This window comes from Coturnix japonica, chromosome 33 (genome assembly GCF_054131305.1).
Source record: "Coturnix japonica strain WE chromosome 33, WE-NBRP24, whole genome shotgun sequence".
NCBI lineage: Eukaryota > Metazoa > Chordata > Aves > Galliformes > Phasianidae > Coturnix > Coturnix japonica.
The window spans coordinates 4,033,412-4,105,500 of NC_140695.1; positions in this window are offsets into that span (position 1 = coordinate 4,033,412).

Below are 72,089 nucleotides of genomic sequence, written 5' to 3' on the forward strand. Positions count from 1 at the left end.
TTTGCTGGCCAGATAAAAAAGAGAAATCTTTCCTTTTCCATGTGTAGCTGGTTCTCTGAGGAAAGCCAGTGGGAGTTGGTGCAAAGCAGTTTTAACACTGAGCGGATGAATGCAGAGGAGAAGAGTGATGTGAAGAAAAGTGATGCAAGTCCCATAGGTCCATTGTGAGCAGAAATTGGGTGGGGAGGTTGAGAAGGACCTTTGTCAACACAGTAACAGTACAGAACTCATTGGAACATCCTGGATTGGTATCAGTTGCACAGTGCTGCTTCAATGTCTTCTTTAAACCCAACTATAAATAAATAGACAATAAATTTATACTGGATTCTTTAAGCTCTCTCCAGATATCCCTCCTTTTTGCTGAACAAGTTCTGATAACCTGAAGAAGATAACAAGATGGCATAAGGCACAGGAGATTCTTTAGGTTATAATGGTCCCAGGGTGCATTTGATGCTGAGTTCATCAGCCTCTAGTGCAGAGAGAAGTTTGCACAAAGTGCTCAACAAGACAAAGTCAGAAGTAACAGTGAAGTTTCTTGGAGTATTAATGGGCCCGCTGAGGAACATTACCAAGTAAGCTTCCCAAGGGACTTGTTAGAGAAGATAACTGGAAGCCATGACTACAGGCAGGCAAAGGCACTGGCATGCTAAGAAACCTCTCCTTTGCCTTACGAAGCAGACAGGTCAAGCCCTGATTGCAAGACCAGTGGTAGAGAGATCCTGTCTCTCATGTTGGCTCCTGGCATTTCCTGGGGCAATGGGTTGGAGGTCCGTATGATGTTAAATGAAAGACATGGGGACAGAAGATCCCAGGCTCTACATGTGGTGCAAGGACGCTGTGAGGTTCATGTCCCATATGAGACCTATGTTTCATTGCAGGATGTGAGCAGGGATGTGAGAAGGGCCCAGTCTGAACAAGCAGCCAATCCCTGTGAAACTCTGAACTTCAGATCTCTCGGTTTCAGTGCCCTCCTTTGCACATTCTCCCAGAGTTTGAAGTCCTTTATGTTCTGTGGTGCCCAGAACATAGTGAGGCAGTAGCAATGCAGAGCAGAGGGACAACCCTTTCCCTCACCCAGCTGGCAATAAGTTGCTTCATGCACTCCAGGGGACTGTTGTCTTTCCTGGCTGCCTTGGCACACTGCTGACTCACATTCAGTGTGATGCTGACCAGCACCCCAACCCTTTCCAGTCAGAATCCTCTCCAGTGTCCCATATCCAGTCAGTGTGTATGTCCAGCATTGCCCCTACCCAGGTGCACAATCAGGCACTTGTTCTTGTTATACTTTATGCACTTGGTGCTTAGTACCAACTGGTACCCACTTCTCTGACTTGTCCACATCTCTCTGCAAGTCCTCTCCACCCTCAGTGGAGGCAACAGCACCTCCTCATCTGGTCTCATCAGCAAACTTGCTCAGAACGTCTTCTAGTCCTGCATTCAAGTCATCTGCATAAACATGAAAGGAAAGTGGCCCCAAAATGGAACCCTGGGGACCCCGACAGTGACCATCTACCAGCCTGATGGAAAAAACTGACTATAATCCTTTGGGACTGACCTACTGGCCAACTGCTCACCCACCACATTGTGTTTCTGTCTAGCCATATGCAGAACATTCTGTCCAGAAGGTTGTTGTGAGAAACAGTATCAAAATCTCCACTGAAATCCTCAAGGATTACATCAACTGGCTTCCCTTGGTCAACTAAACGGATAACTGTGTCACAAAATGAGCTTAAATTAAACAGGACCTTTGCCTCACAAACTTGTGTTGGCTGCGACCAATGACAGAATTGTCCTTCAGCTGTTTTTCCATAACTCCCACCATCATTTTCTCCATAATTTTACCAGGCTCTGGACTGACAGGTCCATAATTGCCCATGTCATCTTTCTTGCTCTTCCTTACAATGAGACAACATTTGCCAGCTTCCTGTCAGCTGGCATGACCCTAGACTTCTTTAGATGCAATTGAAATGAGAGCCCAGAGCACACTAAGTTTTCATCATTGAAAGAAAGTAGATGTGCCATAGCTTTGCAATGCCTTGAACTCCAGAGTATGCCACAGATGGAGCAGAGGGGAAGATTTGCCTCTTCTGTAGTGAACTCATTCTTTTGGTAAGCAGAATAACACTACCTGATACATGGGGACTGTGTCTCTGCTCTGCTCTGCTCAGCTCACAGGGCAGCGGTCTGGCAGGGTGTTGCTCTCATGTCAATGCAGGTAAACTCACTTTAATCCTTTTTCCTCTGTAAATGCTTCCTCTATTTCTATGCTCAGATACACTTCCACATTCCCTCAACTACACTTTCATATATCATTAACAATTACACTTTCTTATACCATCAAAACAGTTTGTCAAAACGTACAGTTCTTCAGTTCACATAAACTCCCTTAATACAGTCTGTATTCTTCAGTTATAAACACTGTGCCACAGAACCAGCACTGATTGAACCACCTCCCTCACACACTTCCTCGCAAGCAGTACATAGTATTACATAAATGGGTTGACATTCATTGGTCGGGTGGAATGTACACCTCTCCTCAGGACAATCTTACTAATCTACAGAGTACAAACTCCCGTCTTCTTACATACAAGCAGAAAGTACATATGAGTGGACAGACAACACAGTCTTTCACTTTGTCCGTGTCTGGCCATTTCCCTCACAGGAGGAAGGAAACATGGATCGGGACTCGGCACTCACCCTGCAGCTGTTCTGTGTCTCACTCACACCACACTCACTCTGACATTTAGATCAAAAACCATGGTTTATTCATACTACACAATGCTGACAACGTTTTCTAGCTGGAATCTTAATAACACTCATACTCTGGTCGACCAGTTGCAAACGTTAATGTTTTTCCCAGAGTCGGCTTGACACACGGTACCAAACACTTAAAGCAGATGATAATATTGAACATACAACCTATAACCCCCGTGATTACAACTTGGAGAACCCAGGCTACCATTTGACAGGCTATCCACTATATCCCATACCCGTAGGAGAGACCAACCTAGGTCCCTCCTATTGTCACCCACCTGGGAGAGAGTACTTGTTCTTGTTTCCATTCATATGACATACAGTTCCCTTTCATAGGAACTCACCCAAGGAGTCTTCCTACCCCAGCTGGCAACCAAAGCCATGAGCTCACCTCCCTGGGAGCAGCACGTATGGCTGTAAACTGTGTAGGATGTCTCCTCAAGACATATGGGCTCCACTTACCATACACATACCTGGTCCACCTATGGGTGGTCCTTGTCTGTCCCTGCAGTGATCAGGTGAGGAAGGGAGTCCTTCAGAGAAATCTCAGGGTGCGCCAAAAGTGTCTCCCTCTCAGCTGGTCCTGCAGCGAACAGAGCTGGTCCCACCTGGGCCGCCAAATTGACTACAGGAATTGAACTCTATAACCTTTATAACTGATACAGTCTCCCATGACATCCTTATAACAAAGCTGAGGAAGTATGGGATAGGTGATTGGACAGTGAAGTGGGTCGAGAATTGGCTGACTGGCAGAGTGCAGAGTGTTGTCGTTGGCGGTGCAGTGTCTGGCTGAGGGCCTGTAACGAGCGGCATCCCCCAGGGGTCTGTGCTCAGTCCGGTCTTGTTCAACATCTTCATCAATGACCACCCTCAGCAAGTTTGCTGATGACACGAAGTTGGGAGGATTGGCTGACACGCCTGAAGGCTGTGCTGCCATTCAGCGAGACCTGGACAGGCTGGAGAGCCGGGCAGTAAGAAACCGGATGAGGTTTAACAAAAGCAAGTGTAGAGTCTTGCACCTAGGGAGAAATAATTGCATGCACCGGTACAGGCTGGGGGAAGAGCTGCTGGGGAGGAGCTCTGCTGAGAGGGACCTGGGCGTCCTGGTGGACGACAGATTAACCATGAGCCAGCAGTGTGCCCTTGTAGCCAAAAAAGCCAATGGCATCCTGGGGTGCATTAAAAAGAGCGTGTCCAGCAGGTCGAAGGAGGTGATCCTCCCCCTCTACTCTGCCCTGGTGAGGCCTCATCTGGAATATTGTGTCCAGTTCTGGGCTCCCCAGTAAAAAAAAGACAGGGATCTCTTAGAAAGAGTCCAGCAGAGGGCCACTAAGATGGTGAAGGGCCTGGAGCATCTCCCCAATGAGGAGAGACTTAGGGAACTGGGTCTGTTTAGCCTTGAGAAAAGAAGGCTGAGAGGGGACAGGATCCAGGTTCTATAAATATTTGAGGTGTGGGGGGCAAAGTGTTGAGGCCAGACTCTTTTCAGCAGTGTGTGGAGACGGGACAAGGGGAAACAGACAGAAACTGCACCATAGGAAGTTCTGCACTAATGTGTGCAATAACTTCTTTACGGTGAGAGTGACAGAGCACTGGAACAGGCTGCCTAGGGTGGTTGTGGAATCTCCTTCTCTGGAGATATTCAAGACCTGCCTGGATGCTGAGCTGTGCAACGTGGTGTAGGGAACCTGCTTTGGCAGGGGGACTGGACTCAGTGGTCTCTGGAGGTCCCTTCCAACCCCTACAATTCTGTGATTCTGTGAATATCATGGAGTTGTTTGGATGGGGAAAGACTGCCCCTTTGAATGACCTTTTGTCAGGGCATGTCCTGGGATTCCTAGGATCCTCAAAATGCAGCACCGCTTCTGTCACTGAAAAATGGGGCCCTGTGTGGGACGGAGGGAGGGTCCATGAGTCCCTGGCCCACCTGACTGAGTATTTCCATGGTCTTAGCAAAGACATACTTACAACTTGAGAATGACAGTTAGCTGTGTTCATGGTGGCATGGCCACTTTTAATGGCCTTGAACTGTCTGAACATAACTGAAGAGGCTCAGGCTGATGCAAATCAGCTATTGAATGATAGTGTTGAAAAATTGGAAAGACAGGTGGCAGTTTTGATGGGAAAAAACCTAATTCAATCATTCTCCTATGGAAGATCAGGAACAACTGTCTGGAGGACCATGGGGGCCCTGTACAAGGGAATCTGTATAAAATGGACTCTGTAAATGAAGGCACTAAAAGGTCAGATTTTGAGGTTCCATTTGGACTAGATCTATTTGAGATCTGACTGATTGTAACCCAAAAATGAAAAAAAAAAAAAAAAAAACGCAGGATAGGCTGGTGGGAGTGCCCTGACCAGTATCCAACCCCCCAAACCCTGCTGCCCATAATACAGCAGCTGAACTGATGGATATAGTACAGTGGTTTAGACAGAAACCAAGAGAGCATGCCAGCATAGCTGCTCTGGTTATGGGACATGGAGGCAGAAAGCGCTGTGGTGAATGGACTGGAAATTTCAAAACTGACATCCATTACTACTCACCCTGCCCTCAGGCAAAGACTGTATGCTCTGTCCAACATAATGAGGATAGCCATTTGATCAGTGAATGATTTATGGCTGTGTGTCATATAACATGGCCAAATAAGAATGACATACCATTAAATATCAGCCTGTGGTCCTCTATGGAGGACTAACAAAATTATATTAGAGAATTAGGCATGAAAGAGGCAATCTATGAAGATGATTTTGAGAGCCCAGTCAATAAATTTTTCATCAGGAACGAGGGATCTCATCCTACAGCCATCACCTTTACATCAGTATGGGTCTATGTTATCCATACTGAACCCCCCAGTGGCCCTCAGGTGCTGTAATACAACAGGCTGCCCAATTGATGGGGAGACAAGAGTGCCTACGGCCAGATGCAGGCTCTGAATGGTGGTGGAAAGGTCTGAGAAAGGCAGAGAACCATCTGCTGCCATGACTTAGGCGTCCAGCCCCTAAGGTAATCCAGTCTGGACCCATTAGGGTCTTGAGACAACAAATGTTTAAAGACCAGATTAGAGCAGGAGTTCAGTTTAAAAAGATCGATGGACAGCATAATCAGGAAAAAATATCTGTTAAACAGGCCCAAGCACTGAGTATTTATAGTCCAACCTTTTCAGCCAAACTAGATGTGAATGTAACTCAAGAAGGATCTGGATGGGGGCTCTGGCAGAGCCAGAGTTCTTTGTGAACCCCTATGAGGTTTTGGCCACAGGTTTGGCATGGAGCAGAATAAAGATACATCACAGTTGAAAAGCATTTATTGGCTACCTATTCTACACTACAGGTGGTAGAACCAGTAGCTCAGATTTCAGAGGTTATCGTTAAACAACAAGGCCAGTCCAGGGGTGGGTAAAAGATCTAACACACATCTCTATGATGGGGGTGGCCCAATCACAAGCAGTGGTGCGCTCAGTTGTTCTGCTTGCCTGCTCCTCAAGGAGTTAAGAGAAATCTATGCCTGTTGCGTGTTCGAGTGCATGCGCAATGCCATGTGGAGGGCTTATCACAATAAAGATTGGCGGATTTGCTGCGTAGACCGGTCAGAACTCAGATCTGCGTTGTGCTTCCTGTGGCACCAAACGCCCAACAGTGGCAGTTCCGTGTATTGGCCAGCAGGTGGCAGCAGAGACCACGGAAAGAATGTCTGCGGGACAGACCCTGGGGATCCGTTCTCTTTTGATTATAGGGGAAGAACACAAAGATGGAAGAGGAGGGAAGGGGGGAAAAAAAAAGAAAAAAAGAAAAAACCAAACCACAGCAAACAAATAAAAACTTCTCCAAACGTAGCAAACTTGAATGTCTGTCAATAAATAAATGAGTAATTGAATTGATGTCCGTTTCAGACAGTCCCCTGTAGAATCAGGGTAAGGGTTAGGATTAGAGTTACATTGCAGGTTAATGCTGTTATCTTTACAGCTCCTGTGAGGGTTGGGGTCTGGGTCAGGTGTTTAAAAAATGAAATGAAAAAAGAATTAAAAAAATATATTGAAAGCTTCAGATTTCCTTAATCTTTGTGGGAATCATATAATGTGCAACTCAGATCTACCTCTTCGTACCTCTTTTGTGGTGTAGGGAACCTGCTTTGGCAGGGGGACTGGACTCAGTGGTCTCTGGAGGTCCCTTCCAACCCCTACAATTCTGTGATTCTGTGAATATCATGGAGTTGTTTGGATGGGGAAAGACTACCCCTTTGAATGACCTTTTGTCAGGGCATGTCCTGGGATTCCTAGGATCCTCAAAATGCAGCACTGCTTCTGTCACTGAAAAATGGGGCCCTGTGTGGGACGGAGGGAGGGTCCATGAGTCCCTGGCCCACCTGACTGAGTATTTCCATGGTCTTAGCAAAGACATACTTACAACTTGAGAATGACAGTTAGCTGTGTTCATGGTGGCATGGCCACTTTTAATGGCCTTGAACTGTCTGAACATAACTGAAGAGGCTCAGGCTGATGCAAATCAGCTATTGAATGATAGTGTTGAAAAATTGGAAAGACAGGTGGCAGTTTTGATGGGAAAAAACCTAATTCAATCATTCTCCTATGGAAGATCAGTAACAACTGTCTGGAGGACCATGGGGGCCCTGTACAAGGGAATCTGTATAAAATGGACTCTGTAAATGAAGGCACTAAAAGGTCAGATTTTGAGGTTCCATTTGGACTAGATCTATTTGAGATCTGACTGATTGTAACCCAAAAATGAAAAAAAAAAAAAAAAAAAAATGCAGGATAGGCTGGTGGGAGTGCCCTGACCAGTGTCCACCCCCCAAACCCTGCTGCCCATAATACAGCAGCTGAACTGATGGATATAGTACAGTGGTTTAGACAGAAACCAAGAGAGCATGCCAGCATAGCTGCTCTGGTTATGGGACATGGAGGCAGAAAGCGCTGTGGTGAATGGACTGGAAATTTCAAAACTGACATCCATTACTACTAACCCTGCCCTCAGGCAAAGACTTTATGCTCTTGTCTGGAGGGCTTATCGCAATAAAGATTGGCGGATTTGCTGCGTAGACCGGTCAGAACTCAGATCTGCGTTGTGCTTCCTGCGGCACCAAACGCCCAACAGTGGCAGTTCCGCTTATTGGCCAGCAGGTGGCAGCAGAGACCACGGAAAGAACATCTGCGGGACAGACCCTGGGGATCCGTTCTTTTGATTATAGGGGAAGAACACAAAGATGGAAGAGGAGGGAAGGGGGAAAAAAAAAAGAAAAAAAAAAAAATCAAACCACAGCAAACAAATAAAAACTTCTCCAAACGTAGCAAACGTGAATGTCTGTCAATAAATTAATGAGTAATTAAATTGATATCCCTTTCCCGCCCAACTTCTGAGATGAAAAAAAAACACTTCTTTTAGAAGAAAACAGAGTAGTAACAACTTCTGTACCTACATTCACCACTCTGAGATCCTGTCTGGGTCTCCCAAGGCTTGTAAATAACCACTGGGTCGGTTCTGATGTCGCGTGATTTGTTGTCAGTTCTCTCATGGTTCTCCGGTCAGTTCTCCGGTGCCAGGATCTGCCACAGGGCATTCTGACCACGGGCATCATGTTTCTACGCTGCCGCCTGCATTTAACAGGCAATGGGACTGCCCAGCATGTGCAAGGCAGCACCTCTTTCACACCACCAGAATGTTTAAGGCTGTTGGGATTGTTGTTAGCGTCCCATTAACACTGAGGCTAGAGATACCCTTAGGATTGACATTACTATTAGCATTACTTTGATGGTGCCCTATCTGGGTCATTTCCAGGGGATGTCAGGAGTAAGGCACAGTGTCAGGAGAAAAAGAACAGACTCTGTTACTTTATAAACGTGATAATAGAGGGAGTTCATTGGAAAAAATACAACTCTTAAATAATGCAAAGCATGCTTCTGATTGGATGCAGGCATCATCTGGGCTCTGATTAATATTACTCTTAAGGTAAAGATTATTGTTACCATAATGATTTTTTTTTTGGATTATGATCAGGGTTAAGGTTCCTTTTGCTACAAACTTCTAGCATCATTTTTGTTGTTGCATTTGGAGTTAGGGACGATTTTAGAATCAGGGTAAGGGTTAGGATTAGAGTTACATTGCTGGTTAATGCTGTTATCTTTACAGCTCCTGTGAGGGTTGGGGTCTGGGTCAGGTGTTTAAAAATGAAATGAAAAAAGAATTAAAAAAATATATTGAAAGCTTCAGATTTCCTTAATCTTTGTGGGAATCATATAATGTGCAACTCAGATCTACCTCTTCGTGCAGTGACTGCCTGTAAATTTGCTGGAGCCTAATATAATATGGCCTTGTGCTTTCCACTAACTCACCTTCATTTCATTTTCATTACATTTGCTTGGTAGTCAGATTTTGGTGTGTGGATATTTTAAAACAATCTAACTGACATTAGCAAAAAATTAAAAATAAAATTAAAAAAAATGCACAACAGCATCGTATCAATTTTTATAGATAAGATAAAGAAGAGCAGTTTCCCTTAGTTTTCTGTGCCTCTTTACTTTCTTACCCTCTCCCCTTGTGTGAGAAACTCTCAAAGTCAAAGATTTCTAGTTAGGCAAAGATGGCAGCGATAGCAGCAGTGCTTATTCATTATTGCAATACTGCGCGCACATCCCCTATTGGCAAGGGAGAAACTGCACACCAGTCAGTGAAATCAATTCTGTTCTGTGCCCTAAACCCACTGCAGGTGATGCTCTCATGGCTCTCATTGGTTGAGCATCTCAGGCTCACAGACTCCTCGAGACTGTGGCTAGGATTCATTTCCATAGAAGGTCAATTACCAACCTCTTGTTTTTAGGTCTGCCTTGTACTTTTCTGCGGACAGAGAAGGGCAATGTTTCCAAAAGTCAGTACATTCATTCTGTCCTGTGCTGGGCTCTACCCACCCTGTATTTATCTTGTGCTTGTCTCAATTCTCCCCATGTCAGAATGCCCCCAGTCTGAACTTAATTCTGTTCAGCAACTTTCTTGGTGGAAAAACTACTTATACAGCTGTTTTACAAGAGGGTTATACATTCAGTTAGGGCCTACACTATGTACTGAAAATACTGGAAACTTCCACTGCAAAAACACAATCTACCTCTCCCATCTGTGCAGCCTTGCAGACCCAGAGCATGCCAGGTTATTTCTGCTTTCATAGCATTTGCATGCTGTAGGGTGAGCACAAGGTTCTGCTGCTTGATTCTTCTGCAAGAGCTGCCTACCGGCAAATGGTTGCAGGGATGGAGGATGTGACAGAAAGCATTTGTCTCCACAAGAGCAGAATTACATTCAGTGCAGAGTGTGAGTGTCAGGTTGGTGTGGAAAAGCACTGACACGCTGGGGATGATGCAGTGCTCACATGTCTAACACTCACAGACATTACTGTCAGAAGGATGGTGCTGTGTTGTGCTTCTACCTTTGGCAGCCCCTGGAGAAATGCTATGGCACACAGAACACCTTTGTATTGCACTGACTGCTGCCATGCAGCATGGATTTAACACACCAAATCCAGAGGAGCATGACTGCATCTAACTGCCCTGAGAAAAACTACTGTAGCTGAAGAGATGAGGAGGCAGCTGCTCATCTGCAGAACAAGCAGTACTGCCAGACATTGGGCCAGGTGAGCACCTCCTGCTGCAGCGTGATGATGACAGGGCTGGAGATGATCTGCAAAGCCAGCTTAAAAGTGGGAGACGTGAGTCAACATGGCAGGAGGACAGAGGTGTTAGGGAGCAGCCAAGGCATCAAAGAGTATCAGAAGGCTTTGAAAAGTATCACAAAGTGACAGCCAGGAAGACTGGGATATATCATGAGCAGCAACCTGGATGCTAGAGATTATTTGCTCCCATACAAAATGGTAGAGATCTTGCTGCAGACATCCCAAAGCCAGGCAAAATGGGAACCCAGAGCTCTGCCTGCACGAACCCCACAGCCATAGCATTGCAAGCTGAGCTGCCTTGCTGTTTGTTGCATTCATCCGAATCCCTGTGATTGAAGACTCAGAATGCAGTCGAGGCGATGACTGAGCATGAGAGTGACTTTATTCAATAAAAGACAGGAGGGCTTGAGAGGTCAAGGGTGAAGATGGGACTCCTCTTGTCAAGATGAGAGTGGCTCAGAGCTGGTGCTGCTGCCTGGTGCCTGGGACTGGCAGCCTGACTCTAAGTCCCCATCTAAGATGCTCAGCTTCACCTCACTGATGCTGCCCTGCTCCTGCATGGTGGTGCTGCTGCTGGGACACTCGGGCTGTGCTTGGGATGGGCAGCACTGCAAAGGCGCTGGGTCACAATCCAGGCAGGTGACTGCTGTGTCTGGCAGGCTCAGGTCAGGAGCTTCAGCAGAGCCAGGAGATATGAGAGCATGAACGTGGATGAGCCCCTTGTGTCCATCACTGTTACCATGTGGAAGGCTGTCATCCGAATTGCAGCGATTCATGCTTAATAAGAACTCTCCATTGATGGAAAGACACTGCTTGGTTTGGATCTTTGGGGTTGACAAGGGCTCGAATCACCTAGGAAGGCATAGAAACACAAGGGTTAGTTTCAAACATTTGCAAGTTGAATCATGAAAGGTTGTTGATACTTGGTAATAGAGTGGCGGCAGGAAGAAGCAAGTAGGCTTGAAGCAGCATAGCCACTGTCTTGAAAGTGATCCTCATTCAGGTCCAGCTCGTGTGTTGTTTCACTGTAATCTGCTTCTTTGGGTCTACCTAGTGGGCAGCAACACTCGAGCTGTTACTGATATCATTGAAAAGAACTGGAGACAATTGTTCTATTCCTAAGAGCTTCAAGGTGCCTAGAAGCACAAATAGAAACCAGCAGTATTTCATCACTTCACCAAAAGGAAGGTCAAACACCTGAGCTGTGAAGAGCAGTTACAGAACCTATGCATAAGATCACACCAGACATACTTTGTTCTAACAACAGTTATGGCACATAGTCCATTTCCTTCAATATTCCCAAAATGAAATGATGTGGAGCATTACAGGGAAAGAAACACTGCACACAGACACTATGACCCTGATTAGACTCAAGCAGCAGACTTAAAACAAGTCAGAGTTTTTGATTCCAGGATATTTCAGGACCTATCGTGTGAAATTCAGTTACACAACAGTGCCTAGGTGCCTGCGTTTCAAGCAACTTTCAGATCACAGCCATGTAAAATAAAAACAAATTCAGTGCAGAAATAGCAAGCCTGTACCTTAATACTCATGAGATTATCCATTTTTTACTGCATTCTGACTAAGTTCTAAAACTTGCTCATCCCAGTTCACTTCAACAAGTTCCACCAATTCAAGCAACGCAGTTCTGAGATCCTGTGTATGTTGTGCAGATAGAATTGAACAGTGCAGAAATAGTCTCTGACAGCTTTAAGAGCTCCGTTCTGCTTACAAACTCTCAGTCCAAAACTATTCAGTTTTAAGGAAATGAACACCTGAAGCAGTTGGATCATCTGCCGCATTCTGCTTCTTGGCATCATGATTAGCACAAAGGGTTTTCTGCTGTCCTGCAGAGATGGAAAAAGTCCTGCTTACAAATGGACCAAGTTTCAGTGTACAGCAGAGTTTGTACCAGACTAATAAGCCACGTCATTCAATTCATTTGCTCAGGTTGTTATGCACTCCGAAAGGAAACAGAACTAACTGCTGGATTCTGAAGGCAATCTGTGGGGTCCTACATTACCTCCTGATTCTGGAAAAGGAAATTCTAATAGCAAATGCAGAACTTTGATCTTTGTAGACATGAGAAGAGCTGGCATTTAGGAACATTCATTTCAGGGAAATCAAATGATGTGTCTGTATTTTTACTACAGATAGTATAGGGAGCAGCCAGTTGAAGAACCAGATACAAAAAATCCAGACCATTGGCAAGAAAATACTTCTCCTTAAATTCTGTATGCTATCATGGTACAGAATTAGGCTACAGTGCCACATAGGCCAACCAAGCGTAGAACCAATTCCACTAAATACTGGTAGACAAAGCAGCAAAAACAGGGACAATATTCAGCAGACAGGCCTTTCTACTCACAGCTCAGCATGTTCTGCCATCCGAAAAGCAAGGCCTCTTGTCAAGCTCAGCTATTTCCCTTCTCAGTGTATTCTAGCACCACTGATACCCACTGGTATCCTCCTGTAGAGTGCCATCATATTGTCATCATCCAAAGGGAAAACCCACACAGCAGAGCATACAGCACTACACCCATGCTCCAAATATCCGCCTGAAAAACAAAAAGACAAGCTTACAAACCTGAAGCACCTCAAATGGCTTCCTGACAGACTGGATTGTCTGCCCTTGCCAAAGCCCACATATAGCCCATGAAAAGCTGGCTCTTTCCCTCAGGAAAAAGAGCCTTATCGTCCCAGAGAAAGCATATAACCCTCATTCAATTGCCCTTTCACTCAGCTTAGAGCACTACTAAAACCAGCATCTTCACCTTAGCTCATCACACTGCTGCACTTCCTTTTACAAGGATTTCACTGGCAAAAATGAAATCAAAGCCGTCACAAGGGATTTAGCACAGTTACGTGTTACTGGCTACGAGAGCTGTCAGCACAGTCACCTGTCTGGCTTTGCTGCTGTTCTATTTATGTAGAGGCACAACAAGGTTCAGACACCTCACAGTGCAGTTCTCACTTTGACTGTAAAGAAAAAGGAGGCTTGAAAAGCAGCGTGTGGAAAACAAAGAAACAAGAATTAGAACAACAGTGGGGCCATGGCACTTGTAGGAATTGCTCCGCCTTTAACAGCGATTCAAGAAGGATGAGGGCATCCCAAACCAGACCAGTTTGGACAGATTAACAACTGCAAGTAGTGGGTTCCAAAATTCCAGACATGAAATCAAAGCTGGAAAAACTCTTCACATTTTCATCTCTCAATTTTTAGTACATTGTGCATTACAACGGAAACAATTCTTCACATACAACTTGGAAGCTAAAGACAAGTCTGACAAAACAGACTGCACAAAAATGATGGATAATTAACAGAGCAAATTGCTCTTTCAAAAACTTAGTAATAGAAAGAGATCTCTGAAGTTGCTGTTCTGTAGAGCACCAAAGCAGTCGCTTGAGGCAGTTCAGGATTAGCCTGAGACAAACCAGCCAGCTGTGTGAACTGAGACCAATTGCACTTCTTCTATTTTACTTTCATTCTATGTGACCTCACTAAGCAAATATTGTCTAAGACCATGAGTATCACATAAATGTGCAGATCTCAAGCTGCTCACTTATCTAGTACCCTTGGCATGATGCTTTATTTTCCTCAGCTATTCATCTAGTTTGTGCCTGTTGATTGTGCAACAACAGCCTGTTGGTCTCGATTACCTGTAAGAGGCTTTAAATTTGGCCAGGAAAAATCATTTGAGGATAAGTAATTATCTGGGACTCAGTAAGGCAGTCTTCCCATGCTTTCATAACAGCCGAGATACACACACACACAAACTCATGGAACCCCACTGCTTTGCACAATCCTGTGCACACTCACATGTGTCATGCACTGATTTCCCAGCCAGTCCTCATGGGGTCTATTACTTAGGACAGGAGTGCAGGGGAGCAGCCAGAAGCTGTTTGCATTCCCTGCTGTCTGTTGGGCAGCTTTGCTGGAGATGCTTGGGTTGCTTTGCTTTTCCTTGGGAGGTGGGAAGGAGCTTTGGGTTGGAGGCACATCCCGTGCCAGAGCATCTCGATGGCACGTGTGTGGCACTGATCTGCAGCAGATGAAGGGGAGGAGGTCCCAGCACAGCCCTGCACCATGCTCTGCCACACTGGGCAGCTTGTTCCTGGCTCAGCAGCGTCATCAGACAAGAAGCAGGGAAGGAAATCAAGGATGGGGGGTACCATCAAACGCAGTTAGTGCATGCCTGTGCAAGACAAACAGACCCAGAGCTTGCGGGTTATTCCTGCTTTTGTAGCATTTGTGTGCTGTAGCTGAGCAAAAGGTTCTGCTGCTTGAATCTTCTTCTGCAAGAGCCACCTACCGGTAAATGTCTGCAGGGATGGAGGATGTGACAGAAAGCATTTGTCTCCATGACAGCGTAGTTACACTTGGTCTAGAGAGTGAGAGAGGCAGGCAGCACTGCCTGATGTTGGTCAGGGCAAGCTCCTCCTGCTGCAGCGCGATGATGGCAGGGCTAGAGATGATCTGCAGGGACAGCTCACAGGTGGGAGCCAGGAATGGACACGGCGGGAGGACAGAGGTGTTAGGGAGCAGCCACGGCATCAAAGAGCATCAAAAGGCCCTGAAAAGCATCACAGCCACAGCCAGGAAGCTTGGGGTTTTCATGAGCAGCATCCAGGATGCTAGAGACTATTTGCTGCCATACACAACGGCAGCAGAGCTCTCGCTGCAGGCATCCCAAAGTCAGGCAAAATGGGAACACACCCAGAGCTCGGCCGCACAAACCCCACAGCCAGAGTGTTGTAAGCTGAGCTGCCTTGCAGTTTCTTGCACTCATCCCAATCTCTGCGAATGAAAACTCGGAATTCAGTCAAGGCATTGATTGAGCACGAGCGTGCCTTTATTCAATAGGAGAAAGGAGGGGGTGTGAGGTCTGGAGGAAAGATGGGACTCATCCTCTCTTGTAATCATGAGAGCTGCTCAGAGACCGTGCTGTTGCCCGGAGCCTGGGACTCGTGTCCTGATTCTGTGCCCCCCTGCGAGATGCTCAGCTTCTCCTCGGTGATGCTGACCTGAGCCTGCATGGTGGTGCTGCTGTCGGGGCACTCAGGCTGTGCTTGGGCTGGGCTGCACTGCAGAGACATTGAGTCCAGGCTGGTGCCTGAGGTGTCTGGTGGGCTCAGGTCAGCAGCTTCAGTAGGGATGGGATGAATGAAGGCTTCAACGATGATGACCTTCTTCTCTTGATAGCTGATGTTATACGGAAGGCTTTCATCTGAACTGCAGCATTCTGTGCTTAGTAACAACTCTTCATTGATGGAAGATGCGTCATCGTAACATGCCCTGCGTCTTGGGGATATACAAGGGCTCGGGTCACCTAGGAAGGAGCAGATGTACAGCAGTTAGTGTCGAACGTTCGCAAGATGAACCATGGAGATTCTTGACATTTGGCTATGTAGTGGTGGTGTGCAGAAGCAAATAGGCTTCTAGCAACAGTGTCACTGTCTTGAAAGTGATCCACGTGCAGGTCCAGCTCTTGTGTTGACAAGAGACTCATTTGGGAAAGACAGGGATCAACTGAAGATGTCAGGCACGGGCTTGAACGCCAGAAGGAGGTACAAGCCCACTGAAAGCATGAATTCTACCTGTGTTGCTGACAAGCAGTGTTTTGTAAGCTGGACTTGCACCCTTACCTGCCAGCACCAAGACTTCTGCTTCAGAGGGCTCCCTGGCACTGCTCTGCAGTTGGTGTTTGGCCACAGGGGATGGTTTGCCCAGGCAGAAGCAGGAACACCAACTGCCAGCTGCTGACTCTGCCCTCTTCCTGGGAGAACTCATTCTGCAGAGAAAACAGAGCATGCTGTCAGACGTGGTGCAGGGTGATGGAAGAGCTGCACCGAGCCCTGGCCAAAAGTTGCCTGTTCTGGGCACTGCCTGCTTTCTGCTGAAACACAGCTTAGAAACGCCCTCTGTTTCAAACAGCAGAGGATGCTTCCATTCCTACAGCTCAGCCCTCAAGTCCTGAAGGCTAAATACCTCTCAACGATGTCAAGCAAGGACATGGATCCGGAGAATGTCGGAGGCTCAGGCTGCTTTGCTCTCCCAGGGCTGACCTTCACCAGGGAACAAAGGCCGTTGATGAGCTTGCCCCATTTCTTTGGCTCTGCGCAACAAAACAAAGAAACCAGTTCATTTCAGGCCTGGCTCGGTTGGACGAAGCTGAGCGCAATGCATTCGACAGAGCATGTAACAACGGGAAGAACATTCCCAACAAGGACACGCAAGAATGGATTTTCCCCATCCCTGGAGGTGCCCAAGGAGATTACTGTAGTTCTCTTTCTAAGCTTGCTGAACTTGGGCATAAACAAACCCCCTGAAAGTAACGTTCTGACCCTATTTAACTAACTCGCATTGTCAAATGTAAATTACGCACCTGGCTTTGGCAATGAATTGAGGAGGGAATCGGGAACTTTTCCGCTGATGAGTTCCATGCACTCACCAGGGAAAAGCCCAACCTGTAATTAGAACAAAAAGACAGGTGAGCATTAGCCCGAGCCCAGAGCCAAAGGGAAGGTCCACTGACAGTGACACAGGGCAACTGTTTGCATCCAGCAGCCATCCTGTGCAGGCAGAGCAGCTCCAAGCTGAGATTCCCAACTCTACTGAAGTTGTGCTCTCTAGTCAAAAACGTGTGCCTACCTCAAAGCCACGCTTGCCTCTCCACCAGGGGCTCAGCCTGTTGATATGTCCTCATATCAACAATGCTCACCAGATCTCCGACCTGAAAGAGATTGAAACATCAATCCCAGATTCAGCAAATCTGGTAGGAAAACAAAGCAGAAAGGACTGCCCTCTTCTATGCACGACAACACGGAACGCCTGGAACTGCTTACCTCCAGAGAGAGCTCATCTGGCCCCTGGGCGACGTGGCTCTTAATAACATGGGCTGCCGCAAATGCTGGTACGTTTAAAGATGACATAGCACGCACCAGCTGCGGCTTCTGCATGTTATCAGCCTGCAAAACAGAGAACAGGCCGTGGTCAGGAGCTGAGGACAAACCACGAGGATTTCAAGGTGAGGAGCACATCTGCAGAGAAAGCTGCAGCAAATGCGCTCCGTCCTTCTCAGGAGCACTTCAGAAGGAGCTGCACGTCTCATAGCTCTGGAGCAGCACTTCTTCCCCACCCTTCACTACTCCAAGCAGCTCCAACAAACTTCTCAGAAGAAATCCAGGCCAGCACAGACCTGGCAGACCAGAACCAAGTGCAGCTTGTGTGACGGCAGTGCCCACTCCTTGCTTCCACCCTGCTCCAGCAGGTTAAGGAGTCTGAGCCTCACTGGCCTTTGACAACTCAAGACTTTCAGCACCTCATGCCAACATTTCTCACTAAGATACACCTCAGGCATTGAATTCTCTTCTCACTACCTCCTCCCAGTCCTCCCCTAGGAACAGAAACCATTCAGATTCTACAGCAAACACATCTACCCTGCAAGAGCACACTGAACCACCTGCAACAATGAAACATGGTTTTGGAGAGTGGGTTTGAAAACACACCTTTAGACAGCTGTCTCCCTGTAGCCAAAAGGAAACCAAGCAGCAAAAGAAGAGTCCAGCCTGAAATATGCCCATGCTACTAGCCCAGGTTTTTCACAGTCAATGCAGAATCCATCCTGCTCTTGAGTTAACAAATGACCAGTGGGTCTCCCCTTGCTCCACCCCTTCTCCTTCAAAGCCAGAAAAAGAAAGAAAAACAAGTAGAAGAAAACCCAGACGTACCTTTCCACACACAAAGCAGAAAGTGGAACAGCAGTTGTCTCCTTCCTGAGACATGGTGGGGCGCATCCCAGAGGAAGCCCAAGTTCTTTGCTTCTCTCCACAGGGACTTCAAGCACTCTTGGCAAGAGCTGCTTTGGTTCTTTCTTCAATTGCTTCCATCACCAGAATCTCCTTTGGAAAAGGAACCCGAATGAAAGAATCAGCAAATGAAAAAGAATGAGCAATAGCCACTTTACCAGCTTTCTTCTGACACTCAATTTAGACTCTTGACTCGGGCAAGGTCTTAAAATCAGCTGGTTACAAGAACTGTCCCAAAATATATCCAACATCTGTACAGCTGCCGTTATTTCTGACAGCGAGTGTAATCACAGAATCATAGAATGGCCCGGGTTGGAAGGGACCTCAAGGATCATGAAGATCAATCACCTCCCTGTCCCTGCTGGCCATCCCCTCTTCTGATGGAGCCCAGGGGACCATTTGCTCTCTGAGCTGCAAGAGCACGCTGATGGCTCACGTTCTGTTTTTCATCCACCAGGACCCCCAGGTCCTTCTCTGCAGGGCTTCTCTTAAGGACTGCTCCTCCCAGTCTGTAGAAATGCCTGGGATTCCTCCAGCCCAAGTGCAAAACCTTGCACTTTGCTGTGTTCAACCTCATTAAATTCACCTAGGCCAACCTCTCGGTTGAGCTCCCTCTGAATGGCATCCCTTCCTTCCACTGCGTCAGCCGCACCACTCAGCAAACAGCAGAGGGTGCACTCCATTGCATCATTGGTGTCTCTGATAACCATGTAAAAAAGCACTGGTCCCAAGACAGACTCCTGGATGACACCACTTGTTATCGGCCTCCACCTGGACATCAAACCATGAGTCACCACCCTCTGTCCTCTACAAAACCTCTTTGTCTTCTACTCCTGCTGCAGCTGCAATGGCTGCACCAGCATGACTCACGTGTTTGACAATCCTCCAGCTCTGGCCTAGCCATGCACAGCAGCAGTCCGTCTCCCTCCCAGCTCACTCACCAGTGTGCTGCTGTGCCCCAAATTCAGTGCAGCAGCATTGAGAGCAGGCAGCACCCATCACCCTCCTCTAACTCTCTCTGCCAGCTGCGATGAGGACTGACACAGCACGCCCACCCCAGCCCAGCTTTTCTGCTGAGACACCTCCCAGCAACCACCCAGCACCAATCCCAGTTGCTGCAAACTGTCTGAGAGCCTGCTGGAGTGCACTGACAATAACTTTGTGGGCCAAGCATTAAGCACACCAAGCAGAAGGGAAGCATTACTGGACATGCTGAACAGCAGGGGTTAAGACTGGAGGTGGTCAGGGCTGTAGTGACCATGCCCTCCTAGAGTTCCTCATCTCAAGGAATGTGTGCCTGGCAAAAAGCAAAGTCAGGACCCTGAGCTTCAGGAGAGTCAGCTGCAGGCTGTTCAAAGAATTCTTGCATGAGAGACACTGGAAAACTGTTTTTAGGGGTAAAGGAATGGAAAAGAGATGGTAACTTTCTCAGAAAACCTTTCTCAGAGCTGGAGCTCTGAGCTCCATCCCGACCACACGAAACACAGCAGAGGAGGCAGGAAAGCAGCATGGCTGAACCTGCTGGTTACAGGGAGCAACAAGAAGGAAATGGAGAAACAGCGGAAACGGAGACATGCAGCCTGGTCGCTTTGGTGGCCTTCTACAGTGGAGTGACAGCATCAGTAGGGAAAGGAAAAGCAACTGACATCACTCAGCCAGACTTTTGCAAGGCCTTCGATGTTGAGCAAGTTTCCTGTTAGAACTCAGTGTGAACAAATCTACCACTGAGCAACACCCTGAGCCCCCACTCACCTCAGCAGAGGAAAGCCTGCACCCCAGCCTTCCGCCTATTCTGCTCCATTGATGGAAGCACACCGGGCATCATTGCTACTCACCCGACCAATGATGATAGGGGCAGAAAAGGGAATTCCTCTTTACCTTTCAGATGAAAAATTGATGACTGTGTGGAACCTTCCCAGTACCGCTGCGGGGCCTTCCTTTACTTGTATCCTGCTGCTCCGTGTCACAGTGGGAGAGCTGCTCTGGCCTCTCCTCTCAGCCTGTGCCTCCTGCAGTGTGAGCAGCTTTGTGGATAGAGGAGACACCCACACAGACTTGGGCCTGGATAGAGAACTGTGCCCTACAACATAGGTACATTTACATCATGCTCTTTTCCTTGTGTGTGAGCAATCCTTGCTCTTTTCAGATGGTACTATGAGCGTGTGACACCCCAAACACATAGTTAGCATCTGTCCATATCATTAAGGCTCTCGTCAAGGCAGTTATTTCAGCCTTCTGAGGGGTAGTCCCCACGGCTGATGGTTGTGCTTCCATTCCCTGCTCAGTAGCAGTTACTGCATGTCCTGCCTTACAGCCTCCTTGTCTCACAAAACTGCAGCTGCTGGTAAACCAGGCGTCTTCTGCATCTTCTAAGGGTTCGTCCTTCAGCTCCGACCGACTGGATGTAATGTGCAGCATCAGTTGTTTCAAAGCAGTGATGTCATCCTGGTTCTCCACCAGGGGAGTTCCGCTAAGGAAAGATACTGGGTTGGCAATAGTAGTTACAATTATTTCTATATCACCCTGCTCTACCAGGATGGCCTGGTATTTCGGGAATCTTTGGGGTGAACAGATGCCATTCAGAGGGACCTTGACAGGCTGGAAAGCTGGGCTCGGGTGAACCTAATGAGGTTCAACACAGCAAAGTGCAAGGTTTTGCACTTGGGCCGGAAGAACCCCAGGCACCTGTACAGGCTGGGAGGAGTTGTCCTTGAGAGCAGCTCGGCTGAAAAAGACCTAGGGGTCCTGATAGATGAGAAACTTAACATGAGCCAGCAGTGCGCTCTGGCAGCCCGGAAAGCAAATGGGATCCTGGGCTCCATCAGGAGAGGGGTGGTCAGCAGGGATAGGGAGGTGATCGTCCCTCTCTACTCTGCTCTTGTGAGGCCCCATCTGGAGTACTGTGTCCAGGTGCGGAGCCCTCAGTACAAAAAAGATATGGAGATTTTGGAAAGGGTCCAGAGGAGGGACAGGAAGATGATCAGGGGGCTGGAGCACCTCCCCTATGAGGACAGGCTGAGGGAGTTGGGTTTGTTCAGCCTGGAGAAGAGAAGGTTGCGGGGTGACCTCATTGCAGCCTTTCAGTACCTGAAGGGAACTTACTCTCAGGAGGGGAGTAAACTCTTCGAAAGGGCTGATAATAGCAGGACTAGGGGAAATGGTTTTAAGTTGAAGGAGGGAAGATTTAGGTTGGATGTTAGGGGAAAGTTCTTTACTAGAAGGGTGGTTAGGTCCTGGAACAGGCTGCCCAGTGAGGTTGTGGATGCCCCGTCCTTGGAGGTGTTCAAGACCAGGTTGGACGGGGCCCTGGGCAACCTGATCTAGTAAAGGCGTATGTTTGGTGGCCCTGCTAGGCAGGGGGGTTGGAACTACATGATCCTTGAGGTCCCTTCCAACCCGGGTAATTCTGTGATTCTGTGATTCTGTGGGGTGAAAGCCAATGTCCCCCTTTTGCCTCCAATACAGTAAACACTGCATGAGATATTAAAACTGGTATCCTTTGGCCCAGTGTAGATTGATGGGCTTCTTGAATATTGAGCACCAGTGCACCCTGGATATCCCTTACTCACTTCAAGCTGTTTCAAGTTTACCATCAGTCCGTAGCTGTGTATCCATGGTCGGCACCCTCCTGTCATTCCTGGCAACGTATGGAGTTCCTTGGCAATTTGCAGCTCAGGGGTTGAGCAGATGGCTTCTTTCTTGGCAGTCCTTAAGGTTCAAAGTCCAGCTGTCATCTCCTATCCCAAATACGTCACTTGCTGCTGAGTTAGTTGTGCTTTCTGTAAACCAAGAAACTCAGCAAACTCTCAGTCTATTGTACACAGTCCTTTTTTTGCTGTGGCACCCACGTGCTCCAGTAAAGTTCCACCCTAGGATGGAGGATCCCAGGTCTCAGGCTCACGAGTTGACCAGTTCTCAACAATCATTTAGCTGTTCTCAGAACCCTGGGTAACACTGTCCAGGTTCACTGAGTCTCTTCTCCCTCTATTAGGGAGAACAGATACACGCAAGTACTCGTATGCTATCATGAGGAATTCAGTAGGTTACATTTAATTTAGAAGCATGATGCAATCAAAAGCTCGCTTAAATAAAAGCATACCCTTTTCTTTCACTCAAAATAATAGCCCAGAAAAAAATAAAAACAAAACAAAACTCTCATCATAATTGTTAAAGAAATTATCTACTAAATCTCGATGGAGAGTGGAGACACATGCTAGTTTTAGGAACACAGCACTTATCTCATTATCTGAATGCATCTCAAGGCATGCTCCTTGTGAAACTGTGAGAACTTCTATCATTAACAGACGTGTACCATGCCCTGATATATGGTTAAACCGCTTGCAGTGCACTGTCAGATGTACAGGATGGCAGCTGTATGTGCTGTGACCAAATAAACCCCACACTGAAACCTTTCAGAATTTTAGGACCTACAAGTACTGCATTCATATTAAAAGTAAAAAATTCCTAAGCTACACATGTTCTAGGTTTCCATTTGTTAGATACAACATACCTTTGGAAGTAGGCGCCTAAAAAGATATGCCTTCTACTTGCTTCTCTGTCTGGCTCTTCGAAAAGAAGGCCTTTGGAGCAGGAAATGCAAAGGGCAGCTCATTTCTTAACACTGACTCTGCATCAACATTCTCTGTGTTTGCACGCTTCTTAGATGCCACTTTTCTTGTCACTGGAGTTGACAGTGTGAATTCCATATCACCCAGTTGAGTATCATGCCTCGAATGGTGCCAGAGACGGAACAAAAGGTTTTCTGATCACAGCCGGAGAAGTTACTGTCAAAGAAATTCTAACAGCTGAGAAGGTCAGACACAATGCTTATAAAAATATCATACATTATTTGGCTATTGAACAAAACAGTTGAAAACTCTGATTCTCTCCTAGAATAAGTTCGTTTCTTATAGACTGTCAAACACCATTTTTTTATTTGTTCATCTCAATTCTCCATTGAGGATTAACCCTCACCAGCTTATCTAAACCATAAATATGAATTATCACTTGGTTTAGTTAAAAATTTGAATAATATCACAGTGGATTTTGTTGTCCAACACAGTAAGATTGAATTTCTTTCGGTACCTTTCAACCTCTGCCTACCTCCAGCCTAACTCCAGAATCTTATTAACTGTGCCTTATCGCTTCCCATTGTGTTTTAAAATCCTCACTGACTCCTTTACTTGTTCCCTTGCTTGCTGTTTCTGTGCAAACCAAACACTGGAGTTAGGGATCACGTCAAACCAACCATGGCCTACAGGTAGAAGGCAACAAAATTTATGCTTAACATACTTCTTTGCTCTATCTTTATCTTCCTTTGGTCAAGGTCCACTAGATACTTAAATATGGAGTAAGCACTAGATACAATGAGAAGCAGATTTCTAGATTAAGAGCTGTATTTTTTCTGTAAGAAACTAGCTGTACATCTTCACACACCTGCTTTGTTTTCTGAGTATTTAGATCGAGTGGAGATTCTTCAAACACTGAAGCTACATCAGAAAATTCCATGGATCCAAACGCATCTGGCACATGGCTGCAGTCTGGCACATCTTCATATGCCAGAGCCTTTTCAGACAGAAATGTTCCACCGAGATTCTTTTGCAGAATTAGAAGGAAGATTTCATCAGAAGATTTCACCACTAAAGTCTAAATAAGATTGGTTTGCAAGTTCCAAACTATGGCTAACAGCTAATGGAAGTCCACAGGCCAGCAGCAACAACTTTTATATTATGTTCTTAATATTCTAATTGTTGATATGACGTTCATATAAAGAGCAGAAGGGAAATTACTCTTAGAGCTCAAGTCATCTTTCACAGCCTGCGTCAACAAGAGCAGCACCTCATAGCCTTTGGTTTCAAGACCTGGACCACAAGCTAGCTAATGATTTTACACAGAATTCCAGAGTTCAAGTCACTGTTTACATTAGGGCTGAAATTGTACTGAAAGCCTTCAAGTTCATCACACTTAATTATCACTGGCACCACACATAACTCCACGTTACATATGTGATCACACGCAACCTGGCAACTTCAGACAATTCCCAAAGCACTCCACTTGCACTTGGCTACTAAAGTACAGAAAAAGGAATTAACATCAGAAATAGCTGCAGTCAAAACCATCTAAGAATCCAAGTCTCCAGGAAACAAGGAAAGCAAATCCTCTCCAGGACTGTGTTCTAAAAGGAAACAGATCAGAAAGGTGAGTTCTTCCCCCCTTTGACCACCCACTCATGTAACGTCCATGTCATTTCTAAGTATGCTGCCCAGACCAAGACTGAGGATGCTTCAGAAGAAGACCTTCCCTGCTAAGCCAAACAGAACAAGTAAGGTACCAAAATATGTAGAGCCAAACGAGGAAAGGTGCTCTAAGAAGGTAAGCATCACAAGAGACCAACAGGAATACTTACACAATCCAATCAATGCACAGTTTCTGTTCCACAAGCTGCCAAGAGGAATGTGTGCAGTACTCACAGCGCACCATGTACACTGCTTACTGCAGTCATACTGCTTCGTAGGACCAGCCCAACTTACTAAAACACTTTAATGAGCAATCCGAACTGTCTGGATCAGCACGGTTCACTTGGAAGGGACCTTCACAGATAAACCTGAAGAGGTGAGGCGACTGCACTATCTAAACCTTAAAGCATATAGGACCTTAAAGCATAAGCTTAAAGCACAGAAGCATGACCAGTAGGTCGAGGGAGGTGGTGCTGCCCCTCCACACTCCTCTCATTGAAACCCCATCTGGAGCACTGCACACAGTTCTGGAGCCCTCAACACAAGAAGGACTTGGAGATGTTCAGGCAGGTCCAGAGGAGGGCCATGAAGGTGATCAGAGAGGGCTGAAAGCACCTCTACTATGTGCACAGGCTGAGAGAGATGGGGCTCTTCAGCCTGGAGAAGACTCCAAGGAGACCTTAGAGTGGCCTTCCAGTATCTGAAGAGGGCCTACAGGGAAGGCTGGGGAGGGACTTTTCATAAGGGCAGGTAGCAACAGAATGAGGGGAAATGGCTTTACATGGGAAGAAGGTAGATTAGGATTGGATATTAGGAAGAAATGCTTTACTGTGGGTGTGGTGAGACACTGGAGCAGGTTGCCCAGCAAGGCTCCAATATGATTGCTTTGCAAGTTCCAAACTATGGCTAACAGCTAATGGAAGTCCTCAGTCCAGCAGCACAAAATTTTATATTATCTTCTTAATATTCTAATTGTGGATTTGACGTTCATATAAAGAGCAGAAGGGAAATTACTCTTAGAGCTCAAGTCATCTTTCACAGCCTGCGTCAACAAGAGCAGCACCTCACAGCCTTTGGTTTGAAGACCCGGACCACAAGCTAGCTAATGATTTTACACAGAATTCCAGAGTTCAAGTCATTGTTTATGTTAGGGCTGCAATTCTACTGAAAGCCTTCCAGTTCATCACACTTCATTATCAATGGCACCACAGATACCTCACAAAGAAGCATTATGACACCACAAAGAGGCATTATGACGTCAGAAAGGGCATTATGACATCACAAAGGGCATTATGAATCACAAAGGAGCATTATGACATCACAAAGGAGCATTATGACGTCTCAAAGGGCATTATGACGTCACAAAGGGCGTTATGACACCACAAAGAAGCATTATGACATCACAAAGGGGAATTATGACGTCAAAAAGGGTCATTATGACGTCTGAAAGGGGCATTATGATGTCACAAAGGGGTGTTATGACATCACAAAGGGGTATTGTGACAACACAAAAGAGCATTAAGACATCACAAAGGGGAATTAAGACGTCACAAAGGGCATTATGACGTCACAAAGAGGCATTATCACGTCACAAAGAGGCATTATGAAAACAAAGGAGCCTTATGACGTCTCAAATGGCATTATGACATCACAAAGGGCATTATGACGTCACAAAGGGGCATTAAGACATCACAATGGGTCATTATGACGTCAGAAAGGGGCATTATGGCATCAGAAAGGTGCATTATGATGTCACAAAGGGTGTTATGATGTCACAAAGGGGCATTATGATGTCACAAAGGGGCGCTGGGAAAAGATCTCTGTGTGGAGATTGCTTCTACTAGAGGTAGTTCTATAAGACTGTTATATAGAGCTGTGCAGGGGCTGTAAATCTGTCTGCAGAGGGTGATGATCAGTTCCAAGTGTCTGCAGTCAATGCTCATGGACAGAGCCCATCCAACCTGGCCTTGAATGCCTGCAGGCCTTGAATGGGGCATCCACAGCCTCCTTGGGCAACCTGTTCCAGTGTGTCACCACCCTCTGAGCAAAAAACATCTACCTAAGATCCAACCTATACCTCCCCAGTCTCAGTTTTAAACCATTCCCCCTTGTCCTATCATTATCCACCCTCATAAACAGCCATTCCCCCTCCTGTTTATACGCTCCCTTCAAGTACTCAAAGGCCACAATGAGGTCTCCCCACAGCCTTCCATTCTCCAGGCTAAACAAGCCCAGATCCCTCCACCTTTCCTCATAGGAGAGCTGCTCCAGCCCTCTGATCATCACAGTGGCCCTCCTCTGGACCCCCCCCAACAGCTCCACATCCTTCCCAGGCCTGGACACAGTGCTGCAAATATGGCCTCACAAGAGCTGAGCAGGAGTGGACAATCACCTCCCTCTCCTGCTGGCCACCCCTTTTTCAGTGCAGCCCAGAACACACATGGATCTATCTTTTCCATACAGATATTCCCATCTGTGTACATATATATACCACACCTACACCCCCACAATCTGCTACAACTCCATAGAATTTTCAAGGTTGGAAAAGACCTGGATGATCTTATGATCTTATGATCTCAGATCTTATGATCTGGATGATCTTATGATCATCCAGTCCAACCATCACCAATACTTCCCAGTTAAATCACATCCCTCAACACAACACCCAAACTTTTTGTGAACTTCCCAGGGTTGGTGACTCTACATGAGAGAAAAGGGCACTCAGATAAGGGATTCTGCATTTGCTATTAGCAGAGGTGGGATGAGACCGAGCACTGCCCCAGCTCCTGGGATAATGCAGAAGGGCTGAGACCTTCCAGCTGCTTCCACCCAGGGTCACACAGCAAAGCCGACCCTGCAGGAGTCTGCATCATTCTTTGCATGGCATTGCTAAGAGGAAGATCCCCCCCCTACCCTTGGCTCTACACTCCAGCTGCTGTCTGCCATCTGTAAAGCCACCACAGCTCTCCTACTGGAGTTCCCATCTGCACAGTGACAGCTTGGTTTCTTCTTACTGTCAAAGCAGCCACAGCCTCAGTGCTTCTCAAATCTCCCCTTTTCAGCTGATTTCCTCTTTCTTGTGGCTGGGCAATTCCTCCCTCTCACAGTCATCCCTCTGCCCCACTCTGTGCCCACAGAGCCAGAGAGGGCACACAGAGCCAGCCCTGTCCCAGCTGCTGCTGCTTCACATCTGACAGTCTCAGGAGCTGAGATCCAGGCCGAGACAGCAATGCCCAGACATGGTTTGTAGGACGTTTGTGATAGGAAATAGGGAGGCTTGTGATTAAACCTGCCCCCTAAGGAGGAAGGCAATGCTGCCTGCAGCCTCAGCAGGCATTACAAAACATCCCCATTTACAGGAGGGTTTTAAATAGCACAATTCAGGAACTACAACTGCACAAATTCCCGCATGCCCTGGAATAAGTTTGGGAATGGACATGGTTCTACCACCTGTGCAATGCCATAGAAATAACAACCATCCACCTGTAAACCTCCATCCTCTCCCCTGCTGCACAAAGGGAAGCTCAACAGCAGTGCACAAATGTCCCAGCAATGTCTGAGCACTGCTCTGTGCATCCCAACCTGCTCATCCCATCCACTCCTGGCTGGGCAGCAGGATTGGGGTGGCACATTGCAATGGGCACAGAGGAACATGGAAGCCCCACACATGTGAGGAAGGGGCTGGCTGTGCTCCACACTCACGTTATCAGACGTGATTTGCCCTTCTGTGGGGAGCCTCTGCTCTTTCCCAGCTCATCCTCCAGCGTCTGGGACTCCAGGATCTCATTCAGGCTGTTGTTGGCTGCGGGGCAGCTCCATGAAGAGCCTCCCCTCCACCGACCGGCACACAACAGCCGCTCCCGCGCACTGCGGCTCAGCCAATCGGAGCCGGCGGAGCTGCCGCTGCCCGATGGGACCCCCCCCCCCCACATATTGACCCCCCAGACGAGGAAGAGGAGGAGGAGAGCGACGAGGAGCTGCCGCAGGAGCTGACGTTGGGGCGGGGGGGCAACGCGGTGGGGGGGTCGGCAGTGGGGGGTGGGGGAGGGGGTGGGGCAGCATTACCCCCGGACCCAGTGGACCCCCCCCAGCCAAAGTGCTGCTCTCCGACCCCCGCGGGCTCTTTGTGCAGCCGCTGCCCTCCAGTTATAGGACCCCCCCCCCCATATTGCGCTTTGCTCACCCCCACCTCCGGAACCCCCCCCCCACTCACCACATCGCCCCCTCCCCCCCCGGGTGGGGTTATGGGGGGTGGGGTGGGGTCGACGATGTGCCGTAAGCCGCGCCGGGGTCGTGTGACAAACCCCCCCCCCCCATCAAGATGAATGGGGCGCTGTCGGGGGGGGGCTCAGCCGTAAGGATAAAGCGGGGGGGTTAATGACGGGGGGGGGCAGTGCTATAGGGAACGCAACTAATCTAAGCCCCCCCCCCACATTAACACCCCATTGTGTGTGGGGGTGGTGGGGGTGGGGCACACAATAACCCCCCCAAAGGCCAAACAGCCCCAACACCCCCCCTCAAAGCCGCTGACTTACGCTGTGCCCCCCCTGCATGAAGGGCCCCCCCCCATCGATTGAGCCCCCCCCAATCCCATCTATAGTTGAGAGCTATGCTTTTTGTAACCCCCCCCTTTTAAAGCCCCCCCCCCCCACAATGTTGTGCACGATGTGCTGCCCCCCATGAGCCCCTGACCCCCCCCCTTAAAAGATGGGGTGGGGGGGGTGGTCTCGGACCCCCCCTCCTTTAAACGATGGGGTGGGGGGGCGGATTGTCACTGCCCCCCAACACCAAATGGACACCCCCCTTTTAAAGGATGGGGTGGGGATGGGGGGGTGGGGGGTTAAGGTGATCTCGCCCCCCCCCCCATTAAAACGGACCCCCCACCCCTTTAAAGGATGGGTGGGGGTCGGTTACGGGCCCCCCCGGCACTGTGTGTGTATGTGCCCCCCCCCCGTTTTGCTCCCCCCGTGGCGCAGTGTGCTGGGAAAGGATCTCTGTGTGGAGATTGCTTCTACTAGAGGTAGTTCTATAAGACTGTTATATAGAGCTGTGCAGGGCCTGTAAAGAGAGTTGAGGGGGACTCTAGTGGGCATATGGGGCTGTGGTGGGCAATAGGAGGACTAGGGGCTCTAGGGGGCTCTGAGGGTGTGTAGGGGTTGTGGATCAGGTTGGATCTTAGGAAGATGTTTTTCACTCAGAGGGTGGTGACGCACTGGAACAGGTTGCCCAAGGAGGCTGTGGATGCCCCATCCCTGCAGGCATTCAAGGCCAGGCTGGATGTGGCTCTGGGCAGCCTGGTCTGGTGGATGGCGTCCCTGCACATAGCAGGGGGTTGGAACTGGATGATTTTTGGGATCCTTTTCAACCCAGGCCATTCTATGACTGTACAGTTCCATAGTGGAACAAATATAATATGCTAACTATGTAAAACATGGAGTCAGACCTGTGTGATTTGTCCACACCAGGAGGTGATTAGAAAACAATTTGTAAGCTACAAAGCTGCTTGCTGGAAAGGAAAAGAAAATAAAACTACAAGAAAAAGGGAAATCATTTCTTCCTGAAAATAGGAAGAATTATAGATCTGACATGAAATTTGAGTGAAGCTCCTGATTTTATGAAGCTATTCCCATTATTTTCTTGGTGCTGTGTTTCCCAAATGAGTGGTTTCTGGCTCTGCTGCAGCACCAGTCTGCATGTGAACATCAACTCTGTTCACCATCTGGGAAGATTAGGACTTCCCTTCTCCTACCAGCACCACTGAATTACAGTTACTCAGTGGTTAAACAAAGGAATCCTTAAAGAAGGGTTTACAGCTGTCCTGTTGTCTGAAGTGCTTGGGGCATTCTGATGCTATTAAGCTCTATGTATTAACAAGTTAAAAAAGAAAAGGTAGGCATCTGATTGTTGTGACAGTTTCTAAGCGATTTGGAAAGCTGTACCACCCAACCACTCCTTCTATTTGATGGAGGTGACAAAGCTCAGTTTAATTTCTGACTGCTGTTTAAATTCTGAAGCTCGAGCTGGTTCCTGGAGCAGAAAAAGCTCGGAAGCTGTCCCTCCTACAAGCAGGCACCTCTGAGCAAAATATGACATCTCAGTTTCTGATGGTAAGGTCAGGAGATCTGATTCCAGCATCTAGCTTTTGGCTTAATACTGTGTTAGTGGGACCTTTGGCATCTAGCACTTAATGATCTTGAAGGTTTCTTCCAACCCAAGCCCTCCCATGATCCTATGATTCTGTGATTTCATTCAGGTTTATTGAGATGAGTTCTCCTGAATGTGCTGTTCTCCATATGATTATAATTGGAGTCCAGATGGGTGACTGAAACCAGACACCAAACTTTCTGATGGCCAAAATTAAATGAAATCAATCCTTTACTGTGTCAGTAGTCTGTAACTAGAGCCCATCAGGTAATTCCCAGCCTCCTGCCTGTATCAGTGGCTGCACACAGTGAAAAAGTCTGATGGGCTTTTAACCTCTAAAATGTTCCAAAGCAACCAGAGGGTGAATATATTCACTATGTAAATACCTGCAGGAATAAGCTTGTCATGTATGTCCTCAGGTACCACAGTAGTTTATGGTGGGACTCAGTAGGTCATGCTGAAAGTTGAGTCTGCTGATTTTGAAGGTCTTTTGAAGGTCTTTTCCAGCCTACATGACCTTATGCTAATATTTCTGAAATTTATTTCTGTTCAGCTCCCAGAAAACCTCCCACCCAGCCCCCAACTGACCCCGTGGTGAAAAATAAAACAGAAACCTCAGTGACGCTGGCATGGTCCCCTCCGAAGATGCACCGCCCCATTCCAGTCGATGGCTACATTGTGGAATGCAAGAAACTAACTGGCTTCACCTGGGTGAGGTGCCACGAGTCTCATGTCCCCGTCCCAGAGTTCACGGTGAGCAATCTGTCTGAAGAGGCTGATGATCAGTTCCGAGTGTCTGCAGTCAATGCGCATGGACAGAGCCCGTCTCTGGAATTCCCAGGGAGCGTGCACCTTGGTAAGCACAAAAACCCCAATGGAAATGGGTCAGTGTGTGCTGAGCAGCTGTGTTGGTTCCCTAAAGATGCTTCCTTTGACTTTAAGGTTAGCAGTGCATTAACACACCAAAGGCTTTCCTTTATTCCTAGTTCTCCTATCTCCTATCAACCTCCAGCTACCACTAAAGTGATACGAGTTGTTTCTGTGACAGAGACATGAATATCCTTATCTTTTGATATCTCACATGTGCAAGAGGCAGAACTTTCTGTAACAGATCTTAAGCACAGAAGTGCTTCTTCTAGCACTCATGCAAAGGGAGAAGTAGAAATGTACCTATGATTTAATCTTCCATCTCTAAATGAGATACCAGACTTGCATCTAAAGAGCATTAAGACATACATGTTCTTCCTCAGACCCAGTCCTGGCTGTGAAATCCCCCCTAACAACTGGTGAAGCTGTACCTGGAGGGGATGCCATGTTTACTATTGACCTTACAACAACGTGCAAGCATGCCAGCTGATGAATGTCTGCAGTTCACAGCTATTGGCCAGTGCATTCAGTCACCAGGTTTACCACTGCATGACCATAGAGCAGTACTTTCAGCTGCAGGTTCAGACAGCCTTTCTGATTGCACTGGAATAGTTTAGAAGTAGGGGAGCAATCATTCCAATAATATCTCTATCAATCAGCTTTGCATGACAAAGTAGAACAAATAAACATTCATGATGGGAGGACCTGTTTGTCATTGGGTGGAAACCTCTGCAGAAGCATGTTTAGAGCATTATTAATCAGTAGAAGGAGATGTTTGGTTGATTTTTACTTAGTAAATCCAGCAAGAAGACCAAATGAAATATCGTGAATTGCTCAGCACTGACACAATGATGAGTGCAGGAACAGAAGGTGATACTTTTTCAGAGATGTTGCAGCAAACATTGACCACGTTAGCCTGATATAAATTAAAATAACGAGGCCTTTGCTCCTGACAGGTGCTGCAGTGAGATTTACCAAGAAGAGCAAAGATGTAGAAAAGATCTGCGCTTGGCTGCGTGAGGAAGCCAAACTGCAGGCTGAGCTTTCAGACACAGGCGCTACTGTGGAGTGGATGAAGGATGGGAAGGAGCTCAAGGCCAGTGAAAATTATGAACTGCAAATTGTGGGGAAGAAACACACCCTGAAAATTCACAACGACTCAATGGATGATGCTGCAAGTTATCAGTGCATCTGTGAGGGGGATAAAATGCTCTATCAGCTTTCAGTGAAAGGTATGTGACAGTCTGGGCTGTCCTCTTCCTGCCCAGGGCCAGCAGACTGCATTCACCTGACTCCCCGACAGTCCAGCTGTTGTCAGACAGCATCTGGGGTGTTTTCAGTGGCTGTTTTGACTTGAACTGGCCAATCTGCTTTGTAGAGCCATTTGATTTCTGTGTTCTGTCCTGTGATTCGTCCCTAAGATATAGAGGAAATCAAGGGAAAGACAGGAAAAAGAGCATCCCAGCCTTCCTGCTCTTCTGTCAGGGTGGCCACAAGAGATGATGTCAACATCTCTTTTTGTAGCAGTGATCCCAAATGTAGAAAACACCTGTGAAGAGTCACAGGGACTAAATTGATGGAGAGCAGAACTTCCTGCCAAGGCTTGTCAGCTAGTCTTAATTTTGCTTTTCTTCTCTCTCTTTGTCATGTTAGCATAATATTTCATACTGGCAGGTCTGCCCATAGAATTAACTGGCACAGGCTGCCCAGGTAGGTGGTGGGATCCCTGGAGGTGTTCAGGAGCTGTCGAGATGTGGCCCTGATGGATGTTATCAGGGGGCATGGTGGGGTGGGTTGGGGTTGGAATCAAAGGAGGACCCCCATGTATTTCATCGGGAAGCACTACTGGTAATAAGACCTTTGGAGCAAATCCTGGTAGGGCCACGCTCAGCTGGTCCAGTCTGGAGGCTGTTTCTCCTTACTGCAGTATCTGCAGTGAAAACCAGCAGCTGCTTTTGTGTGGTTGGGCTCACATCCAGCAGTGGTGACGGGACTACAATGATAAGAGACAGTTCCTGAAAAAATGAATGAAATTTGACTGTATGATAGGATGGAGTTAAATGTATTGACAGGATCTCAGTCATCCCAGTGTCCATCAGCTGGCTCTCGAGCTCCTAAATACAGGCATTCTGTAGAACGTTGTTGAATTTGTATTATACATGCGTGTTCTTGGAACTGCAGAACAAATGCATGCATAATCCAGACTTTGATTTTAGCAGCTCTGACTGCGCTGTCTCAACAGACCCAACTCAGTTGTGTGCGCTGTTTTAAAATGATATGTTAACAAGAAGTTGGAAAACAAGCTCAATTACCCTCAGTAAAATAGGACCGTGGACTTAGGCTTGAACTTTTGGCTAAGACAGTGGTGAGATTTTGAATCTTTGAAGTCAATTATTCCACTGTGTGTTAATAAGGGCCAGTTTTATCATCTAACTTTTGCACTCCAATTAATTTCCATAAAGGAATTCTGTTTTTCTTTTCAGTCCTAAGTGATATCTCTATCTTTTAGGCTTGATTTGTTTGCCAGGGGGTTACAGTGCAGTAATAGATACCCCCTCCATTGATTTCCTTCTAGTTTGCTTGTTCCAATTCTTTCCTCAGTTTTCCTATTTTAGACATTTTCTTGAAGCCTTGGGCTTCTTCCTTTGGCTCTGTCCCCTGTCCAGTGTATGTCCTTCAACTTGTGGAGATAAGGTAATCTGGCACGTGGTTTATAAAAGCTGCCAATTTGCCAGCTTCTGAATTAGAATCTAGCAATTAGAACTAGGACTAAACGTGCACGTTTGATCTTATGATAAATGAATGCCTCATGGTCACCAATGTCCCTGCAGTTCTTTACCATCATATGTATTTTGTGTCTTCATATTTTGTTTCAGCACTGGCAAACTTCGTAATCAAAGAGACAAGTGGAGGAGTAATCAGGGCCGTTGCTGGAAAACAAGCTGAATTTGTTTCTGAGACCTCTGAAGCCAATGTCATGGTGAAGTGGTACAAAAATGGCAAAGAAATCAAGACCAGTAAGAAATTCACAATGGAAGATAAAGGGAAACTGCATAAGCTTGTGGCTTCAGCTGTAACGAAAGAAGACGAGGGAACATACATCTACACAATTGGAGATGACACTCTGATTTTTGATTGGAAAGTCTCAGGTAAGTTTGTGAGGCAAACATAGGATCACAATCCATGTAAAGCACTTCAGACTTAATTCATTTTATTTGTCCAATGCTGTGGGTTTCCAGTATTTAGGACAAAGATTGCATAGCTCTATTGAAGCAATTCTGACCTTCCTGTTGTCCCTATGCAAATCCACAGTATGAGCAAATAATGTAACTGTGTTGTGATGAATTCAAGACAGCCTTAGCTCCAGCTGGGGCTGGAGTCACGACTTGAGCCCTGACATCTGGGCTTCATTCATCTAGTTCATGTATTGCCTCAGCACTTACATCATCTTTAAACCTATGACTGAAATGGTCCTAAGTTATTAGCATGGGAATCCTGTCTCCTCTTTGGACAAATTAAACTCCACATTTGGAGAGTTGAGTGTCTCCTGCTGTACCCGAAGGACATTGTGATCTCTGAGGTGTCTCCCTGAGGTGCTGTAAGCACAGCCATTAGCTCATAGTGCAAGTAAAGCACTGTTAGGTCAAGCCTGGAGGAGTAATGCTTGTCACTGACATGTTCCTGTTCAGGGTGGAGCTGGAGGGTAAAATAACACAAGAAATTGTCATTGAAATTCAATATCTGTGAAATTCAGCTGGTTGCATTCACAGAACCTGGCGTTAAGATCTGTTTTCTGTTTTATATCTTGAGCCTATTTTCCATAACCCAGTCCTCATTTATGAACTGAAGCTCTACTGAAAGCCTTTCGCTGTGTATGCTCATGCTGCAGTGCAGCGCTTGTGACCTTTAACAGCACATTCACGTTCCTCTGATCACAGGATCCTTACGGTTGATTAAGACCCTCTAGTCTGACTGCTCACCATCAGCTTAGCTAAAAACTCAGCAGAGATGATAGATCAAGCACAACACTGGATTTGGGGTGGCTAGAGATTCCTAAGATATTGAAGGATTGCTTGCAGGAGGTGTTGGTTCAGGTATTCACCCTGCATCCCACCTGCTGTTCTGTTTGGTTGAGAATCATGCATTCTGCAATTTCACTTTGTAATTCAAAGACCCTGGCTTTATCTGTTGAAAAACTGATCTAAAACAAGCCAAGAAGACTCCGTTGGAACTGGTTGATGCAGAACAAAGGCATCCCCAAAGGACAAGTTGCACTGTTTGATGAACATTATTGGATGAGAGCTAAGCTAAGATTTAAAAAGTTCTGGGGCTGTCTCTGAGCATCAAATACAGAGGAAGCCTGCATGATTCCCTGAGAATGGATACCTCCTACTTTGGTGTAGGGTTAAGGGAACACTAGCAGTAACTCCTATCACAAAATGTCGCATGGCTCAGACAAAATGCCATCAAGAGGGCTTAATTAGGAGCACCAAATGGTCGCAAGATGGTCTTAGGGCAGGGAAGTAATCTATCTATGTGATATTGATTGATGCTATTAGTTCTTAACAGCTTGACTCTAGAAGGACTGTTGTTCTTTGGTCACCTAGTTATAAAAGAATAAATGGCTCCTGTCTATTACAATTTTTAACGCATTTTTTGTTCACTGATGCCATAAATGTTCCTGGCATAGTAATTGGCCTTGGTATATTCAGTGACTGAAAGCAACAGTTGTTGCTATAAGAAATGCAGTACAAAGCTAGGTCTGCCTGTAGCTGACAGCCATCAGCTTGCTCCTCAGGCAGGTTCTGTCTGTGTATGGGAGATCACAATGTGAACCACTGATTGATCAGCTGAGGCAAGTGTGGGGTCAGCTGTGGGAGCACAGGTGAAAGTTATGTAGCTGTGCTCCCTGGAGGGGTGGAGTTCGACTCCACCTCCTCTGAGACCTCATTTAAGGGCTGACCCTCACTGAGGCAGCATCTCTTGGAGATTGCTCACCAGGGAGGATCACCTCAGCTCTGGTGAGTTCCCTTTTCCTTATATCTTCTGTATTTCTACCATTTTACTTGTAATTGCTATCCTTGTTAATACCAGCATAGTTATTGCCAATACATTTGGCAAGCCAGGCAGGAGCCACTGACTTGGCATCTAGAAATATAAGGAAAAAAAAAAAATGTCCTTTGTGTGGAAAATCTTTAATTGGTACAAGGGGGAGAAGACCACCCCCTTAGGGACATGCCTTCCTGGACAAATTCCAGGTTTTGAGGCGTCCCCATATTACCAATTAGCAACAATTATTGAACAATGGGGCCCTTTAAGAGTACCAAATAACATGGACGCCTATTGTCTAACTGATTACTTTCTAGGACTACAAAAAGATATCTTAATTACAAAAGAAAAGCGAATGGCTGCATCTATGGCAGCCTGGCCATTATTAAATGCTTTAAATCGGGCAGAGATAAAATCAAACAACATTGCACATGAAAATGAATTGTTAAAGGCCCGTATTGAAAAATTGGAGGGTGAGATCAATCTATTGACAGGAAAAAAACCGTCATTTTCTTCCTCCAACCCTCAAATTAGATACATTTCATTTAATGACGATCAAGATCCTGAAGAAATGAATCAAAATAAGATCACTAAATCTGATCTAGAAAAACCATCTGAGACGGACTCACTAGAAGTCCGTCCAGTAATAACTCAAAAAACAAAGAAAATTCAAGATCGACCAGCAGGAGTGCCTCCTGATCAATGGCCCCCTGCCGAATCTGTTTTACATGTAACAGCCCGTCCATATACACCTACTGAACTCATGGACCTAGTGCAACGATTTAGGCAAAGGCCAAGGGAAAGTGTTCCGGCTTGGTTATTACGGTTATGGGATTCAGGGGCAGATAGTGTACTGGTTAGTGGCCCCGAAGTATCTAAGTTGGCCACAATAACAGTACATCCTGCCCTTCGGCAGAGACTGTATGCTGGGACTCAGTTCCCTGAAGAAAACCATTCAATTGTAGAATGGATAATGGCTGCTTGCCGCATGGTGTGGACAAATAAAACTGACATGCCAGTAAACACAGGGATGTGGTCTTCTATGGAAGACCTTCAAAATTATATACGCGAATTAGGTATGAGAGAGGCTATCTACGAAGACACATTCGATAGCCCTGATATGGTTAAATTTTCTGCGGGAATGAGGGACCTAATTTTACAGTAAGCACCCTCTCATATGTATGGAACCTTGGTTTCCATACTTAATCCAGTAGTATCCGCAGAGGCAGTAGTCCAACAAGCCGCCCAATTGGTAGCAGAGCTCGGAGAAACTGAGCGTTTACGAGCTAAGCGCAATATCAGGGTGATTGAGGATGCCGAGGCTTTTCCAATAGTGCGAGCCAGAAGATCGGCCCCGCGAACTTCTCGGGCAGGACCTGTTAGGGTATCCCGGAAACAAATGTTTAATGATCTGCTCCGGGCAGGCGTTCAGTTTTCAAAAATTGATGGGCAGCCCAATCAGGTTCTCCTTCAGTTGTGGAAGCAACTGAAGGATGAACAAAAATTTCAGAATAAACCCAAAAGGCCAGGGATAAGATTTATAGAGCGGCGACCAACAACAACATGGAATTTAGAAGATTTTATAGTTCCAAATATGAAAAAGAAGCCACCTCAGGTGCCTCGGGTTATGACACCGGAGGTATCAGAGGTAAAAGACTTGAATCTGGCTCAGTTCATGGCTTGACGAGGGATGTCAGTCCTCCTAGGGCCTCTAGATGGGACCGGAGGCCCTATGTGGAACTGACGATATACTGGTCCCGAAAGAATATACAGAAGGTTATGGCCCTAGTTGATACCGGGGCAGAGACATCTATAATATATGGAGACCCAACTAAATTTAAAGGTAATAGAGTGATGATTGGAGGTTTTGGGGGACAAACCATTCCGGTCACCCAAACCTGGGTAAAACTGGGGGTCGGGCGTCTTCCACCACGGGAGTACAAGGTATCCATTGCCCCAATTCCAGAGTATATATTAGGAATTGATATCCTGTGGGGTCTGGCTCTCCATACAACAGTGGGAGAGTTCCGATTGCGGCAGAGATGCATTAGTATCCGGGCAATCCAGACAATATTGAGAGGCCATGCAAAACATGAGCCTATTTGTTTGCCGAAGCCACGCCGGATTACTAATGTGAAACAGTACAGACTCCCGGGTGGGCAGGATGAAATAACAAAGACGGTGCAGGAATTAGAAAGAGTGGGTATTATAAGGCCTGCACATAGCCCATATAACTCCCCAATATGGCCAGTGCGAAAACCGGATGGAACATGGAGGATGACAGTAGACTATAGGGAATTAAATAAGGTCACGCCACCTGTTCATGCGGCTGTACCCAATATTGCCTCCCTAATGGACACACTAAGCAGGGAAATCAAAACATATCACTGTGTCTTGGATTTGGCTAATGCATTCTTCAGTATTCCAATCAGTGAAGAATCGCAAGATCAGTTTGCATTTACATGGGAAGGGAGGCAATGGACTTTCCAGGTCCTACCCCAAGGGTACGTACATTCGCCCACTTTTTGTCATAATTTAGTGGCACGTGATCTGGCTAAGTGGGAAAAGCCAAATAATGTCAATTTATATCATTATATTGATGACCTCCTGTTAACATCCGATTCGTTAGAGGCGGTGAGACAAGCAGCAGATTTGTTGATAGCTTACCTGCAGAAAAGAGGGTGGGCTATAAACCCACAGAAGGTGCAAGGTCCGGGGCTATCTGTAAAATTCCTGGGAGTAATTTGGTCCGGGAAAACCAAAGTACTACCCAGTGCGGTAGTAGATAAAGTCCAAGCGTTTCCAGTCCCTACAACATCAAAACAATTGCAAGAATGTTTGGGTATATTGGGGTATTGGCGCTCCTTTATACCTCATTTAGCTCAGCTATTAAGGCCATTATACAAGCTTACAAAGAAGGGTCAATCATGGAATTGGGGAAAGATAGAACAGGATGCTTTCCAACAGGCAAAACTGGCAGTTAAACAAGCTCAGGCGTTGGGTATATTTGATCCGACCCTCCCAGCTGAACTAGATGTTCATGTTACTCAAGATGGTTTTGGCTGGGGCCTGTGGCAACGCCAGAGTTCTGTTCGAACCCCCATTGGATTCTGGTCTCAGGTTTGGCACGGAGCAGAAGAACGATATAGCATGATTGAGAAACAGTTATTGGCTGCCTATTCGGCATTACAAGCAGTAGAGCCGATAACGCAAACAGCAGAGGTCATAGTTAAGACTTCATTACCAATCCAGGGGTGGGTGAGAGATTTGACTCACCTTCCTAAGACGGGGGTGGCCCAAGCACAAACGGTGGCACGATGGGTCGCCTATCTAAGCCAGAGAAGCAGTCTGTCTTCATCTCCACTTAAAGAAGTACTACAGAAGATCCTAGGCCCAGTGACGTATCACAGTGATACATCAAAAGAACCGATGGTTGCTCCACCAGAGAAGAGTCCCGTTCAGGAAGGAAGATATCCTATTCCTGAAGATGCCTGGTATACGGATGGGTCCAGCAGAGGCAACCCGAGCAAGTGGCGAGCAATAGCATACCATCCCTCTACTGAGACCATCTGGTTTGATGAGGGGGATGGTCAAAGCAGCCAATGGGCAGAATTGCGAGCCGTGTGGATGGTTATAACTAAAGAACCTGGTGACGGCGTCCTGAACATCTGTACAGATAGTTGGGCTGTGTACCGGGGGCTCACTCTGTGGATTACGCAATGGGCTACCCAGGAATGGACTATCCACGCCCGACCGATTTGGGGTAAAGACATGTGGGTAGACATTTGGAATACGGTCAAACACAGGACAGTATGTGTCTACCATGTCTCTGGTCATCAACCCTTGCAGTCACCAGGAAATGATGAAGCTGACACACTGGCCCGAATCCGATGGATTGAGAATTCACAATCTGAAAATATTGCCCGTTGGTTACATCAGAAGCTACGGCATGCTGGACAGAAGATAATGTGGGCAGCTGCTAAAGCATGGGGGCTGCCTGTACAACTATCTGATATCGTTCAAGCATGTCAGGATTGCGATGCTTGCTCAAAGATGAGACCGAGACCGTTGCCTGAAACAACATCCCACATTGCTAGAGGATATAGTCCTCTTCAGAGATGGCAGGTCGACTACATTGGGCCCCTCCCTCGGTCTGAGGGGGCGAGATATGCCCTGACCTGCGTTGACACTGTAAGTGGACTGCTGCAAGCCTATCCTGTACCAAAGGCAAATCAAGCATACACAATTAAGGCACTTACTAAACTGATGTCTGCATACGGGACACCTCAAGTTATCGAGAGTGACCAAGGGACTCACTTCACTGGAGCGATGATACAGCGCTGGGCAGAAGAAAACAACATTGAATGGCGATTCCACCTGCCATATAACCCAACAGGGGCAGGCCTTATTGAACGTTATAATGGTATCCTTAAGGCTGCCCTGAAAACAGACTCTCAGTCCCTGCAGGGGTGGACAAAAAGATTATATGAAACCGTGCGGGACCTGAATGAAAGACCTCGGGATGGCAGACCCAGTGCCCTGAAAATGTTACAAACTATATGGGCCTCCCCTCTTAGGATCCAAATTACAGGCACCGATAATAAGGTAAAACCGCAGGTTGGTACTGAAAATAATCTTCTGCTCCCTGCCCCTGAGAATTTAGAACCGGGAATCCATAAGATAAATTGGCCTTGGAAGGTGCAGGTAGGACCCAAATGGTGTGGCCTACTTGCACCTTGGGGGAGATTATTGGAGGTGGGAGGTTCAGTCACCCCCTCGGTGATAGGTACATGGCCTACTGACATCGTGGTCAATACTCCGGCCTTTATTGCTAAAGGAACACCTATTATGTCCCTATGGCAGATCAAGACTCCTCCTCTGGTGCCAGATATAGTTATACAGCCACAGATATCTGGCCAGAGGGTATGGTATCGGAGGCCGGGACATAATCCAGTACAAGCAGAAGTATTGACCCAAGATAAGAATACGGCCTGTATCTTGCCCTGGAGGGCGGATCTTCCCCTCCTAGTACCCTTGAAACATCTATATTACTCCCCTTAAGATTGATTCTAAGCCTCTAGGACCATTACTCTGGACTGATGAAACGCAGACGGACCTGCACTTCAAGATGATTTGTCTCCGGTAACATCTATCAAGCACTGGCCCATGGAAGATCATAAACACCCATCCAATCATCATCATTTGAATAATATCAACATCTAATGCGACGGGAGATTGTATCAGCGTCGTGATTGGGTCTCTGTAATAAGGGGAACTCACCTAATCATTGGTTCACGTTGTGAAGGGGTGGAGTGTATGGGAGATCACAATGTGAACCACTGATTGATCAGCTGAGGCAAGTGTGGGGTCAGCTGTGGGAGCACAGGTGAAAGTTATGTAGCTGTGCTCCCTGGAGGGGTGGAGTTCGACTCCACCTCCTCTGAGACCTCATTTAAGGGCTGACCCTCACTGAGGCAGCATCTCTTGGAGATCGCTCACCAGGGAGGATCGCCTCAGCTCTGGTGAGTTCCCTTTTCCTTATATCTTCTGTATTTCTACCATTTTGCTTGTAATTGCTATCCTTGTTAATACCAGCATAGTTATTGCCAATACAGTTTGGATGGAATGAAGGGCATGAAATACTGATGTGCTCATCAAACGCTGCTTGTTAGCTTAGAGACAAGGTGTTGAATTGGTTTGTTCATGTATTGCAAACAGGTTACTTAGCTGCCTTCATTTTAGCTTCAGAAGAACATGTGCAGAATACAGAATTGATTAGAAGAAATAAGAACTGTCTGCATAGAACTTACTCTTTCCTTACACAGGAGAATCAAGCACACGTTTGTATGTGAGTACCTCCAGAGGTGAAACTTGATCCCCCAGATGTAATGAGCAGAGACATTACAATCAGTTCTAACTGTATCTTAATGCTGTGCTGAATAAGCCTGAGTCAGGATGTAAACCACTTTCTCTTTTTTTCTTCAGATGAAGCCATTAATTTTGTCAGCAAGTCCAAAACGACTCCAGAAATATCAGTCAGTCCTTCTGAAGACCTGGAGCTGGTGTGTGAGGTGTCAGCTGCAAGCGGAGCTGTCGTATAGAAGAAAGATCAAATAGAGGTGAAGCAGGACCAGAGGACAACCATCATCTCCCAGGGGACGCACCGCAAGCTCATGGTCAAAAATGTGACCCTGAAAGACCAAGGGAGCTACAGCTGTGAAACAAAAGATGACAAAGCAACATTCCAAGTGAAAGTCAGAGGTGAGAAAATGCTTGGAATCCCAGAGATAAAGGAACACTTCATTTTGTGTGTCTTGCATTTGGAGGATCAACTTACAGCCTCTCTGGTGCAAAACATTTTGGCTATAGGACTTTCTTTGTCATCTAGTGTCATAGCAACACTTTTCTACATGTGCTTTTCCATCCAGGAATGAATTACTGCAACAAACAATAGGCAAGGAGGGTAACTTGTGCAGCTCTTGTAGTCAGCTGGTGTCTGCAGGGTTACAGTGCAAGAGCACACCAGGCATGCAAGGAGTGAGAAAAGGGGAGGTGTTTGATGAGATCTGGTTACAAAATTTGAATGACACAATGAGGTGGAAAATGCCACTAATCAGACTCATAAATGGCCTGGGTTGCAAAGGCCCACAGTGCTCATCCAGTTCCAACCCCCTTCTTCCTATGTGCAGGGTTGCCAACCAGCAGCCCAGGCTGCCCAGAACCACATCCAGCCTGGCCTTGAATGCCTGCAGGGATGGAGCATCCACAGTCTCCTTGGGCAACCTGTTCTAGAGGGCCATTCCCTTCTGATTTACTGGAAATGTAGAGAGACATCAGAAGAAACAAAGAGAAGGGAGGAGGTTCAGCAGTGCATGCAGGTGTTCTAAATCTCATGTCCAAATCTGCTATCAGACTGCGAAATGTTTAGATTTATGATATGATATGAAATGATATGCCTATTCATTTCCCAAGGCAAAATAGAGGGGAAAGTATTTTCCTGTCTTAATGAGGCATCATGATGGTCCCTGTGAAGGGCAAGTATAATGAAAATGGGGAACTGGAGTAAGCTCTGCAGCAGACTACAGCAAAATGGTGTGACTGTTGTGATGTCCCTGCAGAGAAAGAAGACGTGTTTACAAACAAGGACAAGGTACAAAAGGAGGTGAAGGCTGCACTGACTCAAAATGCCACGCTGAGCTGCGAGGTGGCCCAGGAGAAGATGGAGGTGAAGTGGTACAAGGAGGGGAAACTGATCACCTCGAGCAAGAAGTTCAAGGTGGAGTCAGAGGGCAAACAGTGTCGGCTGGTGGTGATCCAGGTAGAGAAGAAAGATGCAGGGGAGTACAGCTGCGAGGCTGCTGGCCAGAAACTCACCTTCAAGATTCATGTCACAGGTGAGAGAGAACACATTTTGGCCTTTCATTCTAGAATGTTTTAGAAAACGGTCATTAGTTTGTAAGTTTTCCCTGCTATGCTTAAAATTTTTGGAGCTGAACTTTGGGGTGGTTAATTTCTGATGAGGAAATTGAACAAATTATTCTAAATACAGTTGTGAGGCAGCTCCATCTTTTAAAATCTTCAGGAATTTCCTTTTGCTGTGGGAATGAGGCCATAGACAAGAAAGTTCTGATTGCACTTCTCCATTCCCACGTGCCTGTACCACTAGAACAACTCTGCAATGCAGCTGCGTCTCAGGAAGTTTCAGAACAGGGGCTTTGTGTCAAGCACTAGGGGGTGTGCTCTATGTAACATGTTTTTGTCTTGGAAGGGCTCATTTAGCATGGGAGAGAATACTACAGGAATGTTTTGTATAAGTTGATGTTTTGAAGACATAAGTAAATGGCAGCTAGGGGACGAAAGAGTCATGAGAGTCATACAAGAAGCATCACAGAATGCCTTTCGTTGGAAGGGACCTGGAGGATCATCCAGTTCCAATCTCTGTCCTGGAAAGGAACACATTCTTTGAGACTAGGTTGCTCTAACACCCATCCAGCCTAGACTTGAATGTTTTCAGGGATGGGGCATCCATAAATTGCACAACTTCTCTCCACATCATTCTCTTGGGGCATCAGACTGGGAGAACTGATTCATTTTTCTGACTCCTTCCCCAAAACCTGCTCTTCTTTCAAGAGGCCAAACTAATGTATCTCTCTCTTTTCAGAGCCAGAATTTGTATTTACAAACAAGGAGAAGGTACAGAAGGTGGTGAAGGCTGCAACAACAGAAAATGCCACGCTGAGCTGCGAGGTGGCCCAGGAGAAGATGGAGGTTGTCATCAATTTATAAGCAATGAGCCAATAATGTTCCAATTATAAACTTTTATTAATTGTAGCGGGTAAAACTAAAAGGCAATTCAGTGCTGGGCGACAGGGGGATTATTGTTCCTCCAACTGCCGCGCCGTCCCGTCCCTTGCAACTTCTTTTGTATTGTCCATCCCGAGCGTATTGTCCTTTAATTGGTCGGTTGTGATCGTGCGACTTGGTGTGTCGTTCCTTGGTTGGTCCTTCCGTGGAACTTTGTATCCATCGGGGCGCGCTTTGCCTGTAACTACGCAGAGTACACAATCTACCCATAAAATTAGAGTGTTCTGCAACCTTTGTGGCCTCCATATTCCACCATTATATCCCGGTCCTAATGAACAAGCACTCCACCACAATGCTACCACATCCCGGTCTTAATGAGCAAACATTTTATCACAGAGGTCAAGTGATAAAAGGAGGGGAAACTGATCACCTCGAGCAAGAAGTTCAAGGTAGAGTCAGAGGGCAAACAGCGTCGGCTGGTGGTGAGCCAGGTGGAGAAGAAAGATGCAGGGGAGTACAGCTGCGAGGCTGCTGGCCAGAAACTCACCTTCAAGATTCATGTCACAGGTAAGACAGGTGTTGTATGAAATACAGCACAGAACAGTAAAGTAAAATCTAGTTTCTATTATACTGCACCTGGATCACTGTAGTCTGTGCTGAGGTTTTTTCCCTAGACTTGATTGCCTGGGTTTGTAGAAAGTATTTGGTTTCAGTATGACACAAAGACCTGTTTCAGTCTGTCTGTAGAGCAATAATTAGTAATATATGTACAGTGGAAGCAATATTCAAGATATTATTCAAATCTCTCCTGTGCCTGAGATCCCAAACTGTAATTCTTGTTCACCGAAACATTTGACTAAGATAAGTATGTGCAGTGAGGCTGGAGTGCATGTTCTACGTGCAGCCTTTCATGGCAGGAGAAGCAGGAACTTCTCCTAGTAGTACACTGCCTTTTTACTATGCCTTTATGTTGGAGGCTGCATCTGGATAGGTGAGTCTGCTACTCACAGTAAGAGACCTGGTAGAGCTGACTATTGCCAGAGCTCAAAGTAAGATAGATATCTGCAAATCACACACAAAGAACAAAGGACTGCGTTGGTGAGCATATTTCCTTTGTGTCTTTGACAGTCACAGTTGTGGCAATGGTAGAGGCCATGAGGAGTCTGTTCAGGAAGCCAGGAGTACTGTTCTGGGTCATGAAAAGGCAGCCAGTGGTTTGACTATCACATGTTTATGTGTTTTGATGTTTCACAGTGGGTCTTAAGTAAAAGGAACTCAGGTTTTGGTTGCCTGCAGGACAGATGTTCTTTTGGGTTCAATATGTTTGCATAGTGACTTGCAACCATGGGACTGGTGTTCAAGGACCCTCTTGGTTCCTTCAGTTCCTAGGTTCTTTCTTGCCTAGATTTGACACTTTGTTTCAACAGAAGAGCTGATATTCTCTAGTGAAGGCTATTAGTTTGGGCACAAGTGGTAACCTAAACCTGTTCCAACCTGTACATACAAACCTGCAAGTTGGTCTCATTTCGGTCCCTCAGTCAATACTTTTTCTTTTCTTCCCTCAGAGCCAAAACCTGTGTTTATAAACCAGGAGCAGGTGCAGAAAGAGGTGAGTGCTGCCCTGGCAGCAAGTGCCTCCCTCAGCTGTGAAGTAGCACAGGATCCAACCGAAGTAAAATGGTACAAGGATGGAAGACTGCTTGCCTCCTCCAGAAAGTTCAGAATGGAATCTGTGGGCAAAACACGGCGTCTGGTTGTGGAGCAGCTGGAGAAGAAAGATGCTGGAGAATACATCTGCGAGGCTGCTGGCCAGAAGATGACCTTCAAGTTGGAAACAACTGGTGAGCATTCGCTTTGGGAGCACTAAGCAGCTTTTTATGTGGCTTAGAGGAAGACTGGCTGTCTTCTACCCTGTGGGCATGGAACAGCCACAATTCCCCCCGGAACAACATCAATGACCCACACCACAAGTTGGATTCTCCTTTTTAATGTAGTGGTAGCGAGGTGAAAATCTGGCTGTGGAATATTTTTGACTAAGGAACTTCTACTTTAATTTCTAGATGCGCTGAATTACCCTCTGGAGTGTCTTTCTGAATATATAAGCAACCATGGGTGACTATGATCCTGATTTATATCTAGGTTCAGGCTTACTTTTTCAGTTAGGTTAGATCAATAGCTCCAGAGAAGATAGGGAAATACAGCAGTTCACTGATACCATGTGTCAGAAGAATGCAGCTCAGTGCTGGGCAGTTTGCTGCTTCATTCCCTCTTACAAGTTGCACCCAAGGCTGGAAAAGACCACTGAGATAGCTGAGTCCAACCCAGCCCACCCTCACTGGACTTACTAACCACGTCCCCAGTGCCACATACCCGTGGCTCTTGAGCACCTCCAGTGACTGCGGTATATCAGCGTGGTTGCTTCAGTTGTGGGAGTTTTCAGACACTGGCTGTTGTTCTAGCGAGACAAAAAACCAAAACTGATGGAACAGTGTCTATACAGGAAGCAACTGGCTGTCCTGATGGCTGCCAACAGTTTTACACAAGGTGTGTCATGCAAGCTTGCATGAGTCTGGTTTAAAAACTTGCTGTTCTGATGGAAGGAGAGGATGTTGGTACAGGATAACTGCGGGATTTGTGCTCTCCCGACATCCAGTTGCAATCACAGCTTATTGTTGCTATAGAAAACAGCTTCTCTGTAGACAAATTGAGTTAGTTCCAATAAGTGGCTGAAGCCCTAAGTGATCCAAGGTGAAGCATGATCCAAACTGGAATTTAACTAATTGTAGTAGGGAATCCAAGCCTTAATGAGATGAGTTATTTAAAATATGAGTCCTCCATCTAAAACAGCATTGAACTCTTACTCTGGTTTATGATAGAAGTGAGAGTTTAACAGCAGAAGTCTGAAGTTATGCTCCATATTTCTCATCACTCAAGAGAATATTTGAATATATGAATTCCTTTGGCTATGTTAGAGCTCATAATGAGGTCAGCTGATGTTCTTTAAATGCTCGGAGTCTAGCAATGTGGGGAAGTGGACTGCTATTTGCTGTTGAGCTTTAGGCTAAGAAGCCTGATTTTAGAGGACTGTGGACTTCCCCTTTCCCTTCCCCTCTCCTCCCCTTCTCCCTGGACTGATCCCACATGGTTTGAGAATGATTTCAGATCAAGGTAAATGAGAAATCGCCATGTGAAAACCTGTTGTTTTACTGCACTATAAGAGACACTTAGTCAAAAGACAAGTGTGTGTTCCAAGCTTGAGATTGCAGGAGATCCTAGAAACAACTCAGCTGCTCAAACCTGCAGTCTGGCTGAATCTTTTATTGTCAGTTTTGGTCAGGAGGAGATGCTTGAGTAAGACAAATAAAAGGTCACGGGTAAGTTGGTCCTTCTTGTGATATACTTCTAGGCTTTCATCAGGGAGAAGCTTAATTAGTCCAAATAATCATAGCAGAAACCACACCAAGAGCATGAGAGTGAAATTTATACTTTCTTGACGCGAAGGAAAATTTTACCTGGTTCTGCCATTCCCCAAATATTTGTTTCCTTATGACAAGAAGAACTTTGCAGAAGTAATTTTTTTTTTCAGTCTTGCGTGCAACACAAAAAGGGGTAAAATCTAGGAGGCCACCTGAAATGTTTTTTCCATCTGGAAGGATCCATTTAACAGCACCCATGGACCTGGTTATGAACAAAACTAAGTTCCCAACTAAATCCACATTCTTCTTTCTCCTTCTCAGAATTGCCTGTGAAAATCAGCAAACCATTGGCAGACAGTAGCGTCATTGAGAAGGACAAGGTCACATTTGAGTGTGAGCTGTCCAGGCCCAACATGGACGTCAAGTGGTTCAAGGTATGGCATGTAATGGTATTTTCCTTTCTGACTTCTCTGGAAATGAATGAGAGCCTTTAATTTCACTTCCAAGGGATGCGAGTCTGAGCTTTTCCTTGATAGCTTTTTCACTGCTCTCTTTTCTTTATGCTCTTTTATTTGCCCAGATCAGCACTCTTTGTTATTATGTCCTGAGTTCATTTATCAAGTTGAAATTGAAGTTTGTTTTGGTTTTATTGTGAACTTTTTAGGTCATGCTGCACAAAATATTGTTGGTTGAACTACAGTACAGTCTTGAGCTTCAAGTCTAACACAGAAATTCTCAGCCGGGATTTTGTAGCCTTGTTGTGAACTGGGTTTTTGGGGTGAAATCTCAGTTTTCTTTGCACCTGACAGTGTGAGAATTTGCTCTGGCACTTTGTGTACCGCCCTGGTGCTCAGCTGTTCCTTCCCTTACTTGGGGATAACGTCATTTATTCAAGGTGATGTCCAAACAGGCTTGTTAACAGTCCTCCGCAGTGCTTTAAGCTGTCATAGGTCAGCCAGAATTTATGCATGTTCTATAGCCATTCCTTCATGTTGAAAACACTGCACTGTGCTTAAGCTTCAGCATATGTTCCAGTAAGCACAGTTCCATTAATTCTGGGGGAGTGGGTGAATTAAGCATAGATCTGAAGGCTCCCTTTGCTCAGTGCAGAGATGGAAGGACTAATGGAGATCTGACTTGATATTTTCCCTTCTAGGATGGGAAGGAGCTCTGTCAAAGTAAAAAAGTGGGCATTACTTCCCAGGGAAATAAGAGAAGTCTCATTATTCACAAGTGTGAATATGAAGATCAGGGAACATCCACATGCTGAGCAGCCTAAGACAAGACATCAGCTACCCTAAAGGTTCATTTTATGTTTAACTGAAAGAGCAAATAAATCCTCTTGTGGTATTTTGCACCACGGGAAGAAATGCTTCATGGGCAGTTTGGGCATTTCTTGGTTAGTCCTTTTGGATACCTTTCTCTTTCTTCTTTATGCTCAAGACAGATTTTCCCTCCATGTGTTGCATTGGTTAAACCCCAGTTTGTAGCTCATCATTGGGCTCTGAAGCATCAGACTTGTTACTGAACACATGGGTCTGCTGTGCCCTGGTAGATGCCACCTTCCCAAGGGACGTATGAAAGGATGCTTTTTTCTGATTTCCTACTAGATGCTGTCCTCATGTGGCCACTTGGGTTCAGTGTTAGCATGAACATGAACATGTGTCCTGTCCCATGACTTTGGTGAACTCTCATTTTCTCTCTCATTCTGCAACCAGGTTGGGTTGCTGTTTCAGTACTGGCTGTTTTATGTAGCCATTCCATTTGTTCTGGTTTACGTTCTTTTTTATTTTCTTTTTTTCAGGCATCATTTCTATACAGTAGACAAAGCCAGCCTATTACATTTGATTTACAGTTTTTAGCTTTAGCTGGTAAGCATTTCAGCTCTCAGGCAGTTTTACCAACAGCTTTGAAGAGCTGAAATGAACCAGCCTGGACACGATGGTCTGTTTTTGTTGGTGTAATGAATTTATGAAGTTAAACTGATTGACCCCATAAGGTTTTACAGTGTATGACTCACGTCTGGCAGAGTTATCACAGCAATGAGTTTATATACTTAGCATTTCAGGAGGCAAATGGTTGGGGATACTCTTTCATTTGCTTGCGTCTCAGAGTGAATCACTAGTATGTGAACCATCCTTCATCTCCTTTGTATTGCTTTTGTGTGTGTCTGTGTGTGGTTTCCCCTGTGAATTTCATTCTTTCCAGTTATATGGAAGTTCTCTTTTGAGCAGTGAAATTAGATGTTCCATCATCAGTCATAATGGTAAAGCTGAGTTGCCACGTTATCTGTGTCCTTTCTGTCTGGCATCTCAATAACTGCTGCCCCACCACAATATCTGCCTAATACTTCAGCTCCATGGATGCCTCCTTGTGCAAACTGAGAGCCTGTATTTGGTGTGCATAGATCTGGGCTTACATCTGTGCTGGTAAATGCACTAGTGCATGGGCTAAGCAGTCCTGCCTCCTGTGCTGTGGGCATTGAGATGGGGCTCCTACAAGCTGCCCATTGCAAGATATTTAGAAACTAATTGCTGCGGAGGTTTCCATCCTCTTTTCAGACTAACTAAAATTTGGTTAGTGGGATCAAAACAGAAGGGGCAGGGAGGGAGAGCTGACCAAGGACTACTGATGGAACAACTATGAATCCTTGGTTCCTCAGGATTCCCTGCATCAGCAGTTGGCAACAGGAGTAAGGGGGCTCAGGAGGACACTGTGGAGTAGTGTGAAAAATGAGCGAAGAGAGTTACTAATTGATGCCTTTTGGAAAGTAGTCCAAGAGTGGTCCTCTTCATAAACTCTCCTCTTGTGTGTGGTTTTATCTTTATGAGGTGTTCATAACAAGTGATGTGTAGATCTCCCTTATCTCATAATGTCTTTTCCTGCCTGCAGTGAATATGCAGGATACTGGATCATATACCAGCTTCTTTGAATTACTGCTCATGTCAGGAGATAAAATCTGCCTATTCTTTGAACTAACACTGGCGAGGGTTAGTTATTCTGGCTACCGAGAGAATGACACAGCAGATTAAACTCTTTCATTTCCTTCTTTGTCAAATGCCTTTTCATCTAACTGTGTGTCCCATAGAAATTCAGAGCAGTGTTGGCTGAGGGAAGTGGAAATATTTATCTCCTGTGTGTATCTGCCACCCTATTTAGACATGCTGGCAGAGCGCAGAGATTGGAGGAGTTGGATTAGGCAGTAGTTTCCCTATTGCTCACAGAACCACTTTTTCTGTGGTCTCCCAGCTACCCTGTGCCCAGTGGCCTATGCAAGATGGAGCGGAAAAGGCTCATTTTATGAACAAACAGGAACCTTTCTGGTCAGATTAATACCTGTGCTCTTTTAGAGAGATTTAGATACTAGAGATTTTAGGTACTGGAATAGGCTCCCCAGAAAGGTGGTTGAATCACCATCCCTGGTTGTGTTTAAGAGCCTTTTGGATGTGGTACTCAGGGATATGATTTAGTGTAGGGTTTTTAGAGTTAGGGTACTGGTTAGGCTGCGGTTGGACTTGATGATCTTCAATGTCTTTTCCAACCTGGGTAAATCTATGATTCTATGCAGGAACTCTTCTCCTGAGGTTAATCCAAGTTGTATCCAGGCCCTTCAGAAGGAAAGGGATATAGCAGCACAGAAATATGGCCTGATTCTGACATAACTAAATGCAGACCTGGAGAGTTAAAAGGGATTGTGTGATGTTCAAAGGATTTTGAAGCAAAGATGTCCCCTAGGTAAGATTTGTGGCTGACATTCCCCATACATTGTTTGTAGGCACACAAGCTAAGGAGAGACTAGTGATGAGCATGCAGAGAAGCCAATGGTTCAGACAGGTTTGTAGTGACACAACACTGTAGAGTTCTGTCTAGTTCTCCTTGGCATAGTTTGGAAAATAAAGATGAGGTAATTGGTGGTAACCAATATGGCTTCATCAAGGTCAAGCCATGTCTGACAAACTTGGTGGCCTTTCATGATGGAGTAACAGCATCAGTGGATAATGGGAGAGCAACTGACATCATCTACTTGGACTTGTGCAGAGCATTTGATCCCGTCCTGCATGACATCCTGGTCACCAAACTGGAGAAAAATGATTTTGATGGATGGACCAGTTGCAGGATAGGGAACTGTCTGGATGGTCACACTCAGAGAGCTGCAGTCAATAGCTCAGTGTCCAGGTGGAGGGTGGTGTTGGGACCAGTGTTATTTAACATTTTTGTAGGCAACATGGAGAGTGGAATCAAATGCAGCCTCAGCAAGTTTGCAGATGACACCAAGCTGAGCGGTGCTGTTGATGTGCTAGAGGGAAGGGATGCTACTCAGAGGGACCTGGACAGGCTGGAGAGGTGGGCCCTTGGCAGCCTCATGAACTTGAGTGTGGCCAAGTACAAGGCCCTGCACCTGGGTCAGGGCAATCCCAAGCACAGGCACAGGCTTAGAGGAGAATGATTTGAGAGAAGCCTTGACCCTGAGGAGAAGAGTTGGTGTGGAGGGAGGTGTCCCTGCCTATAGCAGGGGGACTGGAACTAAATGACCTTAAAGATTCAGTCAGTTCTATTGTTTTTCTACCCTTAATTTTGCTTGAAAGGTTTTAGAATAAATGAGATTCTGGTTTCCATGAAAACTGTTTGCAGGGAGCTCCATTGTAGCTAGTAGGTCTGTCTTTAAGTTCAAGGGCAATAATGCATTGACTGTGTTGAAGAGAGAAATGACTCAGGAATGGATGATGGTTTAGAATAAAACATAATCCTACTTATTTTCTATGCAAATATGTGTAAGGAAAAGATGCTGCACTCAGTTCTGGAAATACCCTGACAAATATATCTCTACTGTTTCACAGCTGGAGATATCAAGATTGTTAAAGCACTGGAAGATGTGGAAGTGAATGAATATGGGAGTGCATCTTTTGTCTGTGAGATTTCACACGATGAGGTTCAGACCCAGTGGTACAAAGAGGACAACAAGCTGAAGGCTGATGACAACATCAGAATGCAACAAGATGGTAGGGTGTAAGCGGGGGGTCTTTCTCCTGAGTGGGGGGTGGGTTGGAGATCAAGCATATAAGACATCTGAAATGAAGTGAAGAGGGTTCAGAAGCGAGTTCCCCTTTTGTTTTGGGACTGAGGTTTAGGTGGAACAAGTGACATGGTGGGATGCTTAGTGTGGGAAGTGTGATGCTATCCCACCATCCCACACTGCTGGGAGCAGGTAGGAAATGAGTGCAGTTATTTCCAAAGTGGGGGTGAACAGGGCAGTCAGTTCACCTCTCCAAAGAGGTTTTGTCTGACTGTGAGTGTGATCCTTCTGTATCAGATACTTTGAATTTGACGGTGGCCGCATTTGATCAGTCCTTGTAGAAGCCATGTTTAGATTCTGCTTTGGTCTGCTCCATTTCCAGTTCAAAGTCGTTGGACACTAAATGAGACAGCTGCATCTCAGTAAAAGATGTGTTTGAATAGCTGTGATGTGCTTACTATTCAGATTTACAGAGCTGAGGTTTTGTCCTTGGCTATAGCAAAGAAGTCAAATCAGGTGAAATTAATTGTATTTCTGAACTAGACAAGTTTAAGTTTGGTAGCGCCTAAATTTGGTGCGGTTTGTCATTGATTTCATCTGAAAGAAACTTGCAGGCTTTTTATCTGCTGTTGTCCCCAGCGTAAGATTATCCATTCACATCCTAAAGTACTTGTTATATTTTCAACTCACTCTTATTTGAATAAAAGCCTCAACAATTGGGAGCAATTTAATAAGCACAGAACAAGAGCTGGACCTTGCATTTGGTAGATACTGTACAGTATTACTTCATAGAAATGTAGTCAATGGCATTCCCTATAGACAATCGTTTGTTTTATCTTTAGAGTCGTTCAAAGAACCATTGTGAACTTGACATTAATTGGAATGGAATACACGCAAGAGACTTTCCTCTTCTTCCAATTGTCCTCATCCTTTCTTCTCTTCCACCCCTGCTTTGCAGATTACCATATAGAAATCACCAGGAAGTTGGAGGACAAGACAGCTTTGGAACGTCATTCTGTCATCCTGTCCTGTGACTTCAGGCCTTCTCCAAAGGTTGTGAAATGGTTCAAGGGCCGCACACCCATCGAGCCCTCTGAGAAGTACAAGATCAAGAGGGATAAGCATTCAGTAGAGCTCAGAATTCTGAAGCTGAAGCCCGATGATGCTGGTGTGTACAAGTGCAAGGCAGGAATTGCAGAGACTGAGGCCACGCTGACAGCTGAAGGTATGAGCAGGGAGGGTGGCCTCTTCCATGTCCTATTTCACCTCAGATTTCTCTTCTTGAGGTTGACTTCTGCCGTTCTCTCCTGCTAACTTTATACATGTATTATCTTCACATAGATGATTACACAAAGATCATCTAGTCCAACCATTCTACCACATCCCAGTATGATTTATAGTAACAGTGGTAACAGTTCACCTTGTTTCCCCACAGCCCGCAATGTAGAAGTAACGAAGCACCTGCAGGATGTAGAAATTGAAGAAGAGAGCTCTGCTGTCTTCTCCTGTGAGCTGTCCCATAATGACGAGGACGTGGAATGGTTCCTGAATGGCAACCTCCTTTACACCAACAATTACAATGACATCAAGAACGTTGGCAATTGCTGCACACTGACAATGAAGCAGGTTAAGCCTGAGGATGCTGGCACAGTGACAGTGAAGTCAGACAAGGTGTCAGAAAGCGCACCTGAAGGTGATAGGTGGGTCTGATCACACCCCTCCTGGATGTAAGAGATGCTAAGGAGCTCCAGTTCATTCTATTGTGCAGCAGTCCTGCTTCTAAAGCTGACCTCTCTGGGGTGACAAGTCATCAGAGGCTTTCTTCCAGTGGAAGGTTCCATTGCAGCAGATATCAAGGAAGGAGGATGGTTTTGGTGTCCTGCCAAAGCATTCCATTGCTTTTTATCATCATTTTACTTAACACAAGGAGAGTTACAGGAGCAATTTCTTTTACTGCTTCAGTAACATGCAGTGTCAATGCTGTTGTCTCCAAGGATTTATGACTGAAGGAGAGATCATTCAGTGTGTGTTTTGCCTCTGGGATGACTAATGACCAGGCTGTGAGCAACCTGATCTAGCTGTGAATGTCCCTTTTTATTGCAGGGGAGCTGGGCTAGATGGCCTTTAAGGGTCTCTTCCAATTCTAAGGAACTTGTGCCTGAAGTGCAGAAGTGGATGAATTCTACCACTTCTTCATATCCTCCCCATGATTACAGAGGAAATACAACAAAACAACATGCATGGTCTTACTGTTGTCATTTGCTTGAATACGAAGACGTCTCTTTTTTATGGTTGAGATTTTTGTTGATATGGGTCAGGAGGAACACACACTTTTTAGCTTTCTCAATAGGCAAAAAGTTCCAGTTGCTGCAAGCCACCGAGGTAACCAATAGAGGGGCCCTGATCCCCCTTGTGCCATCGGGATGCTCTGGCACGGGATGTGCCTCAAATTCAAAGCTCCTTCCCACCTCCCAAGGAAAAGCAAAGCAACTCAAGCATCTCCAGCAAAGCTGCCCAGCAGACAGCAGGGAATGCAAACAGCTTCTGGCTGCTCCCCTGCACTCCTGTCCTAAGTAAGTGACCCCTCGAGGACTGGATGGGAAATCAGTGCATGACACACGTGAGTGTGCACAGCATTGTGCAAAGCAGTGGGGATCCGTGTGTGTGTGTGTGTATTTGTGCATGGATGGTGTTGTACACACATTTGTGTCCATGAGTGTACAAACCAGTGGTGTTGCTCAGGTGTGTGTAGGTCTGTGGGTATGTGTGCAAGGACGAGCATGCACATATATGTACGTGCACAGGGGTGTGCAGAGTGTTGGAGCTGCACAAGGACATTGTGGTACCGGTGTGTGCGTGCACTTTGGGAGTGAAAGGAAGGGGTTACACATGTGTGAGTGTGTGTGCGCACAGGGCTGCACTAAGGGATGGGTCTCAGCAGTCTCTCAGACAGCTTGCAGCCAGCCATGCTGATTTCCCAGCCTGACTGGAATCCCCCATCAAGTTGAGAGTCAGTGAGCGCGGTGCTTCTGGTAGCTGCAGTAAGCAGGGCCCATCAACAGGCTCCCTTGACCAGGCGGCCTGGAGCAGACCCTCACCTCCAGAAGCCCATTATTGGTTCAGTCCCGAATTTTACCCGCAAGTTCTCAACGTGATCGTGGCTGTTCTTAGTCCTTTGCAGTCAGCTTCTTCATAGAGAGGGCAAATACCTTGCCCTCCGGAATTCCATAGTAACAATCATGTCTCCTTTATGTCAGGTGAGGTGTTTTTTGTTGTTGTTGTTTTTTGTTTGCTTGTTTGTTTGTTTTCCATTTTCTAGGTAGAAAATTTAATTTCTGAGCCAGGAGAAGAAGAAGTGCAACATGTAACAATCTTCCTGGCACTGTGCAGTTTGCATGAGTAGCCAAGTGCTCCTCAGGTAACGTGTGCTGCAGAGCTGACCTTGGTGGCAGGGGTTGTGTCTTCATTTTCTTCCTGTCATGTGGGAACATAAGAAGACTCTTCAGAGCAGGAGCTGCAGAGGAAGATGAACGGCATGAGAAGGTAAGTCTAGGAACCAAGGACACCTCCAGAAAGAACAGAAAAACTAAGTCATTTAAGATGCATTATGGCCGTGTGATACTGTCCGTGACTGGAGGAGAAGCACATGGCTAGGAATGACTGATGGCTCTGGTGGGATGAGTGCCTACGTGCGCCGTAAAGGAGAGTTTGTGGGATGTTCTGTGGACATGTGAAGGCTGTGGGAAAGTTAAGAGAGAAAACGTGTGAATTCACAGAAGTGGTATTAGAACCTGGAATAAACCATTTGGATCACTCACATCTGAGTCCGTGCCAGATTGTCGCACTGTCAGAACCTGAGGCCTGGGATTTTCCTTTAGTAGTGCCAACTGCCTGTTGTAAATGAGAAAAGATATTACTAAACATAGCTTCCCTCCTTGTAGTTTTGATATTTCTGTCTTTGCATTCCTTTAGCACCCAGGGTGTTGATGCAGCTGCACAAATCCGCTGTACTGTCCTCCTGTTTTGCATGGAAGAATGGTAAAATAGCAATCTCTGGGTGAAATTTTGTTCAGGCGTTTTCCTTTCTGTGCCCCTAGGAAGCAATGGCTTGGAAATGGCAGTGCCGCCTGGGAACCCACACAGCAACCCAGTATCTCATTGTCTGGGTCTGTGAAAAACCACAATGATGACAAAAGATGTTTCAATTCTGTCTGTGCTGTCAGTGCAGCCCTGAGGAGCGGTGTGGGCATGGCATGGCAGGGAGAAGGGATTTCCCTTCCAATGGGAAAGTGCCTGTTCATGTGTTGGTATGTAACCGCTCCATGGCCTGCTCCATGTGCTTCTGAATGGGCAGCTCAACTTTTGTGTCACTCAGCCACCTGTGGCAGAGGTCAGGATTAGTGCCTTTCAAGGAGCTGAGAAGCATTTCTTGCTCAAGTCCTGCTTCCAAGCTTAACCACCTACAATGAAGTAGATGTCGTTTTTCTGGTGTCCTTCAATTCCGTGTCCGCATTTTCCCAAAAGCAAAAGAATTTGGAGTTAACCAGCTGCAGTGAAGTGAGCGATTTCAGTGCCTATTTCTGATGGTGGCAATGAGTTCAGAGGTCACACTTAATTGACGGTGCCTGTTTCCATTCTGACAAAGGCTGTAGTTTCAGCTGACTTCCCGAGGCTGCCATGTGTGGTGGTGACACAGCCTTGGGCTTGTGCGTTTGCATGACTCCCACCTTTCCTTTCTGTGTCTTGCAGGTCAGCTGGTGCTGGAAGCGGCCGGTATCTGAGTAGGAATGAAGGTGAGTGCAGGAGCAGCTGCTGAGGGGAGGAAGGAAGTCCATGCTCTGTCCAGAGCTTGGAGCAACTGCAGGATGTGTAGCAAAAACTTGGAGCTATTGCAGGGACTGTGCCAGGAGTTGCAGAGGCTGCAGCAATGTCAGCAGATCCAGATCTCTTCCCCTTGAAGATGCTGAATAGTGTTGAACACAGCTCAGTAGGTGTGGGCCAGGCCCTGGCACACTGCAGTCATTTGGGCCTTTTTAGGATTACCAGTGCCACAGCAGACCTGTCTCCAATATTCTACCAGTTTCTCAGGATCCTGCAGTTGCTCGGAGATGAAGTTCCAAAGCCCTGGGGGTGCCCACCACTCCAGGCAGCTGCCCAGACTGTCCCACACCCCCTGCCATGCAGAGCCTTCTCACCTTGGGGCAGATCTCTCACTGATATTCCTGAATAATTGTTTAACCTCAATCCTAGAATCATAGAATCACCAAGGCTGGAAAAGGCCTGAAAGATCATCCAATCCAACCGTTCACCTATTACCAATAGCTCCCACTTAACCATGTCCCTCAACACAATATCCAGTCTCTCCTTGAATACCCCTGGTCTCCCAGAGACGACAGTGTAAAATGTGTAATTCCTAATCATACCAACAATATTACTTCCAAAACCCAAAGATGTCCAAAGAGCTGAATGTGCACAAAACTTCACTTTGCCAATTTTATCGTGGTACAAACCAAGGTCAAACAGCATAGCAAAATAAATACCCTAATCCAGCATCCAGAGTTGACAAATGATGCAGCAGGGAAAACAAGCAGCAAGCAAGGAGCTGTGAAATGCAGCTTCATGAGAAGACTCAGCAAGCTTCACAAATAGGGAAACTATCAGCACCATGGCCTGCACATCTCCAACTCCCACAAAGCCCTGTCCACTCTGGACAGATGTGCTGTTACCACAACCCTTGGAGCCTCACATCAGGCACCAAAATGACTGTGGTTGTTGAACCCAACATGTGGCTCAGCAGCTCACAGTGCTTTGTGCACTGCCCCATTCCCAGTGGGATGGGGATGAGAACTGGGAAAAAGAGTACAACTTCTGGGTTGTAACAAAGCAGTTTACTAAGAGAGATAAAAGGAGAGGAGTAATAGTAATCACTATATATCCGTTGATATAGAATCGTATGTAACAACTGATGCACAAGCACTTGCTCAGCACCACCAGACTGATGCTCAGCTGGGCCCTGAGCAGTGAAGAGACTGAGATGAACTCCCACCCCTTTCAATACAATTTCTGCTTGCTGTCAGCTGATAGAGAACGTCCCTTTGGCCACTATCAGTCAGCTGTCCTCACTCTGTTCCCTCCCAGCTCCATGTGCCCTCCACTGACCATGGCCTTGGCTCCGTACAACACTGCTTAGCAGCAGCTGTAAACATCAGAGTGTTATCAATGGTTTTCTCCTAGAACCAAAACACTGCACCACAGCAGACAGTCTGAAAAAAACAATTCCATCCCAGCTGTAACTCAGATTCCTGCCTGTCCCCTCTTCTTGTTCTTCCTGATCAGGAAGCAAGGAACAGAATCTGCCGCTCTCCTCTCTGAGCCCTTTCCATCAGTTCTCAGCTGGCTCCTCTGCCATCCCCAGGCAGAGCTCAGTGCCCTCTCATGGATGGCAGCAGCCTTTTCTCTTCTTCCTTGCCCATCCGTCATGCAGAATCTGTACCCCATTTGCTACAGTACAGAGCTGAGAATCAACCCACCGTGTCTCTGTGAACCAAACAAGACCCTAGGCCTGCAAAGGCACAGAGATTTGGAGTTCGCTGAGTGAATGTTTGTGGTCCTCTCATTAGTGTAAGGATTCTTCAGAAAGCATCCCCTTCCAGAAGCATGCTTTGATTTAGCCTGTCTGGGTCTTGCATCTACACTGTGGTACTGATGTTCAGGGCCTTGCTCAGAATCAGCAGCCTGCATGAAAGGAAAAGCTCTGTGGTTTTCTCTTGATTTGTCCCGTTTATTTCCCATGCTACCCGCACTGGTCTACAGGCACTTTAGGGCAGCAGTAGGTTGGGGTTACCCCCAGAGGGTACACAGTAAGATTTAGGACGGGGTATTGGCAACAAGACTTTCTCTGAGGAATCCTCACACAATCCTATAGAACAACTCAGAGGCTTTCCATTCAATCTCCAACAGCAACAATATCCCTCAGCCCTTCTCTGTCACATCCAATTCCCCACCCTTCCCCATTTGGACCTGGTTTAAAGCCCTATAATCAATCAGTGCAGGAGCATTTCAGATGGGGTCATGGAGGAGGCAGACTGCCATTCTTGGGGTGGCCATTTTCCCAGGAGGGCATGGTGGGAGGGCTTTGTCCCATCTGGTTCCACCAACACTTGCATCCACACAGCAGAAGGCTGTGCCCTCTGTGTCCCACTTGAACTCTGCATGGAGCTTACAGTTGGCAGTGACATGGCTGAGAAGCTCTGGGCATGGATTAAGGGACAGGGAATTAATGTGCCTTCCTAACTTCCTCCCTGCATGCCTTAGCAACTTCCTTGTAATCTCCCCAAGTACCCAGCCCCTTCTTCCAGAGGACGGAGATTCTCTTTTTCTTCCTGAGTCTCAATAGTTTTCCCCAGTTCATCTGCACTGGTCTTCTTCCCCTATGGCTCACCTTATGGCATTCAGGGACAGCCTGATCTCGTGCCTTTAAGATTTCCATCTTGAGGAGTGTCCAGGCTTCCTGGACCCCTTTACCCATAAGGAGCGACTCCCAAGGGACCTGTGCTACAAGTGTCCTGAACAGGTCAAAGTCCGCCCTCTAGAAGTTCAGGATAGTAGTTTTGCTAGTCACCCTTCTGACATCTCCAAGAATAGAGAATTCTACCATTTCATGGCCACTCTGCCCAAGACAGTCCCCAACCTTCTCAACTCCTACCAGTCCTTCACTGTTAGTGAAGAGCAGGTCTAGCAAGGAACCACCCCTGGTAGGACTTCATACCAGCTGTGTAAGGAAGCTGTCTTGCATGCAATCTATAAACCTCTTGGACTGATTCCTCTGCTATTTATTATATTCCCAGCATATATCAGAGAAGTTGTAGTCTCCCAAGAAAATGAGTGCTGGCAATCTTGCGACTTCAGTAAGCTGCTCATAGAATGCCTCACCCATCAATTAGGCGGTCTATAAGAAACCTTTAGCAAGATGTCACACTTACAGGCCTTTCCCCCGATCCTTACAAACATGCACTTCATTCTGAAGCCCAAGCTCTTCAACATCAAAACTCTCTTTAATATAAAGGGCCACACCACCACCCTTCCTTCCTCCTCTATCCCTTCTGAAGAGCTTGTAACCATCCATCACAGCACTCCAGTCATGGCAGTGGTCCCACCATGGGTCGGTAATAGCAACTAGGTCATGGTTTGTCAGATGCACAGTTGCTTCCAGCTCCTCTTGCTTGTTGACCAAGCTGCGTGCGTTGGTGTAGACGCACTTCAGCTGAGGCATCTGCCTCTCTCCCAGCTCAAACAGCATTTCCCTAGGCTTATCTCTGGTAAGCCCTGTTTTGTCCACTCCCCCATCGTAGCTAGTTTAAAGCTCTTTCGATAAGCCCCGCTACCGTCTATGCTAGGATTCACTTCCCCCTTTGAGACAGTTGGGTTCCATTCATGGATAACAGACCATGGGCCAAGTAAACTGTCCTGTGATCAAAGAACTCAAAGTTTCTGGCTCAGTACCAACCTCTGAGACAATTGTTCATTGCTTTGCTTTCCAAGCCTGCTCTGTGTCCCTCACTGCCACTGAAGGTATAGAACAAAAAATCACTTGATCTCCCACTTTGTGAACTAAATGGCCTAAATTCCTGAAATCTCTTTTTATAGTTTGTAGTCTTATCTAAGAAATTTCATCACTGCCCACCTAAACTATGAGTAGTGGAAAATAATCAGTGGACCTAACCAGCATTGGGAGTTTCCTCATTATGTCCCTGACCTGAAACCAAGAAGGCAGCAGACTTACTGACAACTGGGGTCCAGTCTGCAAATGGGGCCCTCTATTCCTCTGAGAAGGGAGTCACCCACCACGGCCACCCTTCTTTCTTTCATGGCAGAGGAAGTCACAAGGCTTGGTAGTGACTGCCTTGCATTAGGTTTCCTCCTAGGCAGATCCTCCATTGCCTCCCCATTCTTATCTCCTTCAGATTTCAGAGTGTCAAACCTGTTGCTTAGATGGATCAGGGGTCGAGGGCTAGGCAGGCATGGGGGGGCTCCTGTGATGTTGAGTTGGGACTCTCTTCCAACCCTTCTCATCAGTCAGGTCTGTCTGACTGTGACAGGGCAGGGAGTCAACCACTTTTCTGGGGGTATCTGCCTGGCAGCCTTCCCTCGGGGATGCCAGCAAGTCACTCCACCAGCCCATCTCCCGATCACACTCCCTGATGGTAAACTGTAAGTAAAACCTTGAGTAAAGTGAGAGTTCACCTAGACAAAAGTATGAGTAGAAACATGGACTGACGTGAGGGTAAACCCAGAGTAAACCCAGGATCCCATCCATTGGGCATGCACAGCCTCTGAGGGCAACTTTTTCCAGTGTTGCTGTGTAAAAATATAGGTTCCTCACATCTAACCTATGTCTCCCCTTTTTAATTTAAATCCGTTTCCATTTGTCCTGTTATCAACAGACCATCCCATCCTTATTCTAGCGTTAGGCATCTCATCCTCAGATGGAAACCCTGGGGCTGAATTGGGATCAGTTTTTCAAAGAACCACAGGAGCTACAAGTTCACCTAGCTGAGTTCAGATGTGCACAGTGAGGTGTCTGTGTGTGAGTCCCTCATCTGAATCCTTGGTTTTTATTCCACAGGGACTGCACTACTCATACACAGTCTCTCAGTGATGCCCAAGGTGCCTTGGGTGATCCTAGTTTTGTGCTAGTGCTTGTAAACTGTGACGGAAAATCTATGAGATAGACACCTCCTTCTGGAGCATCAGCTGAGGGCCAGAAGGGAGGTATTCTTGGCCATCCTAAATACCACCTCAGCCACGTGCTTAGGGCACCCATTGTGTCTTTTGCACCTGACCCCATGGAGTATGTAGTGATATTCAGCTTATCAAAAGGATGAGCTCAGAACAGAAGAGGCAGATCTTCCTCTCTGCTCCATCTGTGGCATAGTCTGGATTTCAAGGCATTGCAAAGCTATGGCACATCTACATTCTTGCACTGATGACACTTTAGCATGCTCTGGGCTCGCATTTCAATGGCATCTAATAAATCTAGGGTCATACCTGTTGACAGGAAGCTGGCAAATGTTGTCTCATTGTAAGGAAGAGCAAGAAAGATGACACGGGCAACTATGGACCTGTCAGTCTCACTACAGTGCTTGGTAAAATTATGGAGAAAATGATGGTGGGAGTTATGGAAAAACAACTGAAGGACAGGTCACAGACAACACAAGATACAGAGGGGAAGGTCCTATTTAATTTCAGGTCTTTTTATGACACCTTTATCCATTGAGCTGAACAAGGGAAGGCAGTTGATGTAATCCTTGAGGATTTCAGTAGAGCTTTTGATACTATTTCTCCAGCACCCTTCTGGACAGAAATTCCTGCATACAGCTAGACAGAAACAGAACGTGGTGTGTTGTAATACAAGAAGAATTTTACAGAGCAGCAGCCATGGATTGAGATAAGGAGTTCACAGAGCAGCAGCTGTGGAGCAGGATAAACAGCATGAGAACAAAGGACATCTCTAGGAAAAGAATGAATGGCTCGTGGCTTTGAAGGGGGGTTATAGGGTTGTTATTGCAGTAGCTTTCCTCCAATTAGCGTGTGTGATTTTTGGACACCCTTGTCTGTCTCCTATAAAAGTCTGGCTTTCGGGCAATAAATTGATGCAGCTATATGTAACTATATTGGTGTTTCTCTGTTTGACCCAGCACGCTGACATTTTGCCTTTCAGGTTCACCAGCAGTGGTGGGTGAGCAGTTGGCCAGTAGTTCTGTCCCAAAGGATTATAGTCAGTGGGTTCCATTGGGCTAGTAGATGGTCACTGTCAGAGCTCCCCAGGGTTCCATTTTAGGGCCACTTTCCTTTCATGTTTATGCAGATGACTTGCATGCAGGACTAGAAGATGTTCTGAGCAAGTTTGCTGATGAGACCAGATGAGGAGGTGTTGTTGCCTCCACTTAGGGTGGAGAGGACTTGCAGAGAGATGTGGACAAGTCAGAGAAGTGGGTATCAGTTGGTACTAAGCACCAAGTGCATAACGCATAACAAGAACAAGTGCCTGATTGTGCACCTGGGTATGGGCAACCCTGGACATAAACACTGTCTGTATATTGGACACATGAGAGACGTCTGACTGAAAAGGATTAGGGGTCCTGCTCAACATAAAATTTTAAGTGAGTCAGCAGTGTGCCCAGCCAGCCAAGAAGGCCAACAGTCCCCTAAAGTGCATCAAGCAATTTATTGCCAGCTGGGTGGGAGAAAGGTTTGTCCCTCTTTGCTCTGCATTGCTACTGCCTCACCTGGAGCACTGGGTGCACTTCTGGGCAATGCAGAACATAAAGAACATCAAACTATGGGAGAGTGTGCACAGGAGGGCACTGGAACTGAGAGATCTGAAGTTCAGAGTTTCACTGGGATTGACTGCTTGTTCAGACTGGGCCCTTCTCACACCCCACATCCTGTGATGAGACACAGGGCACATGTGGGATATGAACTTTAACAGCATCCTTGCACCACATGCAAATGCTTTTCCCAGTGCTTCAGTGTTCCACCACCCATTGCTTTCAACATAGTTTTCAACACCCCATTGTATCTTTTAATTTTACCAGAAGCTGGTGCATGGTAGGGGATATGATAAATCCACTCAATGCCATGAACTTTGGCCCAAGTATTTATTAAGGGAATTTTTGAAATGTGTCCCATTATGAGACTCAGTTCTTTCTGAGGTGTCATGTCTCTATAGGACTTGTTTCTAACAACCCAATATTGTGTTTCTGGCAGTAGCATGGGGTACTGCGTATGTTTCAAGCCACCCAGTGGTTGCTTCCACCATGGTAAGCACAAAACGCTTATCATTATGAGATCCTGGCAAGGTGACATCATTCACCTGTCACTCCTCCCCATATTTATACTTTTGCCTTGGCCTTCCCCCCAGAGAGGCTTCATATTCTTGGCTTGTTTAATTATGGCACATGATTCACAGTCATGAATAACCAGTGCAATAGCATCCATAGTTAAGTCCACCCCTCAGTCTCTAGCCCAATTATATGTTATGTCCATTCCTTGATGGCCTGAGGTCTCATGGAACCATCAAGCTTGAAATAATTCACTCTTGTTCTGCCAGTCCAAGTCTATTTGAGCCACCTCAATTCTGGCAGCTCGACCTACCTGATGGTTGTTTTGTTGTTCTGCAATAGCCCGACTCTTGGGCAAGTGTGCATCCACGTGACACACCTTTACAATCATATCTTTTTTTTGAGCAGTTATGTTTTTCTACAGTTCAGCAGCCCAAATAGGTTTACACCTCCGTTGCCAGTTATTTTGTTCCCACTGCTGTAACAACCCCCATAAGGCATTTGCCACCATCCATGAGTCAGTATAAAGATAAAGCATTGGCCACCTCTCCCGTTCAGCCACATCTAAGGTCAGCTGGACAGCTTTTACCTCTGCAAACTGACTTGATTCTCCTTTACCTTCAGTGGCCTCTGCGACCTGTCGTGTGGGGCTCCAAACAGCAGCTTTCCATCTCCGATGCTTCCCTACAATATGAAATGATCCATCAGTGAAAAGAGCATATTTCTTTTCATTTTCTGGTAGTTCGATGTATGGTGGGGCCGCTTTAGCACATGACACCTCTTCTCCTGGTGATGTTCCAAACTTTTTATCTTCAGTCCAGTTCATGATCACTTCTAAAATTCCTGGACGATTGAGGTTCCCCATCCGCGCTTGTTGTCTAATCAGTGCAATCCACTTGCTCCAGGTGGCATCGGTAGCATGATGGGTGGAGAGAACCTCCCCTTTCAACATCCGGTTCATCATTGACAGTCGAGGTGCCAGAAAGAGCTGCATTTCAGTACCAGCTACTTCGGAAGCAGCCCGAGCCCCCTCATACGCGGCTAAGATCTCCTTCTCAGTTGGAGTGTAGCACTCTTCAGACCCCTTGTACGCTCAGCTCCAGAATCCCAGGGGTCGGCCTTGGGTCCCTCCTGAGGCTCTTTGCCACAAACTCCAAGTGGGACCTTTCTCTCCAGCAGCAGTATAGAGGATGTTCTTTACATCCTGTCCAGTCCGTACTGGCCCCAGGTCCATGGCACAGGCTATCTCCTGTTTAATCTGTTCAAAAGCCTGCTGCTGCTCTGGGCCCTATGCAAAATCATTCTTCTTCTGCATCACCTGATAAAGGGGGCTTACAATGAGGCTGTAGTTTGGAATGTGCATCCTCCAAAAGCCCACTGCACCCAGGAAAGATTGTGTCTCTTTCTTGCTAGTTGGTGGAGACATGGCAGTGATTTTGTCAATCACTGTTGGGATGTGATGACATCCATCCTGCCACTTTATACCTAAGAACTGAATTTCCTGGGCAGGCCCTTTTACTTTGCTTCACTTAATAGCAAAACTGGCTCATAGAAGAATTTGAATTATTTGCTCTCCAGCACAGCAGCACTCAGTGGGGGTGTGACCTCATTCAGGCCACGGTAGTCTACTGTCAGCCTCCATTCTCCACTGGCTTTACGCACTGGCCATATGGAGCTGTTAAAAGGTGAGTGAGTTTTACTGATCACTCCCTGATTCTCCAACTGGCGAATCAAATCATGAATGGGGAGCAAGGAATCCCTGTTGGTGCGATACTGCCGTCTGTGCACTGTCTTTGTAGCAATCGGTACCTGCTGCTCTTTTATTTTTACTCGTAGCAGCCTCACAACAGACGGGTCCTCTGACAGGCCAGGCAAAACAGACAGCTGCTTAATGTTGTCCATATCTACAGCAGCAATTCCAAAGGCCCAGTGATACCCCTTAGTATCCTTGAAATGCCCTCTTCTGAGGTATCCTCAATACCAAGTATGAACGGAAACCCTGGACCACTCACATAGGATGTTTTTTCCAGTCTTTACCAGTGAGGCTTATTTCAGCCTCCAACACAGTCAATTCTTGAGAGATATCCAGAAATATGGATTGATTCTGTCCCTTCATGACTGGAGGGCATTAGGGTGCACTGTGCACCAGTATCCACCAGTGCCTTATATTTCTGTGGTTCTGATGTGCTAGGCCATCAAATCCACACAGTCCAATAAACTCTATTATCCCTTCCACTCCCTTGAATGAGGGCAGGGCCCCTCTATTGGTTACCTGTGATAACTGGAGCAGCCGTACTGGTGGTTGGACTGTTTTGTAGTTCCCTCACCCGTGCTCATAGTACAGGAGTAGGCTGGTCATGCCACTTCCTCGTGTCTTCTCTGTGGTCACGTAGGTAACACCACAAGGAAACACACAGTGCAATTTACTGTTGTTCCTTGCTCAATCTGGAAAGCGCTTGTGTCTAATAGCTGAGAATTTTAATGATACACATGAAGGCTTTATGGTCGTTAATTTCTTTACGATCTCTCACCTTCAACTGAAGCAGCAGCTAGGCCAATTACCAAGTGACACCAAGGAGATGAAGTGGCAAAATGGCGATTTATTGAAACAGACACATCCTTATATAACCTACGCCTTTTTGTCTACACCCACTGTATTACACTAAGATTCTTCCAGAATATGGGGAAGGGCCTGTCACATCACAACAAGCTACCGTCCCAGCTGTCCCAACAGCGAAGCAACCAGGTAACAAGAGATTCATTCTGGTGCCGTGTGAACTCCTTTCTTACGCCTTCGATTTCAGTCATCTTCAGGGATCGACAAACAGTAACAGAGATTTCCTCCTCATCACTCTCTTCTTCATGGCACTTTTCCTTTTTCCTTTCTCGGTACTTATCCAGACCTGTCACCTGGATCTTCTGTTGCCTCCTCCTCCACTTCTTTTTTCCGTTCTAGACGTGAGGACACCCATTTCCATTTCTTGCCTTCCACAAGGGCAACTGATATTGTTACTGGTGCCTCCTGTGACTGATCAAAATTGACTTGGGGATTTCCCTTTTTGGCTAGAACCTCAGCTCGGAAATTCTCTCTTTTCGGAACAGTGTTATATAGAGCACGGTAAGCACAAGCCAAGCCCCAAATAAGTCATACCCCCTTAGATCTATCTAGGCTGCGCCATCCCTGACTCAAATACTGGCTTAGTTTCTCGGGATCCCACAGGTGTTCAAGAGTTAAATCCCATGACATTGCGGGCCCCCATGTGTTGGCGAACCTGAAGGCAAAAGTCAGCGTTCTAGGACAAACAACCACACACCAATATAGTTAAATATAGCTGTGTCCATCTATTGCCTGAAGAGCCGTACTTTTATAGCAAACAAACAAGGGTGTTCAAAAATCACACGTACTAATTGGAAGAAAGCTTCTGCAATAAGAACCCTAAAACCCCGCTTCAAAGCCACGAGCCTTTCACTCTTTTGCTAGAGGTGTCCTTGGTTCTCATGCTGTTTATCCTGCTCTGCAGCTGCTGCTCTGTAAAGTGCTTATCTTGATCCATGGCTGCTGCTCTGTAAAATTCTTCTTGTATTACAACAGAATGGCAGTTCCCTGGGGTCTCCAGCACACCCCCAGCCAGCTGGCAAATGCCACTGAGGACCTTTAGGAAAGACATGCCCTGGGTAGTGACAATGTTCACTGGACAACTGTGAGCCCCACAATGGGTCTCGTACCTGTGTGCCATCTTCTGAACACCAGTAGCACGGTGTAGATGCAAGGCCCAGCCAGGCAAAATCAAAACATGCTTCTGGAAGGGGATCCTTTCTGAAGAGTCGTTACACTAATGAGAGGACCACAAACATTCACTCAGCGAACTCCAAATCTCTGTGCCTTTGCAGGCCTAGGGTCTTGTTTGGTTCACAGAGACATGGTGGGTTGATTCTCAGCTCTGTACTGTAGCAAATGGGGTACAGATTCTGCATGACGGATGGGCAAGGAAGAAGAGAAAAGGCTGCTGCCATCCATGAGAGGGCACTGAGCTCTGCCTGGGGATGGCAGAGGAGCCAGCTGAGAACTGATGGAAAGGGCTCAGAGAGGAGAGCGGCAGATTCTGTTCCTTGCTTCCTGATCAGGAAGAACAAGAAGAGGGGACAGGCAGGAATCTGAGTTACAGCTGGAATGGAATTGTTTTCTTCAGACTGTCTGCTGTGGTGCAGTGTTTTGGTTCTAGGAGAAAACCATTGATAACACTCTGATGTTTACAGCTGCTGCTAAGCAGTGTTGTACAGAGCCAAGGCCATGGTCAGTGGAGGGCACATGGAGCTGGGAGGGAACAGAGTGAGGACAGCTGACTGATAGTGGCCAAAGGGACGTTCTCTATCAGCTGACAGCAAGCAGAAATTGTATTGAAAGGGGTGGGAGTTCATCTCAGTCTCTTCACTGCCCAGGGTCCAGCTGAGCATCAGTCTGGTGGTGCTGAGCAAGTGCTTGTGCATCAGTTGTTACATACAATTCCATATCAACGGATATATAGTGATAACTATTACTCCACTTCTTTTATCTCTCTTAGTAAACTGCTTTGTTACATCCCAGAAGTTGTACTCTTTTTCCCAGTTCTCATCCCCATCCCACTGGGAATTGGGCAGTGCACAAAGCACTGTGTGCTGCTGAGCCACATGTTGGGTTCAACAACCACTGTCATTTTGGTGCCTGATGTGAGGCTCCAAGGGTTGAGATAGCAGCACATCTGTCCAGAGCGGACAGGGCTTTGTGGGAGCTGGAGAAGTGCAGGCCATGGTGCTGATATGTGTGGATGTGCTCCCTATGTGTGGAGCTTGTTGAGTCTTCTCATGAAGCTTCACTGCACAGCTCCTTACTTGGTGCTTGGATGCTGCATTAGGGTATTTATTTTGCTATGCTGTTTGACCTCAGTTTGTACCACGATAAAATTGGCAGCTGACAAAGTGAAGTTTTGTGCACATTCAGCTCTGCGGTCATCTTTGGGTTTTGGAAGTAATATTGTCCATATGATTAGGAATTACATAATTTACATTGTCGCCTCTGTGAGTCCGGGGGTGTACTGGATATTGTGTTGAGGGACATGGTTTAGTGGGAGCTATAGGTAATAGGTGAACGGTTGGACTGGATGATCTTTTAGGCCTTTTCCAACCTTGGTGATTCTATGAATCTATGATTGAGGTTAAACAATTATTCAGGAATATCAGTGAGAGATCTGCCCCAAGGTGAGAAGGCTCTGCATGGCAGAGGGTGTGGGACGGTCTGGGCAGCTGCCTGGAGTGGTGGGCACCCCCAGGGCTTTGGAACTTCATCTCCGAGCAACTGCAGGATCCTGAGAAACTGGTAGAATATTGGGGGCAGGTCTGCTGTGGCACTGGTAACCCCCAAGAGGCACAAATGACTGCAGTGTGCCAGATCCAGAGAGCTGGATCTGCTGACAGTGCTGCAGCCTCTGCAACTCCTGGCACAGACCATGCAGCAGCTCCAAGGTTTTGCTACACGTCCTGCAGTTGCTCCAAGCTCTGGGCAGATCCCTCTGTCACTCCACCCCTCATAATGAGCTCTGCAGTTACTCCTGCTACGGGTCCTGTAGCTGTTCCAAGTATGGTAATAAGAAAATGGTACAAATTCCTCCCAAGGGAGGAAGTACAGCCCTGCGGTGGCTCCAACCCCTCCAATGAGCCCAGTGGCTGCTCCAACATAGTCACAGGTCCTGTGGTGGTTCCAGCTCTGGCAATGAACTCTGAGGTCACTTCAACTCCTGCAACAGCCCAACAGCCACTTCAGCTCCTACAGTGAACCCTGTGGCTGTTAAAACCCCTGCAACTAATCCTGGACTTGCAGACAGATGCGCATAGGGATTAGTTCATATATGTTTGCAACTGCATATGTTGTATATGTGTGAAAATACACTAAATATATTATATATGTATAAATACATTTGTCATAATTATTATCCTTTTCTTTTTCTCTTTGTCTCAACCCATAAACCTTAAACCACAGCACTGCCTTGAGATGCTTACGGATCTCCTTGGGACTATTCAATCTGATCTGGTCACACAGTGAAGAGCACCTGAAGATCTCAAGGTTTTCTCAGGGAGCAGCTCCTGAGGTATATTCCTTACACCAGCTTTGGAAGAGGCCTCCCTCCAGTTCTCTGGTCCTGCTCTAAAGGGGCCCTCTTGTTATGGCAGTGCCAGCAAGGAGACCAGCTCTGACAGACCTGTTCATATTGCCGGCTACTGACTGCAGCCCTGGATTGCTGCTGTAGAGGCAACAGGACTGTTGTGAGACACACAAGACCTTCAGGACTGCACAAATGAGAGGACTCAAGAGCACTGCAGCACTGGTAAGAGCACATGAATGAAAAGAGCACGTTGAGCTGCTGTCTGTGGCTGTACCTCCCCAAATCCAGGCAAAGTAGGAAGAAAGAAAATCTAAGTAAGTCTATTTTGAAAGCTTTTTAGGTATCTTATAACATATTCAGGGAATCTGGTTCCATGTTTACATGAGTTCTTGGAGTGAGAAAATGGAAATTAGGTAGGAAAGAATTTAAATACATTTTTATTTATAAGTTCAATAACATTTTTTTTTTGCACATTCCTATATCTCACATAATCAAACAGACAAAGATGCATAAAACATAAAGAACCACCACAGGGAATCCTATTGAGGAAGTTGTGCATTTTATTGTAGCTGGAATAGTGCTTATTGCAACACCTTCCTGAAAGCGTGCTTGATCTCCCTGTTCCTCATGCTGTAGATAATAGGGTTTAGTGTTGGAGGAACCACTGCATACAGAAGTGCCACTGTCAGATCCAGGAGTGGGGAGGAAATGGACGGGGGCTTCAGGTAGGCAAAAGCACCAGTGCTGAGAAACAGGGAGACCACAGCCAGGTGAGGGAGGCACATGGAGAAGGCTTTGTGCCGTCCCTGCTCAGAGGGCATCCTCAGCACAGCCATGAAGA